Source organism: Rhinichthys klamathensis, unplaced genomic scaffold (genome assembly GCF_029890125.1).
Source record: "Rhinichthys klamathensis goyatoka isolate OS25496 unplaced genomic scaffold, OSU_Roscu_1.1 h1tg000554l_1, whole genome shotgun sequence".
Taxonomy (NCBI): domain Eukaryota; kingdom Metazoa; phylum Chordata; class Actinopteri; order Cypriniformes; family Leuciscidae; genus Rhinichthys; species Rhinichthys klamathensis.
Window position 1 is genome coordinate 1,089,152 of NW_026607023.1, and position 72,089 is coordinate 1,161,240.

The 72,089-nt window shown below is 39.2% G+C and overlaps 4 protein-coding genes across 4 annotated transcripts; all 4 read left to right on the forward strand.

Moving 5' to 3' along the window:
* The first annotated feature begins 19,663 nt into the window (after positions 1-19,663).
* Positions 19,664-22,990, forward strand: LOC130073622 (serine/threonine-protein kinase pim-2-like). The gene is made up of 7 exons (XM_056239140.1): positions 19,664-19,679; positions 20,132-20,338; positions 20,493-20,587; positions 20,717-20,767; positions 20,932-21,313; positions 21,413-21,592; positions 22,670-22,990. The coding sequence occupies exons 1-7, from the start codon at positions 19,664-19,666 to the stop codon at positions 22,720-22,722; spliced, it is 984 nt and encodes a 327-aa protein (XP_056095115.1). The 3' UTR covers positions 22,723-22,990.
* Positions 22,991-24,114: 1,124 nt separating this feature from the next.
* On the forward strand, positions 24,115-36,964 carry LOC130073623 (uncharacterized). The gene is made up of 10 exons (XM_056239141.1): positions 24,115-24,191; positions 27,546-28,453; positions 32,290-32,338; positions 32,582-32,838; positions 34,117-34,323; positions 34,467-34,561; positions 34,689-34,739; positions 34,904-35,285; positions 35,386-35,565; positions 36,653-36,964. Exons 1-10 carry the CDS (start codon positions 24,115-24,117, stop codon positions 36,703-36,705), a joined length of 2,259 nt encoding a protein of 752 aa, XP_056095116.1. The 3' UTR covers positions 36,706-36,964.
* A 9,266-nt stretch (positions 36,965-46,230) lies between these two features.
* Positions 46,231-48,920, forward strand: LOC130073625 (uncharacterized). Its single transcript, XM_056239142.1, has 5 exons — positions 46,231-46,283; positions 46,535-46,791; positions 48,089-48,295; positions 48,439-48,550; positions 48,878-48,920. The coding sequence occupies exons 1-5, from the start codon at positions 46,246-46,248 to the stop codon at positions 48,918-48,920; spliced, it is 657 nt and encodes a 218-aa protein (XP_056095117.1). The 5' UTR covers positions 46,231-46,245.
* LOC130073592 (serine/threonine-protein kinase pim-2-like) lies at positions 48,813-50,843 on the forward strand. Its single transcript, XM_056239101.1, has 3 exons — positions 48,813-49,259; positions 49,360-49,539; positions 50,625-50,843. Exons 1-3 carry the CDS (start codon positions 48,920-48,922, stop codon positions 50,675-50,677), a joined length of 573 nt encoding a protein of 190 aa, XP_056095076.1. The 5' UTR covers positions 48,813-48,919; the 3' UTR covers positions 50,678-50,843.
* The last annotated feature ends 21,246 nt before the right edge of the window (positions 50,844-72,089 follow it).

Below are 72,089 nucleotides of genomic sequence, written 5' to 3' on the forward strand. Positions count from 1 at the left end.
GTACGCTGCATGGTTTCTTTTTATGCTTCCTTTTTATATGCTCAATGTTTTATTGTACAGCACAGTGTGCATCTCTGTTGCTTTTAAATGTGCTATAGAAATACATTTTGACTTGACTTTAATTTGTGTCATTGATTCATTTTAGATGCTCACGAATAGAGAGAGTTGAAAGGCACTGTAAAATGCCAAAAAGTAAATGCAGACCCAGTACTTTTAAAGCCCATTCACACCAAGAACAATAACTATAATTGTAACTCTATTAGCGTCCACACCAATGACCGATAACACTGTTCATTCTAAGGATTTACTGCAGTTTTGTCGTCTGCCACTTTAAATGCTGGAGCTCTGTCAAGTGGAATGGATTCTGATTGGCTGTCAATGTTTTTATTGTTCATTAGCTGGAAAAAAATCTGAAAGTTATTCCAAGATATTGTTTCTCTGTGCGTTATAGTTGTGGTGGGGACTCTGCTCTTCTTTTTAGATTTAGAATGATTTTTTAAAAAATAAATCTTTATCATTATAGTTATCATACTAGGTGTGAACGGGCCTTTAGCACGGTAAAAAGAAAGGTATTCAGGATTGCAATTTGTCAGAATACCGATATGAGAAACAGAGAGTTCCTCCTCACTACACGTGTCACAAGTTCAAAAGAGACTATTGAGAGGATTCTCCATCCTGATAACGTCATTTATGTTGACAAACAAAAAGTATTAATACATATAGCTGCAAGAAGTAATTTTTGGGGCAGAGCATGTCAAAACCAAAGTGACAGGCTAAGCAAGCATGGCAGGGAGCTTGCTGACAAATGGGCAAAACCATAGACTGTAAAAAAAGATGGACGACGCCTGTAATGGCTTCCTTGCCTTCTTAAGCCATTTCCATGAGGGAAAGTATGTTTGACGCTACACCTGTTTTAACAAGACTTGAGCTTTATTGTAACAAAAAGGTGAAAACTTAAAAACAAAACTCTGTGCTCCAAAACAAGCAGTGTGATGTAATGTAGGTCAAAAAACTGTCTCCCTTCCCCTCCCCTTGCCACATCACTTCCTGCTTAAGATGGCTACCTTCAGGAAGTCCCCAAAAGGGGTGCAATTCTTTCCCTTTACCCCCGGGGGGAGTTCAGACAGTAGTTACATATAGCCATAACATTAAGTAACATTATTAATAGCCTTATGGTTTCTACATTCCGGCCCCTTAATTGACGATAACAAGGCAATTATATAAAATATACATATATTGAGGAGCCATATAAAGACATATTTACAATGTACTTCAAGATTTTTTAAATCTGTTCATGCACAAAAAAGTGTCCGAAATAGTCCAATGGAAAAAAAAGAAAAAAAAGGTTCAAAAATATGTCCAAAAAATATTAGTCAAAAGTGGTGATCAAGAGAGCATGTCAACTCTGCAAGTAACTGAAGTTACTATTAGGGTTACTCTTGAAGAAGACATAGTTTGTTAATAGGTCTTTCCAGTGTGTTGGACTTTGTTTTGACCAAGACACGACGAACGTGTCCTCTTTTGTCAGGCAAGGTCTTTGTGATCCGTCCCATAGGCCAAGAGTTTCTGGGTGATGTATCGTCCACTATAAGAACTATGTCCCCTGGCTTAAGATTTTTTCGCACTTCATGCCATTTCTGCCTCTCTTGCATCAGTGGCAGGTACTCTCTTGTCCATCTCTTCCAAAATAAATCACTGATATACTGGACTTGTCTCCATCTCCGTCTTGAATACAAGTCGTTTTTTATGAACAATCCAGGAGGCAGAATCGGTTTTCCTTTCTGCAGTAGAAGATGATTAGGTGTAAGAGGCTCGGGATCGGTGATATCATCGGATATGGTGGTAATAGGGCGATCGTTGACTATAGCCTCTACCTCGCAAAGTGCTGTCTGTAGTCCCTCTTCATCTAAGGCTTGTTGTTTTAGGACGGAATACAGAGACCTCTTAATGATGCGGACAAGCCTTTCCCATACGCCTCCATGATGAGCTCCTGAGGGAGGATTAAAACTCCATTTGATTCCCTCGTTTAGCATTGCACGCTTGATCTTGCTGTTATCCAGCTGAGCGAGACAATCTCTAAGCTCTCGTTCGGCTCCTACATAATTAGTTCCATTGTCTGATATCATTTCTTGAACTTGACCTCTTCTACATATGAACCTTCTCAAGGCCAAAATGCAGGAATCTGTATCCAATGAATAGGCCATTTCTAGATGGATTGCTCTGCTGGCCAAGCATGTAAATAAGACACCGTATCTCTTTACCAGGCTCCGGCCCCTTTTTACCTCGACTGGACCAAAATAATCTGTACCTACGCATGTAAATGGAGGGGAGTCACAAGCTAGACGACTTAGAGGTAGAGGTTTGCTCCATTACCGGTGCGTTCCAACGTCTGCATGGCAGGCAGTTCCTGACTAGCTTCCGAGCAGCGGAATTCGCATGAACTATCCAGTATCTCTGGCGCAGCTTTGAGAGTATCTGATTTTTTCCACAATGACCTGCCGATTGATGAATGTGATCTAAAAGTAATGTGGACAGATAACTGTTTTTTGGCAAAATGACTTGATGCTTCAAATCTTCAGGCATTGACATTTTGTGTAGCCTCCCTTGTAGATACTGCTAGTTTTCTTAACAGTATGTCCTTTTGTCAGAGACGTCATTTCCGATTGAAATGTCTGTTGCTGAACAAAGCCTATTAACGCCTTCTCTGCTTGTTTAAGATCGTCCACTGAAAGCTCTTTCTCTCCGAATTGAGTTTTGCTCTCAGCTCTCCTGTCATTGGACCTGGCTGAATAAGGATCAGTGCTTTGTAGATGAAGAATTGAGTGAGCATTCTTTTGTTTTTGGCTCATCATCCGGAGCATCCTTTTAAATTTCAGGATCCATGCAGTAGCCCTTTTGAGGCTATTCCAAGAAGAGAAGTGCTCGATTAATTTGTTAACAGTATCAGAGCCTCCTGTTAAAACTATAGTGAAAGCTATAGCCCTTTTCACTATCTCGGAGTCGTCACAAGATATGGTCATTTGCTCCTCCGGAAAGCAAGGCCAGTTTGATTCAGGTAGTGAAAGGAATTCTGGACCGTTCCACCATCTTTCTGAACCAAGAAAGGAATCGATCGATAGGCCGCGTGATGCCGCATCTGCAGGGTTCAGTGAGCCATTCACATAATGCCACTGAGATTTCTCGGACAGATCACGTATTTTGCAGACCCTATTTGCAACGTATGTTTTGAATCGTGTTGTGTCATTAAAGATGTATTTTAAGACAGATGTGCTATCTGTCCAAAAAACGGATTTTGTGAGTGGAATTTCCATTTCTCTTTTGAGCATCCTATCAACACATGTAGCAAGGACAGCAGCTGCCAACTCAAGCCTGGGAATAGTTACAGGTTTTAATGGAGAAACTCTGGCCTTGCCCAATACAAAGGCAACATGAACATCACCACTGATGTTGGTAAGGCGCAGGTAACTAGCAATACCATACCCTGATTCACTCGCATCACTAAAGTGATGTAGCTGGGCAGTTTTTATTTTGCCGTAACTTGCTGGTTTAAAACATCTGCGAATACTTAGGTGGTTAAGTTTGTCCAAACCCTCAAGCCATTCCTCCCAGTATTTTGTTAAATTGTCTGGAATCTTATCGTCCCAACCACAGCTGACTTTGCAAAGTTCCTGTTGGATTCTTTTTGCAGGAAGAATCAATGGGGCGAGAAATCCAATTGGATCGTAGATGGAATTCACAGTAGAAAGAATAGTCCTCTTGGTAGACTGTTGCTCCTTTAAGTTAACCTTGAAGAAAAAGGAGTCTGTTTCAGTGCTCCACTGAATTCCTAGAGCTCTTTCCACAGGGAGTTTGTCAATATCAAGATCTAAAGCCTTCACATCATTGGCCTTCTCCTCTACTGGAATTGAAGCTAGGACAGAGCGACTATTACTTGTCCACTTTGTCAGTCTAAATCCACCGGTGGCGCAGACCGCTCTCAAGTCTCGAATCAGGGCAATAGCTGCATCCTCATTGGGTAAGGAAGTTAGGCAGTCGTCAACATAGAAGTTCCTTCGAATGGTACTAAGAAGCTCTTTACCAATGCTGCTCTCATTGTCCTCTGCCGTTTTCTTGAGTGCATAGTTTGCACAACTAGGTGAAGAGACGGCACCGAAGAGGTGAACTTACATCCGATACTCTGCCAATGGTTGGCTAATGTCACCGTTAGGCCACCATAAGAACCGCAGAAAGTCAACATCCTCAGGTGTGACCTTAACTTGATGAAACATTCCTTCGATATCCGCCATGACTGCCACGGGTTCTTGACGGAATCGAAGGATAACTCCGAGGAGACTGTTTGAGAGATCAGGTCCCTGAAGAAGCTCTTTATTTAAGGATGTGCCTTGAAATGAAGATCCGCAATCAAATACAACCCTAATTTTCTTTTTCCTCTTGTGGTACACGCTGTGATGGGGTATGTACCATACTCTTCCGAATTTTCCTGACAGCTGATCTAGTGTCAACTTTTCGGCATACCCTTTCTCCAAGAGGTTACCCATAAATTCCTTATAATCAGTCAATAACGTGTCATCCCTTTGGAATCTCTTCATGAGGGTATTAGCTCTCTGTTCAGCTATTGTTCTATTATTAGGTAGGTGAACCTCCTCTTGACGGAATGAAAGTCTAAGTTGATAGTGACCATCTTGTTTAACAACAGAGTCTGCCGCAATTTTGAGGAACATCCTGTCCTCGGCTGAATACTCAGGCTTCTCATCATATACCTTTTCAGGAAAATCATGATTTAGCTGACTCAGGATGAGCTGTTCCACGCTGGAAATTGAAATCCTATTACAGGACACCTTTAGTCGTTCATTTCTGCTTATAGATGGGCTTCTGCCTAATGGTCCATTAATTAGCCATCCTAATTGAGTTAGGACTGCATAGGGTCCATCTTCTTGACTATTAATGACCCTCCATGGCTCTATAAGCTTTGGAGCATTAGCTCCAATCAACAGACCGACTTCCGCTTCAATGGTATTCAAACTGATCTCTTTGAGATATGGCCAGTGCTGAATGTCCTCTTGAGTAGGAATATTTTCTTTACCAACTGGTATTGAAGCTTGAGTAAAAACCTCTGGCAGGGGCAGAAAATTGTTACTGTCGAGGCTACTTACTTCCAACCCATCCAATTTGTATGTATATATTGGTCTTTCTTGTCCCATGGTCCTGAGTAGAACTTCTGTTCTCCTCCCTCTCACATGCAGCTTTTCCGTCAGACTTTCCGTACAGAAAGTTGCGGAACTTCCAGGATCAAGGAAAGCATAAGTCTCTATTATGTTACTCCCATTGCAGGCCTTAATCTTCACTGGCAGAATAGCAAGTTTGTAGTCTAAAGAGCCGACCTCCGCCTGTTCTGCTGACACCATGGCAATTGTAATTAAGTTACTGCAACCTTTATCCTTCTGGGAAGTGTATTGCTCTTTGAGGGGCATACTTTCGACATGGAGAATTGTTGGGTGGCTTTTGTGACAAGTCTTACAATCCAGACGTTTTCTACATGCTTTGCTCATATGCCCCTTTAAAAGACATGCAAAGCATAGTCCTTTTCCCTTTAGAAAATCAATCTTCTCTCCATGAGGCTTTAACACTATCTGACGACATACTTCCAATGCATGATTGCCAGAACAGAACAAGCAAGGGGCCTGTAATGCAACACCTATAGCCTCATGGCTCTTTGTTTCTTTCGTACTGGATATCATTGGTGATATTGAAGTAGCAAAGCTTTTCTTACTCCCGGACTTGAAAGGACGAGACCCTGTCTCGGCCCTAATGCCTTTTGTAGCAGAAATAGGGTCTAGAATATTGCCGAAGAGAGGGTCTTGAAGTATCTTTGCCTGTTTTTCAATAAAGGCAACCACGTTCTGGAATTTGGCTCTACTGTGTGTTCTTTCAAGAATGTCACATGCTGTGTTTCTCCACTTTTCACGTAGTTTATATGGAAGTTTGGATATAATCTGTTTAAGATTGGAAGGCAAATCAAGATCAAACATGTTAGGAAGGTCTTCCGCAGCATTGCAACAGCCTCTCAAGTAAAGTGCATAAGCATTAAGGGCCTTTCCATCATCGGTCCTGATATTACTCCAATTCAGGGCCTTTTCCATATAAGCACTGGTGATTTTCACTTCATCACCAAAATGACATTTGAGGAGCTTCTTAGCTTCAGCATAACCCCTTCTAGTATCCATATGCAAGCAGCTTCGTACAAGTTCCTTGGACTGGCCAGAAGTAAATTGTTCCAGATAGTAAAGTCTATCCCTATTATTGTCTGTATTATCTTCTATGCCATGTTCAAAGGCTTGCATGAAAGGGCGAAAATTTAGTGGATCTCCGTCGAACACTGGAATTTCTCTAGATGGGAGTAAAGTGTGTTTCTGCTGCAAGACCAGTAGTTCAGCAATGTCATTTTGCCTCCGCACCACGTTCGAAAGATTCATATTTGTAAGCCCCATGTCTGTGCAACTAACAGATGGATTTTGAAAGGTTGTAGTAGGATTATCAGATGTTACTGTCGCATCCTCGACATTGGACTTTCGGTGTGCTATTTGGTTGAGTTTTGGAGGTTGAAACATTCTTTGCAACGGAGTTTTCGGGATAGCTCCAAGTTGAACAAATTCAAAAGATGGCGAGGGTCCTGGTAATGTCTGATCCTGTTTCGTTGATGTATTCTTAGAATTCTCGGCGTTGTACTTTTCAAGATACTCATTCATTTCGTCCTTAGGTTCAAAAGATTGCTGGGAAATAACAGATCAAACTTGTAGACTTGGGCTTCCTGTTGTTGCATAGTCTTCAAAGATCTTCAGTTTAGCATCGTTTGCAGCAATGTCACATTCCAGATTTACTGTTTCCATTCTCCTATTCAAAGCAGCCTTTTCCATTTCTAGGGCCTGTTTTTGTTTTAATGCGGCTTTGCGAGCAAGAAGGGCTGCTTTATCAGCAGTTACTTTTATCCTCATTGATGACACCGATGATGATTTACTTGAGCTGTGAGAACTACGAGATTTATGTGACCTCTTGGACACATTCGAAACACTATCACTTGGCTCGATGAGTGTTTGTGGATCCTTTTGAACATTTTTCCACATCTCATATTCACTCATAAAGTTCTCAAATGTAGCCATTTTAGGCTCAAACCAGTCAATGCGCTCATTTTCTCTGATATCATCAGATAGTTGTTCTTGCACAAGCCTATGAGCAGTCTTAAATTCTCCAAGTGACGTAAAAAATGTCTCTGCACTTCTTTTTATTGATTCCACATCACAACCCTCAGCAAGCAATGCCTTTACTTCATTCATCCTACGTGTGCACACACCAAGCCTTCCCCTACGCATAGAACTGAGGGATCCAATGCTTTGTTCAACTCCATCCATTTCATTTTTGGACATTTCATCAGCCATGTTTGACACAAACAAGCACAATCAAGTATCCATCTTTCCATAGAATCAGCAGGCCACAATGTACAGATAAGCATCAGCTTCTTGTACCATGCTTTTATCAAAGCCAAAATTCTCAACCACAGCTCTTAGAAATAAGTTCACCCTTGTTTACTCACGCATTGGATGAATTTCAGAATCCTTTCAAAGCTGTCGATCCGTGTCACTCATGGCTTGATCATTCCAGATGTAGGCCTTGATTGGGCCTACCGCATGCCTGCATGTCCTTCTTGGGAGTTTTTTTGACTTAATGTAATGGCTTCCTTGCCTTCTTAAGCCATTTCCATGAGGGAAAGTATGTTTGACGCTACACCTGTTTTAACAAGACTTGAGCTTTATTGTAACAAAAAGGTGAAAACTTAAAAACAAAACTCTGTGCTCCAAAACAAGCAGTTTGATGTAATGTAGGTCAAAAAACTGTCTCCCTTCCCCTCCCCTTGCCACATCACTTCCTGCTTAAGATGGCTACCTTCAGGAAGTCCCCAAAAGGGGTGCAATTCTTTCCCTTTACCCCCGGGGGGAGTTCAGACAGTAGTTACATATAGCCATAACATTAAGTAACATTATTAATAGCCTTATGGCTCCTACAACGCCCCTTCACTTTCTTCCATTGGTGAAAAGTGAAGCCGCCAAAGTCCTAATATGGCGCTGACATTTGGGACCTGCTTCTGTGCAGTAGTGAGCGGGAAGTGGAGCCCACCCTCACTCTCGCAGAAACAGTTAGTACAAAGTTTACTGTGTGAAATAATAAACAGTTATGAAATTAGAGTTAAAATTAAAGTTGAAGCTCCAATCTCCTCCCGAAAATCTCCCAAAAAAGTCTGTTGGTGCCTCGGTGACTGTTGTAGCAAACTAGCTCTATTAAATATTAATTAACAATCATAACTTGTTATAATTGATTATGAATATTTGGATCAGTTAATCGGGTTAACTTGATGTAGCTACATAAACATTACAACCAATTACTCGGTTCATCCCGTGAACACTCAATATTGGTTATTAATTATTTTATAGAAATTTACATTTCCGGGGCATGGGAAATGTCTTTCTTACTAAGTACTACTAAGAGCAAGTAGTCAAGATCTATGATTAGTGACTCCAGATATGAGCTTGAGACACGGACAACTTTACGTGTGATATAAAATAGACTTTATTAACTTAACTAGACTAAACATTTAAACTACTCTAACATACACATACATACCTGTACATGCATACAGTTCACCAAGGGAAAGCTGAAGCAGAATACAGGAAAGCAAAAGTTATAGCATTGTTTGATGTTCAGCAGATCAACAGCCTGAGCAAACCATCAGTTTAGTTCTAACACGCCCTTCTTTAAAAGGGGTAAGGATACTTAATGTATCAAATAATGAGACTAAGTTTGATACTTGCATGTCTCGTCCAATTGCATTAAACTGTCCTGATGCAATTTGTTGAGGCTCCAGTTGATCTTTGCTGATGTGGTCTTGATGAGAGAGAACCAGTGGTAGTCAGAGGATCTTTGGTGAATGGAAAGACAAGGCCGCAGCCTGGCGCAAGCTTGGGAGTCCTTGAGGGACTTCTAGTTCAGCATCATCTTCACGTTACTTCTCAAGAAGGACCGAGAGAGTAAGAGATCCAGAGGCTAAGAGCGCAAGAGGCTAAGTGGACAAGAGACAAGAGCAAAAGGAGCAAGAGGGAGCTGATCTTGATGATCAGTGATTTTAAAGCGTGAAGACGTCACACCCTCTGGAGGTGCGTGAGCCTATGCGAAGCTGCCCCTTTGGAGGGAGTTTTACGACTCATTGTCTTCTAGCAGGGCATTTGAATGTTTAATTTCTCAAACCAAAATAGTTTAGAAGAGAGAATGAATACATAGGCCAAACCACATAAAAGGAAAATTATGATTGAAAATAAGATATTAATACATTTATCACATGGTTATATATATAGAATATATAGGATTAAAAGGGTTCATTTATTCTTCTCAGCAAGAATTAAGAGAGTGTCACAATTCCCTGCACATTCTTTTGGGTCATAAAACTTCAGTCTTACTGTGTACTGTAACAGGACACCGAGTTCTGCCAGTGTGTAGGCTTCATTTGTGGGGGAAGTTTCATATAACTTTGTTGGAAGAGTGATTTTGTTGGATTCTTCATTAAATATAATGATTAATTTGTGTGTGTCTGATTGGTCCAGATGCTAAACTATTTCGTTGAGAGAAGCTGTCAATCATGACGTCACATCAGGCCTCCTGGAGACACTGATGTTTTCTTCAAGGTCAGACCAATCTATGAGTCCATAAGGAAACGCTGTCTGCAGCTACAACTGGAGGAAGATCTCTGTATTGATGAGCAGATTGTGCCTTTCAGAGGGAAACTCTCTGTGCTCCAGTATATCAAAGGGAAACCTACACCATGGGGAGTGAAGATGTATTTCCTCTGTGGCAAAAGTGGGCTTGCTTGTGATTTCCTCATCTATCAAGGTGCCACAACAAAGCTTTCTGAGCAAAGTAAAAAGCTTCTAGGGCTTGGAGCTTCTGTTGTCTTCCACCTGTGCCAGAGAATCCAGGCTCCCAACCACAAGCTCTTTTTTGACAACTATTTCACCACCTACAATGTCCTTGAAGTTCCTGCAGAAAAGAAAATCCATGCTGCTGGAACAGCAAGGCTTTGCCGCTTTGCAAATCCGCCACTGAAGAAAGACAAGGAAATGTCTAAGAAAACACGGGGAAACCATGATGAAGTTAGAAGTAGGGATGAAAAAGTTGTTCTAGTGAAGTGGTTTGATAACCGCTCTGTTGTACTGGCCTCCAACTTTGTTGGTGTTGGAGATGAAGATGAAGTTGAGAGGTGGGATAAGAAAGAGAGGAAGTTTGAGAAGGTCAAGCGTCCAGAGGTCGTGAAGAAATACAACAGGGGCATGGGAGGGGTGGACAAGCTTGATCAGCTAATCAGCCTTTACAGGATTGATATCAAGTCCCGCAAATGGCCACTGCGCATGATTACTCATGGTTTTGATGTTGCTCTAGTGAATCGCTGGCTTGAGTATCGCAGGGACATTGAATACAAAGGAACTCAGCCACAGAAATTCATGGATCTCCTTGAATTCAAAATGAATGTGGCCAAAGTGCTTGTGCGTTCTGGGAAGCCACAGGGTTAAAAAAAAAAAAAAACGAGAAAAGCCAAGCAATTCTAACGAAGCCAGTACCTCTCAATCTCCACATGATGAAGCTGGACAAAAGAGAGGGGCAAGGGAATGGCGGCCAGTTCTTGAAGTCCAAAAAGATATGGTTGACCACCTGCCAAATTATGATGCAAAAAAAGAAGCAACAAGATGCAAATTGGAAGGTTGTTCTGGGAAAACACACATGTTCTGTGATAAGTGCAAGGTGCACTACTGCTTTGTGTCACAGAGAAATTGTTTCAAAGATGCACACAGGAAATTACTCTAACATGACTTGATTCCTAAGTTTATTTAGTTTGTTACAATAAATGTGAAATCTGTCAAACAAAAACTCAAAATTAAAGTTGAAATGTTAAATTAAAGTTAAAAAAGGTAATATGTTATCAACAATTGTTGTTTATAATTTTATTTCATGTTGGTAACTTTTTTTCAAGTACTCCTGTTTTGACCTGACGTCCATTGAAATGGACAAAAAAATGTGCAATTAAAGAGTATTGAAATTTGTAATATTTGTATTTGGTCTCATTTATAGACGCCTCAAGTAAATGTACTTTCAGTATTTTTCGGAAACTGGTAACATAATTCAGGTCTGAAGGGGTTAACAAACTGTAGAAACACCTGTACGAAAAGGGGCTGAATCCGAAATCGCCCCTTAAACCCTCATTCACTATTCCCTACGTTAGTCCACTAATACTGTTCACTTGAAGGAGTGTCAGTGAAGGAAAACGAGTGAGGGAATTCGGACAGCCGTTGAGCGTAACTTACATCGGCTGTACACTCGTTATTGCGGTGCAATGTAGGATTGAATAAGTGCACTCAATAACGTCCACTATGGTTTCGGACACCACTACAAATGGCTGTCCCTTCAAATAAAAGTCTCTGTCAGACTATCACGAATACCGTAAAACAGTCGTATTGCTAGATAATGATTTCAGACTAGACCTAACTTTACTAAGTTTATCACCGTAGTAACGTTAGTACATCTATAAACGGGTTTGCTAATATAATGTTTGAATTACTTTATGCTAGCGAGCTAACTGGGATAGCTAGGATTCATTTCCAACCGATTTCACTTTCCGGAGATGATTAAAACGGACTAAAGGGAACTTCGATTTTTAAAAATATAAAATTCAGTTTTAGAATATATTCAACGTCTCAGTAATTACACAATACTTAATGTTATAAGACGATATGACTTACTTTTCGTAATCCGGCTGCAGAAGCTTGTGTTGACTGTCACTGGACCGTTCATTGCTGAATGTGGAAACCATTTAACCCAACAGCCGGGTTATTTACATTTTGTTAATTGTAATTGCTTACATTGTTTTACTATTAGAGTAAAATAATGATAATAATAATTTTTAAAAAAGTGTCAATTGATAAAAAAAAAAAACTAGATCAATCACACATTTTTTCGGATTAATCGCGAATAAATAGCAATTAAAAACACTTACGTTTTTAATATATATTTTGTAATGTTGTAGAAACAAAATAAAGACAGGATATTTTAAATTCTTGTTTAATGGCATCTTTTTATGAATAAAGGCCATTACTGATACTCCTACTGATGTCTTGATGAAAATGATTCCCCATTTTAAACACTAATTATAGGCCTTCGACATCAGAGTCAAGGCAGGACTTAGAGCGGTGGAGGCCCCTGGGCTTCAGTCATTTTCGGGCCTTACTTTCTACATATGACTTTAAATAGAACAACATGATACACACATGAGCTTTGTAGCTACACGATTCTGGATAAATTGAGAATATAAAAAAGAGATCACGATTCTCTACAAACAACTAAACAAAATTACAATTTATTAGAGGTTCTGACAAAATGTCAATTGCTGCAGTCTATTTAAAAGGTTTAATTAAATAAAAAAAACAAAAAAACTTGGTCTGAATTAATTAATCAGTGACTCACTCAAATACTTCACTTGTTTTATTACTGGATAAATCAGCATTTTTGAACAAATCTCCTGAATGAATGATTCAATGACAAATATTTTAACAGTCACTTGTCGCCATCTGGTGGCGTAACAATGTCAGCGATCCAATCGTTTTTACAATGTGTTAATGTAAAAAAAAAAAGAATCATTTATTCATTTGAACACTGATTGAAGGTTGAAAACTTTTTACCAATAAATAAATAATGATTAAAAAATAATTTCATTCAACTGTAGGGGTAATATTAGATAGCAATTATAATGCAATATAATACAGGACGTGCTCTCAGTTGCAAGATATCAAAATAACACATTAAACAGTGCAAGATAAAGAATGTGTGTGTAGTACGTAAGTGAGTAGATGGGTGTTTTAGTGACCTTTGAAAAACATCAAGACTATGCACACAAATTAACAATTTACAGAAAATAAAAAAAAATACTACACTATCACAGCTTAAACAAGCATGACATCATCCAACAGCAGAATCCAGAGGCTGATAATTTAAGAGTTTATAATAAGATGATGTCCGATATATTCTCCCTTGTGCCTTTTTGCGCGCATTTTCCAAGGAATTTAATAATAAAACTGTTCAGAAAGAATAAATCTCATATGTATTAAAGAAAACGCCCAATTTGAATTTGTAACTATTCAATAAATGTGTTTGTTGCATATAAAAAGGACGCTGGACAAGAGGTTAATGCACACAACTCACTTTACTTTTAGAAAAACAGGAACTCCCATTTCAGACCAAAACAGCTGCATACTCAACACATGCATCAAGGCGTTACCAAACGAACACAGATTAATTTATCCTGAACGGACATAACATTTTCCCCTCTCTGGGGGGTTCAAATATGAAAGGTAGAAACATAGTCCTTCAGGTAATCAGGGCGTGCCCTCGCGCGCACTGGCCGTGGAGGACACACAGCTGAAGATGAGGCGAACAGTGGTGTGGAGGCTGAAAACAGGGGAAGCGGCGATGGTGATGGGGGTACTGGGTGTGACAACGAGGGAGTATCTTCAGGCTGTGCGGCTGATTGAGGTAAGAAGTCCTCCTGCTCTGCTCTGGGTGGCATTATGTCCCCGCTGTTCTGAGTTGAGGTTGCAGGAGGTGCTGGCACCTTCTGAAGGCAGCTGGCGTGCCAGCGGGTGCCATCACCTAGGAGGTATGTGGCTGGTCCCAGTCGGCGGAACACTTGCTGTGGATTGGACCAAAATGATGCCATCTTGTTCTCCCTGTGCGGTCGGCGAGCTCTCACCCAGTCTGCCACAGTGATATCTGGTATCCTAACCCTCTTTTTCCTGTCAAACCACTGTTTCATCCGCTTCTGACGGCGGGTGACTGAGGCTTTGACTGGTGTGAGTGTGTTTTGGACTGCAGTGGGGCGGAGCCTGTCCAGTGGTAGGTGTAACTCCCTACCCAGCATGAGTGAGGCTGGGGAAACCTCTGTGGTTGAATGCTGGGTAGCACGGTAGTGTAGCAGTGTTAGACGTATGGCTTGTTTAAAGGAACAGCCCTGAGCCTGATGTGCTCTGATGCCATTTTTTAGTGATTGATGGAAGCGCTCCACCCCGCCGTTTGCCTGTGGGTGATCCAGGGCTGTGCGGATATGTCGAATGCCCCTGTTCTCCAGGTATGAAGTAAACTCCAAAGATACAAACTGTGGACCATTGTCGGTGGTAATGGTCTGTGGAAGGCCCCAGCGGGAAAAAAGGGACTCCAGAAAGTCCACAATGACCTGGGAAGTGACAGAGCCGGTAGTGGTCAGCTCAGGCCATTTGGAGTGTAAGTCATACACTACGACCAAGAACCGCTGATAGTGGGGGGCACCGTGGATCTCGCCGCATATGTCTAATTGCAGATGCTCCCATGGCTTTGAGGGCCAGGCCAGAGGTTGCAGGGGGGGTGGGGGTCGGCGGCCGGTTTTTCCACTCACGAGGCATGCTGGGCATTCTTTAACGAGAGCCTCAATGTCTTTGTCTATGCCTGGCCACCACACCAGGTCGCGGCATCTCTGTTTAAGCTTTACTATGCCCAGGTGGCCCTCGTGTGCCATGGCCAGCACGCGGGCGCGAAGAGCCCGTGGAATCACAGTGCAAAACCCACGTGCCACACATGTCTCATTCCAACAAGAGAGCTCCTGCTTGACCCGAGAAAAGGCCAACAGCTCCTCTGGTAGTTCTCTTGGCCATCCCTGACGAATGTAGGTGCAGAGCTGGGAGATGACTGGATCCTGTTTTGAGGCTGCCTTCAGTTCCTCTAGAGTGACCGTGGACTCGAGCGGAGTGTGTAGCATGTGAATAATCTCACTTTCGATGTGGTTGACGCTGGTGGGTGGGGCCTGGGTAGGAACTGACCGAGAGAGAAGGTCTGCAACGACATTATCCCGGCCCGGGGTAAACTGAAGAGTGTAGTTGTATTGGCGGAGGCGGTCATACCAACGATTCAGTCTCAGCGGCTTGTGACCGGTGCCTGTAGAGGAGAGCAGAGCTGTCAATGCCTGGTGGTCTGTTCTCAGCGTAAACTGGCGGCCATAAAGGTAGAGGTGCCATCTCTCGCAAGCCCACATGCAAGCGAGTGCCTCCCGCTCCCCAACTGAGTATCTTTGTTCGGTTTGGTTCAGAGCACGGGAGGCAAATGCCACAGGCCTCTCCACGCCATTCTGTACTTGTGATAGTACGGCACCTATCGCCATGGCCGAGGCGTCACAGGTGACCAGGGTGTGACTAGATATGTCAAAATGCGCCAACACTGGAGGTGAGGTAAGTTGAGCTTTTAGAGTTTGCACTGCCTTGGTGCATTCTAGAGACCAGACCCACGGCTCATCTCTCCGAAGCAGCTGCCGCAGTGGGGCTGTTATGGCTGAATACTGGGGCATGAACTTCATGTAGTAGCCCGTCATGCCCAGAAATGAAGCGAGCTGGGAAGCCGAGGTTGGTTCGGGAACGGAGAGGATGGCCTCCACATTAGACTGAAGGGGAGAGATGCCCTCAGTGGAAAGTCGGAAGCCTACATATTCAATGGCCGGCACCGCAAAAACACATTTGCTGCCATTGAGGGTTAAACTGTGCTTGGCTAGGGCTTCGAACACACTTTGCAGCCGACTGTCATGGATAGGAGTAGTAGCACCATGTACCACCACATCATCAAGGTAAATAACCACACCTGGTATACCAGCCAGCACTGAGGTCATGACCTTTTGAAAGCAGGAGGGGGCGGAGCTAAGGCCAAATGGCATCCTCGTGTAGCGGAAAACACCGAGGTGTGTAACGAAGGCCGTAAGGTTTCTGCTTTCAGGGTGGAGGGGCACCTGGAGATAGCCCTCTCTAAGATCCAGTTTTGAAAAGACAGTGGAGCCGTGAAATTGTGCCGTGAGCTCCTCAGACGTGGGCAACGGGTATCTGTCTGGGATGACTGCTTTGTTTACTGCACGGAGGTCCACACATATGCGCAGAGCCCCTGTTTTCTTTCTAACCACAACCAAATTCGAAATCCATTGTGAAGCATCAACCGGCTCAATGATACCGGCATCCAGCAGCCGCTGCAGCTCAACGGACACTCCATCCCTCAGGGCCAGTGGAATACGGCGCAGTGGCTGGACGACTGGAGTCACAGAGGAGTCAATGAGGGGTTGATGCGCGAAGGCAGACAGACAGCCCATCCCTTCAAACAGTGATGACCACTTCTGATGCGGTCCGGCAGCGACAGTCATGATGGCAGCCCCCCCTGTGTCAATGAGTGAAAATCCCAATGCCATGAACAGATCCAGCCCCATTAAATTCGCCCCTCGTCGGGCCACATTGAAAACAAAGGAGGGCAAGACCCTAGTGCCATAGCTAACAGTCACTGTGATGGACCCCAACAGGTCAATTTGTGAGTCCCCATACCCGTGTAGGACAGCAGTGGGCGTAGACAGTGGACAGAAATGGAAGAACTTATGGTATGTACTGGCATTCAGGAGGGAGACACTTGCGCCTGTGTCTAACAGCAGGGGAATACACACTGTGTTAATATTCACTGTACATGACTTGAACTGCATGGGCCCCGATGTTACATGGCGAATTATTGTGGGTGAACCACGGGGAGTGTGTCCATCCGACCTGGAGGGGGCAGAGCGGCACATTTTTGCAAAGTGATTTTTTCTTCCACAGTTACGACATGTTTGGTTATTAGCTGGACAGTTCTGGGCTCTGGTGGCATGTGTGTTTGATCCACAGTTACCACAGGAAAACTGCCTTTGACGCTGACGCAGCCCTTGTTGTCTTGTGAGATGCATGACTGAGTCTGGGGCTGTGTCTGGTACATCCAAGCCAGCGCTAGATGGCTGCTGCTGCTGCTGCTGTTGCTGCTCATGTGACTGTGCACTTATGCATACTGCTTGGCTTAATGATGATTCTGTCCGTGTTAATTTAGCTGCACATTCAGCTGCACTTTCAATTTGGAATGCAATGGCAACAGCCCTAGCTAGTGTCAAATCATCTGATTCGAGTAGTAACGTCTCCCTGATTTTAGACTGTGTAGTGTGCTCAATCAGCTGATCTCGTATCATCTCGTCCGTCAACGCGCCAAATTTGCAATGGCTGGCTAAACCTTTCAAGTTGGAGACGTACTGATGGACAGACTCACCCGGGAGTTGATGTCGTTGTCTAAACAGAAACCGTCTCAATAAAGCACTCTGTGGGGCAGCAAACTGATCTTTTAAAAGTTTAACTGTCTCTGCATAGTCTGTATCTGCCCCGTTGCCGGTTAACGTCTCCAGTACGCGTTGTCCCTCGACTCCTAAACAGTGCCTCAGCAAAGCTGTTTTCCGAACTGCACTCACGTCGGCTAGTCCCGTAGCTTGAAGGTACGTTTCAAAAGACTGATGCCAGCGATTCCACGGTATTGTGGGCTCACCGGGAAGCGCGAGGAAAGGAGGTGGAGGAGGAAGTGAAAATTCAGCCATCCTCGTCGCCAAATGTTGCATATAAAAAGGACGCTGGACAAGAGGTTAATGCACACAACTCACTTTACTTTTAGAAAAACAGGAACTCCCATTTCAGACCAAAACAGCTGCATACTCAACACATGCATCAAGGCGTTACCAAACGAACACAGATTAATTTATCCTGAACGGACATAACAGTGTTCAGATTCGATGTGTGCTCCTGTGCGCGTGCATGCGTATATGAGTGATTCGAATTTTAGTTGCTATAGCGACGCGTGTTATGAATTCTAAATGCATATTTACACTTGAACCGATCGCTGTCTGTTGGTTGAGAGAGACGAGGCGAATTCACAGACTTTGCAGAATATCTTCTGAGCGAATCTTGTGACTTTGAAGCTGATTTCTGAGAGGAGACTTTTATTCTAGAAGGACAGCGGAGAATATATCCTCTATATATTGTTTAAAGTTATATAATTTCTGAGAATACTTTTATTTTATACTTTTCTTATTGTAGAAGGAGTTGTATTACATTTTTTTATTTTAGGAGATTAGTATTTTATTGTATTGTATTTTGTGCTGTATTTTGTGTTGTGTTTATTGCAGTTTGGAGGGGGATGTCGATGGCTCACATGATGGGTGAAAGAGGAGGTGAGTGCTTTAGTTTTTCATTTATGGTTTATGGTGTGATTTTGTACAATGACTGACTACATTGAGGGATCAAACGGGTTCTTCACATTAATCTAATCACATGTATTTGATTCCTTGCATGTGAAATTTGAGTAACCGAAGTAACAATTTGTAATTGACCACTGACATTGATTATTATTATTAAACATTACTAACTACAGTATGTGATGTGTGAAATATTCCAGCCTCAGGCCGCTCCAGATCCAGGAGAGCTGCTTTCTCTCAGACGGCTGGTCAGGAGGTTTGGAGACCCGGTTCTGATGACCGTGATCAGGATTCGCTGCCAGACCCGACCCAGACACAGAGCCAGGATCTTCCTGGATATTTAACACCTCTGTCTTCTGAGTCTGTTTCTGTGTCCACAGGTCAGGCTGACAGGAGGAGGACGAGGAAGAGCGGCAGCCAGAAGAGCCCGGATGATGGACGTCCGTTCACTTCATCTAAACACTCTCGCAGAGGTCAGAATAGGCTTTAATAAAGAAGTTATGGCTCAGTTTCTAGTTCTATTTTCAATGGCTGATTTGTCATTGAAATAAGTTGAACCAACTAAAGTAACAATTTGGTGTGACCACTGACATTGATTATTCATATTATATAGCCTATATATAAAAAAGAAACAGTTTTTGATGTGTGAAATTTTCCAGCCTCAGGCCGCTCCAGATCCTGGAGAACTGCTTCCACTGATTGTTCTCCGGGCATCATGTCATCATCAGCTTTGTCCCTCTCTGAGGTCAATGTGGAGCGCTGGTTCTGTAGAGAGTCGTTGAGTCTGAGCAGCAGAGGCTCGTACAGCGTGGAATGGAGGAGGAGTGGCGATGGATCGGAGAGCCCAAACCAACAGGACAGTTGCAGCGACTGCTGTTTGTCCAGGTCCCACAGCCTGGAAGGGTTGCTGTGCCCTCCGCTGCCCGGGCAAGTTCCTGTCGAGCCAACAGAGACTTCAAATGGCCGAACTGCTCAGGGTGCCATGGAGGCTTCTCCTGTGAACAAGAGCTCAACAGGTGAGGCTGAAATAAGGCTGGGCAGAGTCAAGTCTACAGAGACATTTGGCTTTTTCATGCAAATATTTCAGTTTTTAACATGTTAATGTCCGGTCACATTTACTGTTGCTCAGCAAAATTGATCTGAATTAAAAAAAAAGAATTATTAATATTTTAATTGGACATTCGTCTAACATTTTCAGAACATTCAAAAGTAATTTTCCCATAATGCAAATTATAAAATAGAGTTCCTTTAACCAAGAAAAAAATGTTTTTAACCAGTTGAAAAAACATTTTTTGAAATAACATTTTCACAATTTAATGGAAATGTTAGCAAAACGTTCTCAATAAGCGATGAACTCGATGGTACTCGCTCTGTCTGACACACACCAGAAACACGCGCACAGAAAGCCGCTTCTCAGCAAACGATCCAGAATAGAATTATATTTCTATTGCTCTTGAATTGTCAAATACACGCAACATTGTCAAAATGGCTGTCGTGCCGAGTATTACAGAGTCGGTTATTATATAAATAAGACACTGCTATGCATTTAATAAAAGTCAATATATAATCTAATGTAAATATATTTTAAGATATGGCCCATATGATCTTTGCCATTACCAGAACTGATCCACATGTGCCAGAGTTGAGCAAATGAAGCCTGGAAATGGATGTTTTGTTTTCAATAAAAGATCAGATAAAAAAAAAAAAAAACTATATCGTGATAATTGTGAAATAAAATGACTATTAATATCGTGAAATAAGATTTTGGGAAATGTATGCAGGCATTAAGCAGAAGTCAGGCGGGTAGCGTGGGAATATTTCATTACTTTGGATCTGTTACATTACAGATAAGAATTTAACAGTGATATGTAAATGATGTCATTATTGCTTAATTTGACGTCAGAGATCATGTTTCTAATAGTTGTGTTTTCAATTGTTTTTTCTTGATTTCAGACAAAGCTACAGAATCTAGGAAGAACGGAACGGGTTGTTTCCTCTACAGGCTCTGGAAGGCTGTGAAGTGTGTTTTCTGCTGCTGTTGCCACTGTAGTGCTGTGAATGTTGTGGAGCCTTTTGTTCCTCCAGCAGATCTGGAGCCAGAGCCTGATCCTGATCCATCATCTCCTGCTCCTGATCACTCCGGCGTCAAGACAAATAATGGTACATCGCCACTCATTATTCTCCAGCATTATTCTAAACAGTATTATCTTGTTTTCCACTAAAAATAAGGCTTGTTTTCAGAGAACATTAAGATTATTTCCCCCATTATAATATTATTATCTAGCAAATTAATATTTTTCTGTTTGTTTTTCAGAGTCCTTTGAGTCTCTCTATAGCGTTATAAAGATGATTGGATCTGGAGGATTTGGCAGGGTGTACCAGGGAACACGCAAATTTGATGGCAAAAAGGTCAATCTTACCGAATTGTACAAACATTTTGCTCTTGCATGCATCAAAACATATTTAAAACAATTCACAGATGGTTTAATACTTAGTGCTTGAAAACTGTTATTGAAACTGGGTTGTTTTTTTTTGCAGGTTGCCATCAAGCGGATTCGCAAGATTGACAACAATCGTTATCTTAATATTGTAAGTTGGCCAAAAGCTGAATATATATATTTGAGTTGTTTAAGTGCAGATTACTATTGGACAAGATTACTTATCTAAAAAGATCAAAGAAAAGTACATTTAAAAATGATGCGTTTTCTTCAGATTTTTACCCTGCTAACCTTCCGTCTGCTACTTTTCTCTAGCCTGGGCATCCCGAACCTCTCGTTACAGAAGTGGCGCTGCTGATGATGATGAGGCGAGAACCCATAAGCCCCTTCGTCATACAACTATACGAGTGGTTTGAACATCCTAAAGAATTCACTCTGGTTATGGAGTATCCTGAACCCTACGATATCTTGCTGGACTTCATCACTCGTAATCATCAAATGCATGAACCAACAGCACGGTTCATCATGCGACAGGCTGTGCTGGCAGTGCAACACTGCATCCATCATGGGGTTTTCCACAATGACATCCATGCGCAGAATTTCCTGTTGAAGAGAGACCCGGTACAGCTCAAGCTGATAGACTTTGGCTGCGGTCAGCTGTTTAGTAGAGATGGCTACGAGAGCAACATTTACATTGGTGAGCATTCTGGGAGTGTGGAAACCTGAATGTAGTGACTTACTAATTATTTGATGTTTACAAAAAAAGCTCAACAAAGTGCAAATGTGTTGCTTACAGGAGCACCGGATTACTGCCCACCTGAAGTCTTGACAGAACCTCGATTCCACGCCGTCCCAGCAAATGTCTGGTCTCTAGGAGTGTTGTTGTACAAGATGATGAACGGATGTTCTCCTTTTCGCAATAGAAGAAAAATCACACAAGCCAAAGTTACATTTCTGAACCCCACCTTATCCAAAAGTGAGTGAATAATATTGATACATTGATAAACACACACATAAAGCAAAGGCGTTGTACAGAAACAGTTAAAGGTGAAGTATGTAAGATTTTTTATATACAGCTCAATGTATAGTAGAGTTTGGGGCGTCGCTACTGTAGCAGGCGGAGCCATGGGAAAAGAAATGCAGCTTTAGTTACAGAAGTGAAAGCCAAAATTCACTGCATTTATACCTTCAAAGATTAAACAGGTCATGAACACGTCAAAGTGAACAGAGCATTGTGATGCTACGCGCTACAAAGCACGCTTCAATACCATACAGCATCATCATGCACTCGTTCAGAAAGACACATTTTCATAAAGACAAATGCAACACAGCTAAAAGTATTCCTAATATGTTGGACCTGAAACATGAACCAGTAAGAGCTGCGTTTGTGATGTTTAAGTCGGGGAAGACTTTGGGGCCTTTGCAAGGTTTTTTGAAAATATGCTTTATTTTGTCATTTATTCCTCTCGCTGCCACTAGTGTCGCAGAAACGACATACTTCACTTTTAAAGTAAAGATAAGTCACATTTTGCAGTATATTAATCATGTTTTAGATGCTGTTTTCATAGATGCCAGGTCACATGGTCATGACTAACCAGCTCTCTCCTTATTCAAATTTGTACAGAATGCAGGGATCTGATTAGCCAGTGTCTAGCCCGGGATCCAACTAAACGCCCGACGTTAGAGCAGATGTTACAACATAAATGGATTAGTAATGATCTACAGTAGATTGGAGAAGTTCAGGAGATTCACTCGATCAGTTTCAGGTGTGAGGAAGTGTAACAGAGAGTAGGATTATTACCTTTTGTCTTCAATTCTGGATTATTTGTAGTGAGATTTTCAAATTTGTGTTCATTGTAATGTTCTTGCTATAGTCAAGTCACCTTCATTTATATAGCGCTTTATACAATACAGATTGTTTCAAAGCGGCTTCACGGTAATAAACAGGAGAATAACAGAATCAGTGATGCAAACAGAATTAAATTCTGTTCTAAATCAGCTCTAAAAAATCATTCATGAGTTGACTTATTCATATAATCTTTGTATTGGATAGGAAATGACATACTTGCTGAGAGCTCTGAGCTCGAGACTCGACCCGAAGCCTGAAGTCCAACTCCATCCTGACAGGAACTCAGAGTCTGTCCACGTCTGAGCAAGAACACGAGAGACTGCAAGACTGGAACGAAGTCATCAAGTCATCACACACACATTTGCTTTGTTTTAAAGGTCAAGACAAGTCATCTTCTACAAACATTTGTGAAAGAATGTGTCGCTCTCAGGAGCTCAGTGAATTCAAGTGTGGTACCGTGATAGGTTGCCAACTATTCATGAAATTTCCTCACTATTAAATATTCCACGGTCAACTGTTAGTGGTATTATAACAAAGTGGAAGCAATTGGGAACAACAGCAACTCAGCCTCGAAGTGGTAGGCCACGTAAAATCACAGAGCGTGGTCAGTGCATGCTGAGGCGCACAGAAGTCGACAACTTTCTGCAGTCAATAGCTACAGACCTCCAAACTGAAGAAAAAGATTAATATTTTAACGCCATTTTGTATTGTTTAATTTGTTTTGTTTTTTATTGTATTTTGTTCAATGCGTTTATATTTTGTACGCTGCATGGTTTCTTTTTATGCTTTTAAATGCTCAATGTTTTATTGTACAGCACAGTGTGCAGCTCTGTTGCTTTTAAATGTGCTATAGAAATACATTTTGACTTGACTTTAATTTGTGTCATTGATTCATTTTAGATGCTCATGAACAGAGAGAGTTGAAAGGCACTGTAAAATGCCAAAAAGTAAATGCAGACCCAGTACTTTTAAAGCCCATTCACACCAAGAACAATAACTATAATTGTAACTCTATTAGCGTCCACACCAATGACCGATAACACTGTTCACTCTAAGGATTTACTGCAGTTTTGTCGTCTGCCACTTTAAATGCTGGAGCTCTGTCAAGTGGAATGGATTCTGATTGGCTGTCAATGTTTTTATTGTTCATTAGCAGGAAACAAATCTGAAAGTTATTCCAAGATATTGTTTCTCTGTGCATTATAGTTGTGGTGGGGACTCTGCTCTTCTTTTTAGATTTAGAATGATTTTTTAAAAAAGAAATCTTTATCATTATAGTTATCATGCTAGGTGTGAACGGGCCTTTAGCACGGTAAAAAGAAAGGTATTCAGGATTGCAATTTGTCAGAATACCGATATGAGAAACAGAGAGTTCCTCCTCACTACACGTGTCACAAGTTCAAAAGAGACTATTGAGAGGATTCTCCATCCTGATAACGTCATTTATGTTGACAAACAAAAAGTATTAATACATATAGCTGCAAGAAGTAATTTTTGGGGCAGAGCATGTCAAAACCAAAGTGACAGGCTAAGCAAGCATGGCAGGGAGCTTGCTGACAAATGGGCAAAACCATAGACTGTAAAAAAAGATGGACGACGCCCCTTCACTTTCTTCCATTGGTGAAAAGTGAAGCCGCCAAAGTCCTAATATGGCGCTGACATTTGGGACCTGCTTCTGCGCAGTAGTGAGCGGGAAGTGGAGGCCACCCTCACTCTCGCAGAAACAGTTAGTACAAAGTTTACTGTGTGAAATAATAAACAGTTATGAAATTAGAGTTAAAATTAAAGTTGAAGCTCCAATCTCCTCCCGAAAATCTCCCAAAAAAGTCTGTTGGTGCCTCGGTGACTGTTGTAGCAAACTAGCTCTATTAAATATTAATTAACAATCATAACTTGTTATAATTGATTATGAATATTTGGATCAGTTAATCGGGTTAACTTGATGTAGCTACATTAACATTACAACCAATTACTCGGTTAATCCCGTGAACACTCAATATTGGTTAATAATTTTTTTTATAGAAATTTACATTTCCGGGGCATGGGAAATGTCTTTCTTACTAAGTACTACTAAGAGCAAGTAGTCAAGATCTATGATTAGTGACTCCAGCAGTGGCGGTTCTAGAGGGGGGGCCAGGGGGGCCCGTGCCCCTGTGACAAAAAGCTTGGCCCCCCTTGTGGCCCCCCTAAATGTGGAGTTTGAAATAATTTTTACAAAACTGTTTTTTTGCTATCGTATGCGTATTATTTTTTATTTTTCTATCTTTGTGGATTTGCATTTTCACGTGACAATTCGCATCACATTCGCGGGAATCGCGGCAGAATAACGCCTGTCTCCTGCACGCGAGAGAGGAGAGAAGAAGAAAGTTGGTAAATGTCAGTTCAGTTGTAAGTTCATTCTTTATGTGCGTATGGCGTGTGCGATGTGTATTGTCTATTATGATATTGTAATCATTGTTTTAACTATGTACGAGGCACTGTGAGCTGACATAGCATTTGTCTATCGTCCTTTCACTGCTGTGTGCAGTTCATAGGTAGGCTATGTCCCCAAATTAGTTTTTGTCTTATATTTATATCATATTATGTTCTTATATTAGAATATCACATCAGCAAGAGTGCCGTTTTCCCGTGCACAATTGCAACTGTGATATTTATGTTATACAACAGTTAAATTAACAATAAGTTAACATTGGGAGTTACTTTTTAGACACAATATTGTCAATATTGTTTGTTTTCCCTTTATTTCGCCGACTAGAATTTCATAATGAAACCGTAGTAGTGAGTCTCAATGCAACACAGCGATGATTTATTGACTGAAATCCGCGTTTTGAACGAATCACTTGCTTCTTTCCCGAATGAATCAGCCGTTTGAACAAATCGTTTGAATGAATGAATCCCTCTTACAGGTACTTGCCGCCGCCTACTGGCGGTTTTAGTTTCATATTTAAAGTATCCTTTAATTAAAACGTTAAAATTAGAAATAATTGTATTTTAAAATATTGATTTAAAAAAAATCTCATAGCTTTATTTATGCAATTGTAAATGGAGTGTAAATATATTAATGCCAATTCTGTGTCACCTCTGCACTGCAAAGATGGATTTTGATTGAATTAATTAATTTGACTGGTAACAGTGGTACTGTATAATTATTGCATAATTAAGTATTATTGTATAAATAAGTATAATTACTGTATAATTTGAATGTTAGTATTTGACATAAAAGGTGATGCATAACTCTAAATAAGTTTAGAAAAAATGTCCATATATAGGTGAAAATGCCCCTGGAAATCAATTTAAGGCGGCAAATATTGCCTCTTAATTAAAAAATGTATTTCTGTCACTGCTGTGAACTGACCACGGCATAGAATATGAAAAATATTAATATCTTCGTGAGTCAGCTGTCAACAACAGGCCTAAACCAGCCATGGCACCAGCACAAAAACACAATCAGTAAAATATTATCTAATTATTAACAAAATGTTGAAAATATTGAAATATATTTTTGTCAATATTGCACACCCCTAATGTACGGTATTAATTTTGATTTCTTTAGGTCTTAAAAAGCCTCAAATTTGACTTTAAAAAGTGTGCAGGAACCCTGTAAACGGTTAGACATATCAAGTCAGTTATTTTCAGTAAATGAATTAATAAGCTTCTTGGTCCCCATTGCTTTTGCTCTATAGTTCTCAAAATGAAGAGAAAGAAGGACATCATGTCTATTACAGTTACTGTGACTAATACTGAATATGTAATGCAAATGTAAAAATATAATGGAAATGCAAATACATTGTTGAATGATTATAAACACGGTATTTTGCCTGTTAATGCCTGCAGCAGTGCAGAAAATGATATGACAACAATAAGGTCTAAATGTAACTGGCCCCTCTAACAGTACAACTGGCCCCAGCTTGGCCCCCCCAGTTGAAATGGGCTAGAACCGCCACTGGACTCCAGATATGAGCTTGAGACACGGACAACTTTACGTGTGATATAAAAAAGACTTTATTAACTTAACTAGACTAAACATTTAAACTACTCTAACATACACATACATACCTGTACATGCATACAGTTCACCAAGGGAAAGCTGAAGCAGAATACAGGAAAGCAAAAGTTATAGCATTGTTTGATGTTCAGCAGATCAACAGCCTGAGCAAACCATCAGTTTAGTTCTAACACGCCCTTCTTTAAAAGGGGTAAGGATACTTAATGTATCAAATAATGAGACTAAGTTTGATACTTGCATGTCTCGTCCAATTGCATTAAACTGTCCGGATGCAATTTGTTGAGGCTCCAGTTGATCTTTGCTTATGTTGTCTTGATGAGAGAGAACCAGTGGTAGTCAGAGGATCTTTGGTGAATGGAAAGACAAGGCCGCAGCCTGGCGCAAGCTTGGGAGTCCTTGAGGGACTTCTAGTTCAGCATCATCTTCACGTTACTTCTCAAGAAGGACCGAGAGAGTAAGAGATCCAGAGGCTAAGAGCGCAAGAGGCTAAGTGGACAAGAGACAAGAGCAAAAGGAGCAAGAGGGAGCTGATCTTGATGATCAGTGATTTTAAAGCGTGAAGACGTCACACCCTCTGGAGGTGCGTGAGCCTATGCGAAGCTGCCCCTTTGGAGGGAGTTTTACGACTCATTGTCTTCTAGCAGGGCATTTGAATGTTTAATTTCTCAAACCAAAATAGTTTAGAAGAGAGAATGAATACATAGGCCAAACCACATAAAAGGAAAATTATGATTGAAAATTAGATATTAATACATTTATCACATGGTTATATATATAGAATATATAGGATTAAAAGGGTTAATTTATTCTTCTCAGCAAGAATTAAGAGAGTGTCACAATTCCCTGCACATTCTTTTGGGTCATAAAACTTCAGTCTTACTGTGTACTGTAACAGGACACCGAGTTCTGCCAGTGTGTAGGCTTCATTTGTGGGGGAAGTTTCATATAACTTTGTTGGAAGAGTGATTTTGTTGGATTCTTCATTAAATATAATGATTAATTTGTGTGTGTCTGATTGGTCCAGATGCTAAACTATTTCGTTGAGAGAAGCTTTCAATCATGACGTCACATCAGGCCTCCTGGAGACACTGATGTTTTCTTCAAGGTCAGACCAATCTATGAGTCCATAAGGAAACGCTGTCTGCAGCTACAACTGGAGGAAGATCTCTGTATTGATGAGCAGATTGTGCCTTTCAGAGGGAAACTCTCTGTGCTCCAGTATATCAAAGGGAAACCTACACCATGGGGAGTGAAGATGTATTTCCTCTGTGGCAAAAGTGGGCTTGCTTGTGATTTCCTCATCTTTCAAGGTGCCACAACAGAGCTTTCTGAGCAAAGTAAAAAGCTTCTAGGGCTTGGAGCTTCTGTTGTCTTCCACCTGTGCCAGAGAATCCAGGCTCCCAACCACAAGCTCTTTTTTGACAACTATTTCACCACCTACAATGTCCTTGAAGTTCCTGCAGACAATAAAATCCATGCTGCTGGAACAGCAAGGCTTTGCCGCTTTGCAAATCCGCCACTGAAGAAAGACAAGGAAATGTCTAAGAAAACACGGGGAAACCATGATGAAGTTAGAAGTAGGGATGGAAAAGTTGTTCTAGTGAAGTGGTTTGATAACCGCTCTGTTGTACTGGCCTCCAACTTTGTTGGTGTTGGAGATGAAGATGAAGTTGAGAGGTGGGATAAGAAAGAGAGAAAGTTTGAGAAGGTCAAGCGTCCAGAGGTTGTGAAGAAATACAACAGGGGCATGGGAGGGGTGGACAAGCTTGATCAGCTAATCAGCCTTTACAGGATTGATATCAAGTCCCGCAAATGGCCACTGCGCATGATTACTCATGGTTTTGATGTTGCTCTAGTGAATATCTGGCTTGAGTATCGCAGGGACATTGAATACAAAGGAACTCAGCCACAGAAATTCATGGATCTCCTTGAATTCAAAATGAATGTGGCCAAAGTGCTTGTGCGTTCTGGGAAGCCACAGGGTTAAAAAAAAAAAAAAAACGAGAAAAGCCAAGCAATTCTAACGAAGCCAGTACCTCTCAATCTCCACATGATGAAGCTGGACAAAAGAGAGGGGCAAGGGAATGGCGGCCAGTTCTTGAAGTCCAAAAAGATATGGTTGACCACCTGCCAAATTAAGATGCAAAAAAAGAAGCAACAAGATGCGAATTGGAAGGTTGTTCTGGGAAAACACACATGTTCTGTGATAAGTGCAAGGTGCACTACTGCTTTGTGTCACAGAGAAATTGTTTCAAAGATGCACACAGGAAATTACTCTAACATGACTTGATTCCTAAGTTTATTTAGTTTGTTACAATAAATGTAAAATCTGTCAAACAAAAACTCAAAATTAAAGTTGAAATGTTAAATTTAAGTAAAAAAAAAAGGTAATATGTTATCAACAATTGTTGTTTATAATTTTATTTCATGTTGGTAACTTTTTTTCAAGTACTCCTGTTTTGACCTGACGTCCATTGAAATGGACAAAAAAATGTGCAATTAAAGAGTATTGAAATTTGTAATATTTGTATTTGGTCTCATTTATAGACGCCTCACGTAAATGTACTTTCAGTATTTTTCGGAAACTGGTAACATAATTCAGGTCTGAAGGGGTTAACAAACTGTAGAAACACCTGTACGAAAAGGGGCTGAATCCGAAATCGCCCCTTAAACCCTCATTCACTATTCCCTACGTTAGTCCACTAATACTGTTCACTTGAAGGAGTGTCAGTGAAGGAAAACGAGTGAGGGAATTCGGACAGCCGTTGAGCGTAACTTACATCGGCTGTACACTCGTTATTGCGGTGCAATGTAGGATTGAATAAGTGCACTCAATAACGTGCACTATGGTTTCGGACACCACTACAAATGGCTGTCCCTTCAAATAAAGTCTCTGTCAGACTATCACGAATACCGTAAAACAGTCGTAATGCTAGATAGTGATTTCAGGCTAGGCCTAACTTTACTAAGTTTATCACCGTAGTAACGTTAGCACATCTATAAACGGGTTTGCTAATGTTTGAATTACTTTATGCTAGCTAACTGGGATAGCTTGGATTCATTTCCAATCGATTTCACTTTCCGGAGATGATTAAAACGGACTAAAGGGAACTTCGATTTTTTAAAATATAAAATTCAGTTTTAGAATATATTCAACGTCTCAGCAATTACACAATACTCAATGTTATAAGACGATATGACTTACTTTTCGTAATCCGGCTGCAGAAGCTTGTGTTGACTGTCACTGGACCGTTCATTGCTGAATGTGGAAACCATTTAACCCAACAGCCGGGTTATTTACATTTTGTTAATTGTAATTGCTTACATTGTTTTACTATTAGAGTAAAATAATGATAATAATAATTTTAAAAAAGTGTCAATTGATTAAAAAAAAAATAACTAGATCAATCACACATTTTTTCTGATTAATCACGAATAAATCGCAATTAAAAACACTTAGGCTACGTTTTTAATATATATTTTGTAATGTTGTAGAAACAAAATAAAGACAGGATATTTTAAATTCTAGTTTAATGGCATCTTTTTATGAATAAAGGCCATTACTGATACTCCTACTGATGTCTTGATGAAAATGATTCCCCATTTTAAACACTAATTATAGGCCTTCGACATCAGAGTCAAGGCAGGACTTAGAGCGGTGGAGGCCCCTGGGCTTCAGTCATTTTCGGGCCTTACTTTCTACATATGACTTTAAATAGAACAACATGATACACACACGAGCTATGTAGCTACACGATTCTGGATAAATTGAGAATATAAAAAAGAGATCACGATTCTCTACAAACAACTAAACAAAATTACAATTTATTAGAGGTTCTGACAAAATGTCAATTGCTGCAGTCTATTTAAAAGGTTTAATTAAATAAAAAAACTAAAAAACTTGGTCTGAATTAATTAATCAGTGACTCACTCAAATACTTCACTTGTTTTATTACTGGATAAATGAGCATTTTTGAACAAATCTCCTGAATGAATGATTCAATGACAAATATTTTAACAGTCACTTGACGCCATCTGGTGGCGTAACAATGTCAGCGATCCAATCGTTTTTACAGTGTGTTAATGTTGAAAAAATGAATCATTTATTTATTTGAACACTGATTGAAGGTTGAAAACTTTTTACCAATAAATAAATAATGATTAAAAAATAATTTCATTCAACTGTAGGGGTAATATTAGATAGCAATTATAATGCAATATAATACAGGACGTGCTCTCAGTTGCAAGATATCAAAATAACACATTAAACAGTGCAAGATAAAGAATGTGTGTGTGTAGTACGTAAGTGAGTAGATGGGTGTTTTAGTGACCTTTGAAAAACATCAAGACTATGCACACAAATTAACAATTTACAGTAAATAAAAAAATACTACACTATCACAGCTTAAACAAGCATGACATCATCCAACAGTAGAATCCAGAGGCTGATCATTTAAGAGTTTATAATAAGATGATGTCCGATATATTCTCCCTTGTGCCTTTTTGCGCGCATTTTCCAAGGAATTTAATAATAAAACGGTTACAATACGGGTGCACTAAATAATATGCATTAATTCATGCTTAACTAATGCATAGATAATCATGAGTTAATGTATGATTCATGATTAACTAAACCATTAATTAATGATTACTGCATCAGCAACTAATAAAGAGTCTATATGATTCATAGATTAAGTAATACATAAATTGCTATTAATTCAATGTGTCATTGTGTATTAATTCCTTAATAACATATTTTATTAACTAATAGTGTAAATTAATGTGTTAATTACCACAATTAGTCAAAGCTATGCACTCCAACTTCCAGTTGTCTGCTTTAATTAATCATTAGCTAATGATTTGCAAAGGTATCATTATGTTATGACTTAACTTGTTGAGGCACATCATTATTAACTAGTCATTTAGTAATTGTAGTAATTTACACATGAATTTGCACTAACAATGAAGTAATTAATCATGTATTAATGCATATTAGTGTACCTGTATTACCTGGAAGTTGAAATACAAGGCTTTGGCTCATTCTGGTAATTAACATATTAATTAACACTATTAGTTAAAAAATGAGTTATTAGGGAATTCATTCACAATTACATATTTAATTAATAATAATTAATGTATGAACTAATACATTAACCATAAAGACTCTTAATTAGTTCCTAATGTGGTAATCATAAATGAATAGCTTAGATAATCATCACACATTAATTCAGTATTATCTGTGCATTAGTTAAGCATGAATTAATGCTTATTAGTGCACCCGTATTGTAAAGTGTTACCAATAAAACTGTTCAGAAAGAATAAATCTCATATGTATTAAAGAAAACGCCCAAGTTGAATTTGTAACTCTTCAATAAATGTGTTCAGATTCGATGTGTGCTCCTGTGCGCGTGCATGCGTATATGAGTGATTCGAATTTTAGTTGCTATAGCGACGCGTGTTATGAATTCTGAATGCATATTTACAGTTGAACCGATCGCTGTCTGTTGGTTGAGAGACGAGGCGAATTCACAGACTTTTGCAGAATATTTTCTGAGCGAATCTTGTGACTTTGAAGCTGATTTCTGAGAGGAGACTTTTATTCTAGAAGGACAGCGGAGAATATATCCTTTATAGATTTATATTTTTGAAAGAGATCTTATCATTTCTGAGGATACTTTTATTTTTTAGTTCTTTTCTTACTTTAGAAGGAGTTTTATTACATTTTTTTGTTTTGTTTTATTTATTATTTTGTGAAGGAGAGTTGCATTTTATTATTGTATTGTATTTTGTGCTGTATTTTGTGTTGTGTTTATTGCAGTTTGGAGGGGGATGTCGATGGCTCACATGATGGGTGAAAGAGGAGGTGAGTGCTTTAGTTTTTCATTTATGGTTTATGGTGTGATTTTGTACAATGACTGACTACATTAATGTGAAGAACCCGTTTGATCCCTCAGTCTAATCACATGTATTTGATTCCTTGCATGTGAAATTTGAGTAACCGAAGTAACAATTTGTAATTGACCACTGACATTGATTATTGATTATTATTATTAAACATTACTAACTACAGTATGTGATGTGTGAAATATTCCAGCCTCAGGCCGCTCCAGATCCAGGAGAGCTGCTTTCTCTCAGACGGCTGGTCAGGAGGTTTGGAGACCCGGTTCTGATGACCGTGATCAGGATCCGCTGCCAGACCCGACCCAGACACAGAGCCAGGATCTTCCTGGATATTTAACACCTCTGTCTTCTGAGTCTGTTTCTGTGTCCACAGGTCAGGCTGACAGGAGGAGGACGAGGAAGAGCGGCAGCCAGAAGAGCCCGGATGATGGACGTCCGTTCACTTCATCTAAACACTCTCGCAGAGGTCAGAATAGGCTTTAATAAAGAAGTTCTGGCTCAGTTTCTAGTTCTATTTTCAATGGCTGATTTGTCATTGAAATAAGTTGAACCAACTAAAGTAACAATTTGGTGTGACCACTGACATTGATTATTCATATTAATAGCCTATATATAAAAAAGAAACAGTTTTTGATGTGTGAAATTTTCCAGCCTCAGGCCGCTCCAGATCCTGGAGAACTGCTTCCACTGATTGTTCTCCGGGCATCATGTCATCATCAGCTTTGTCCCTCTCTGAGGTCAATGTGGAGCGCTGGTTCTGTAGAGAGTCGTTGAGTCTGAGCAGCAGAGGCTCGTACAGCGTGGAATGGAGGAGGAGTGGCGATGGATCGGAGAGCCCAAACCAACAGGACAGTTGCAGCGACTGCTGTTTGTCCAGGTCCCACAGCCTGGAAGGGTTGCTGTGCCCTCCGCTGCCCGGGCAAGTTCCTGTCGAGCCAACAGAGACTTCAAATGGCCGAACTGCTCAGGGTGCCATGGAGGCTTCTCCTGTGAACAAGAGCTCAACAGGTGAGGCTGAAATAAGGCTGGGCAGAGTCAAGTCTACAGAGACATTTGGCTTTTTCATGCAAATATTTCAGTTTTTAACATGTTAATGTCCGGTCACATTTACTGTTGCTCAGCAAAATTTATCTGAATTAAAAAAAAAGAATTATTAATATTTTAATTGGACATTCGTCTAACATTTTCAGAACATTCAAAAGTAACGTTCCCATAATGCAAAATGATAAAATAGATTGTTTTTTTAACCAGTTGAAAAAACATTTTTTGAAATGACATTTTCACAATTTAATGGAAACGTTAGCAAAACGTTCTCAATAAGCGATGAACTCGATGGTACTCGCTCTGTCTGACACACACCAGAAACACGCGCACAGAAAGCCGCTTCTCAGCAAACGATCCAGAATAGAATTATATTTCTATTGCTCTTGAATTGTGTTTTATGAAATTGCACTATAAATAAACCAATACCAATAAAAGATCAGATAAATGAGAAAAATAACTATATCGTGATAATTGCGAAATTAAATGACTATTAATATTGTGAAATAAGATTTTGGGAAATGTATGCAGGCATTAAGCAGAAGTCAGGCGGGTAGCGTGGGAATATTTCATTACTTTGGATCTGTTACATTACAGATAAGAATTTAACAGTGATATGTAAATGATGTCATTATTGCTTAATTTGACGTCAGAGATCATGTTTCTAATAGTTGTGTTTTCAATTGTTTTTTCTTGATTTCAGACAAAGCTACAGAATCTAGGAAGAACGGAACGGGTTGTTTCCTCTACAGGCTCTGGAAGGCTGTGAAGTGTGTTTTCTGCTGCTGTTGCCACTGTAGTGCTGTGAATGTTGTGGAGCCTTTTGTTCCTCCAGCAGATCTGGAGCCAGAGCCTGATCCTGATCCATCATCTCCTGCTCCTGATCACTCCGGCGTCAAGACAAATAATGGTACATCGCCACTCATTATTCTCCAGCATTATTCTAAACAGTATTATCTTGTTTTCCACTAAAAATAAGGCTTGTTTTCAGAATATTTCCACCATTATAATATTATTATCTAGCAAACTAATATTTTTCTGTTTGTTTTTCAGAGTCCTTTGAGTCTCTCTATAGCGTTATAAAGATGATTGGATCTGGAGGATTTGGCAGGGTGTACCAGGGAACACGCAAATTTGATGGCAAAAAGGTCAATCTTACCGAATTGTACAAACATTTTGCTCTTGCATGCATCAAAACATATTTAAAACAATTCACAGATGGTTTAATACTTAGTGCTTGAATACTGTTATTGAAACTGGGTTGTTTTTTTGCAGGTTGCCATCAAGCGGATTCGCAAGATTGACAACAATCGTTATCTTAATATTGTAAGTTGGCCAAAAGCTGAATATATATATTTGAGTTGTTTAAGTGCAGATTACTATTGGATAAGATTACTTATCTAAAAAGATCAAAGAAAAGTACATTTAAAAATGATGCGTTTTCTTCAGATTTTTACCCTGCTAACCTTCCGTCTGCTACTTTTCTCTAGCCTGGGCATCCCGAACCTCTCGTTACAGAAGTGGCGCTGCTGATGATGATGAGGCGAGAACCCATAAGCCCCTTCGTCATACAACTATACGAGTGGTTTGAACATCCTAAAGAATTCACTCTGGTTATGGAGTATCCTGAACCCTACGATATCTTGCTGGACTTCATCACTCGTAATCATCAAATGCATGAACCAACAGCACGGTTCATCATGCGACAGGCTGTGCTGGCAGTGCAACACTGCATCCATCATGGGGTTTTCCACAATGACATCCATGCGCAGAATTTCCTGTTGAAGAGAGACCCGGTACAGCTCAAGCTGATAGACTTTGGCTGCGGTCAGCTGTTTAGTAGAGAGGGCTACGAGAGCAACATTTACATTGGTGAGCATTCTGGGAGTGTGGAAACCTGAATGTAGTGACTTACTAATTATTTGATGTTTAAAAAAAAAAGCTCAACAATATGCAAATGTGTTGCTTACAGGAGCACCGGATTACTGCCCACCTGAAGTCTTGACAGAACCTCGATTCCACGCCGTCCCAGCAAATGTCTGGTCTCTAGGAGTGTTGTTGTACAAGATGATGAACGGATGTTCTCCTTTTCGCAATAGAAGAAAAATCACACAAGCCAAAGTTACATTTCTGAACCCCACCTTATCCAAAAGTGAGTGAATAATATTGATACATTGATAAACACACACATAAAGCAAAGGCGTTGTACAGAAACAGTTAAAGGTGAAGTATGTAAGATTTTTTATATACAGCTCAATGTATAGTAGAGTTTGGGGCGTCGCTACTGTAGCAGGCGGAGCCATGGGAAAAGAAATGCAGCTTTAGTTACAGAAGTGAAAGCCAAAATTCACTGCATTTATACCTTCAAAGATTAAACAGGTCATGAACACGTCAAAGTGAACAGAGCATTGTGATGCTACGCGCTACAAAGCACGCTTCAATACCATACAGCATCATCATGGACCCGTTCAGAAAGACACATTTTCGTAAAGACAAATGCAACACAGCTAAAAGTATTCCTAATATGTTGGACCTGAAACATGAACCAGTAAGAGCTGCGTTTGTGATGTTTAAGTCGGGGAAGACGCGATGCACGGAAGGGGCCTTTGCAAGGTTTTTTGAAAATATGCTTTATTTTGTCATTTATTCCTCTCGCTGCCACTAGTGTCGCAGAAACGACATACTTCACTTTTAAAGTAAAGATAAGTCACATTTTGCAGTGTATTAATCATGTTTTAGATGCTGTTTTCATAGATGCCAGGTCACATGGTCATGACTAACCAGCTCTCTCCTTATTCAAATTTGTACAGAATGCAGGGATCTGATTAGCCAGTGTCTAGCCCGGGATCCAACTAAACGCCCAACATTAGAGCAGATGTTACAACATAAATGGATTAGTAATGATCTACAGTAGATTGGAGAAGTTCAGGAGATTCACTCGATCAGTTTCAGGTGTGAGGAAGTGTAACAGAGAGCAGGATTATTACCTTTTGTCTTCAATTCTGGATTATTTGTAGTGAGATTTTCAAATTTGTGTTCATTGTAATGTTCTTGCTATAGTCAAGTCACCTTCATTTATATAGCGCTTTATACAATATAGTTTGTTTCAAAGCGGCTTCACGGTAATAAACAGGAGAATAACAGAATCAGTGATGCAAACAGAATTAAATTCTGTTCTAAATCAGCTCTAAAAAATCATTCATGAGTTGACTTATTCATATAATCTTTGTATTGGATAGGAAATGACATACTTGCTGAGAGCTCTGAGCTCGAGACTCGACCCGAAGCCTGAAGTCCAACTCCATCCTGACAGGAACTCAGAGTCTGTCCACGTCTGAGCAAGAACACGAGAGACTGCAAGACTGGAACGAAGTCATCAAGTCATCACACACACATTTGCTTTGTTTTAAAGGTCAAGACAAGTCATCTTCTACAAACATTTGTGAAAGAATGTGTCGCTCTCAGGAGCTCAGTGAATTCAAGTGTGGTACCGTGATAGGTTGCCAACTATTCATGAAATTTCCTCACTATTAAATATTCCACGGTCAACTGTTAGTGGTATTATAACAAAGTGGAAGCAATTGGGAACAACAGCAACTTAGCCTCGAAGTGGTAGGCCACGTAAAATCACAGAGCGTGGTCAGTGCATGCTGAGGCGCACAGAAGTCGACAACTTTCTGCAGTCAATAGCTACAGACCTCCAAACTTAAGAAAAAGATTAATATTTTAACGCCATTTTGTATTGTTTAATTTGTTTTGTTTTTTATTGTATTTTGTTCAATGCGTTTATATTTTGTACGCTGCATGGTTTCTTTTTATGCTTTTAAATGCTCAATGTTCTATTGTACAGCACAGTGTGCAGCTCTGTTGCTTTTAAATGTGCTATAGAAATACATTTTGACTTGACTTTAATTTGTGTCATTGATTCTTTTTAGATGCTCATGAACAGAGAGAGTTGAAAGGCACTGTAAAATGCCAAAAAGTAAATGCAGACCCAGTACTTTTAAAGCCCATTCACACCAAGAACAATAACTATAATTGTAACTCTATTAGCGTCCACACCAATGACCGATAACACTGTTCACTCTAAGGATTTACTGCAGTTTTGTCGTCTGCCACTTTAAATGCTGGAGCTCTGTCAAGTGGAATGGATTCTGATTGGCTGTCAATGTTTTTATTGTTCATTAGCAGGAAACAAATCTGAAAGTTATTCCAAGATATTGTTTCTCTGTGCGTTATAGTTGTGGTGGGGACTCTGCTCTTCTTTTTAGATTTAGAATGATTTTTTAAAAAAGAAATCTTTATCATTATAGTTATCATGCTAGGTGTGAACGGGCATTTAGCACGGTAAAAAGAAAGGTATTCAGGATTGCAATTTGTCAGAATACCGATATGAGAAACAGAGAGTTCCTCCTCACTACACGTGTCACAAGTTCAAAAGAGACTATTGAGAGGATTCTCCATCCTGATAACGTCATTTATGTTGACAAACAAAAAGTATTAATACATATATAGCTGCAAGAAGTAATTTTTGGGGCAGAGCATGTCAAAACCAAAGTGACAGGCTAAGCAAGCATGGCAGGGAGCTTGCTGACAAATGGGCAAAACCATAGACTGTAAAAAAAGATGGACGACGCCCCTTCACTTTCTTCCATTGGTGAAAAGTGAAGCCGCCAAAGTCCTAATATGGCGCTGACATTTGGGACCTGCTTCTGCGCAGTAGTGAGCGGGAAGTGGAGCCCACCCTCACTCTCGCAGAAACAGTTAGTACAAAGTTTACTGTGTGAAATAATAAACAGTTATGAAATTAGAGTTAAAATTAAAGTTGAAGCTCCAATCTCCTCCCGAAAATCTCCCAAAAAAGTCTGTTGGTGCCTCGGTGACTGTTGTAGCAAACTAGCTCTATTAAATATTAATTAACAATCATAACTTGTTATAATTGATTATGAATATTTGGATCAGTTAATCGGGTTAACTTGATGTAGCTACATTAACATTACAACCAATTACTCGGTTAATCCCGTGAACACTCAATATTGGTTAATAATTTGTTTTATAGAAATTTACATTTCCGGGGCATGGGAAATGTCTTTCTTACTAAGTACTACCAGAGACTATTTATATAGAGACATGCCACTTCCTCAATCCTCAATACAACTATATAGGGAAAACCCGTAACGTCAAAGATGGCGGTTGTATGCATATGTCCCGCCCCTCCCGCTGGAAAGCCAATCGTCTGCTTTTAACAGTCAAGCCGGGAAACATTTAAGCCTATCGTCTGGTTCCACTGACGCATGCGCACAGTTGAGGTTTGCGACAGCGGAGACGATTTGGCGACAGCGAGTTGTTTTGTGCCATAGTGTTGTGTGCAAGATCAGATGGAATCCACATGGAAGAGGGTGATAATAACAACGCGAAAACACCGGACTACCAAGGTAGTTGTGGCGAGCAGGCCGAGGACGAGGGACGTGAGAGAGCTGCGTGAGGCCGGTGGCGTGATTACTGATGAGCGGCACCTGCGCGACGCATCGGTCTCGTGTCTCTCACGGAGGAGCGGAGGCATAAAAGGTGGAGCGACGACATGGAGATCGAGAGAGGAACAGGCCTGATTTTATGTTGTGTTTTGTTTCTGTTTTGTGTGGCCAGCAGCTCGTCCGGGGCTGCAGGCATACTTCCATTTTTGGATTTGTTTATTTATTAAAATAGTTGAATGTTCGCCGGTTCCTGCCTCCTTCTTCCCATAACATCTGAACCTTGTTACAGTAGTTAAAGCATTTTATATCGACCACTAATATGTTACCTTACATTCTAAGTATGTGCTGTAGTAGAGCACGACACCGGCATTCTGGATAGAGACGTAAATGAAGTTGGTGTCGTGAACCCTTGCGCATGCGTAGTAAAAGTATAACCTGTGGGGGAAAAGGTGTTTTAAACCTTCTTTTGGGGCAAAGTCATCAAACTTTTTCAGCGATTTTTATCATATTTTACTGCTGTTTCTATACATGCAGTTTTTATGTCCCGATGACCAGTGAAAGTGCAGTTCTGAGTCTCTTCCCATTCATTTAGATAGGAGCCTGGTCTTGTTAGTCGGAAATAGCTGCCCGGAGGCGTTACCAAGATGGCGGCCGAGTGGCATGACTTGCCTAAAAGGACTTTGGTACTACTAAGAGCAAGTAGTCAAGATCTATGATTAGTGACTCCAGATATGAGCTTGAGACACGGACAACTTTACGTGTGATATAAAAAAGACTTTATTAACTTAACTAGACTAAACATTTAAACTACTCTAACATACACATACATACCTGTACATGCATACAGTTCACCAAGGGAAAGCTGAAGCAGAATACAGGAAAGCAAAAGTTATAGCATTGTTTGATGTTCAGCAGATCAACAGCCTGAGCAAACCATCAGTTTAGTTCTAACACGCCCTTCTTTAAAAGGGGTAAGGATACTTAATGTATCAAATAATGAGACTAAGTTTGATACTTGCATGTCTCGTCCAATTGCATTAAACTGTCCTGATGCAATTTGTTGAGGCTCCAGTTGATCTTTGCTGATGTGGTCTTGATGAGAGAGAACCATTGGTAGTCAGAGGATCTTTGGTGAATGGAAAGACAAGGCCGCAGCCTGGCGCAAGCTTGGGAGTCCTTGAGGGACTTCTAGTTCAGCATCATCTTCACGTTACTTCTCAAGAAGGTCCGAGAGAGTAAGAGATCCAGAGGCTACACTCAAAAAAATGATATGTTGGCTTTACTTAACTTTTTTTTGTAAACAGGTTCCACCGGTTCCACATAACTATGTTTCGTTAAACAAACATAATATGTTCATGTAACTTCAACATCATGGAATTTGGTCATTTTAAGCGACCCAATTAAACTCTGAGCTAATGAGTTAATTAAGTGAATAACTGAGTGATGATTGAGCATTATTGAAGACACCTGATGTTAACAAGCAGAATCTCTGAAGGAGAAAACGGGAATGTTTAAGTCACCATTATGGAGATAAGTATTCGTTTTAGTTGGGCTCTTGACCATTAATTTATTAACTTTAGATTTTGTTTGGTTGCTATACATGAGTTATAACAGCCGGATGAACAACAAACAAAGGTCATCTGATGGTATTGGTTGTGTTTTAACATAATAATTATTTCACAATCATTTGACCTGAGTCACTGAACTTATATTAAACCGAATTTCTGAGTTAAGTTTACCTTATGGATAATAACAGCACTGTCATTGTAGAGCATACTATTTTTAGATTTTTCAATGAAATTCAAATGACCAAATCAAGAAATAAAAAAGAAACTTCCTAAAAAAAATATTTAGAATAGGCACACACAGACATCAAGAATCAGCATATGAATCTCAGCAATGGTGACAAACAGATCATAAGCTCATTATTTATTAATGCAGCAATGCATGATGGGAGCCATGAATGAGTTTTGATTGGTGGCACCCAGAATGCACTGCAACATGCTTTATAATTGTCACCATTGGTGAGATTTACAGGCTGATTCTTGATGTCTGTGTGTGTCTACTGAAAATATTTTTTAGGAAGTTTATTTTTTATTTATTGATTTGATCATTTGAATTTCATTGAAAAGTAAAAAAAATAGTATGCTCTACAATGACAGTGCTGTTATTATCCATAAGGTAAACTTTCGAAATTCGGTTTAATATAAGTTCAGTGACTCAGGTCAAATGATTATGAAATAATGATTATGTTAAAACACAACCAACACCATCAGATGACCTTTGTTTATTGTTCATCCGGCTGTTATAATTCATGTACAGCAACCAAACAAAATCTAAAGTTAATAAGTTAATGGTCAAGAGCCCAACTAAAACGAATACTTATCTCCATAATGGTGACTTAAACATTCCGGTTTTCTCCTTCAGAGATTCTGCTTGTTAACATCAGGTGTCTTCAATAATGCTCAATCATCACTCAGTTATTCACTTAATTAACTCATTAGCTCAGAGTTTAATTGGGTCGCTTAAAATGACCAAATTCCATGATGTTGAAGTTACATGAACATATTATGTTTGTTTAACGAAACATAGTTATGTGGAACCGGTGGAACCTGTTTACAAAAAAAAGTTAAGTAAAGCCAACATATCATTTTTTTGAGTGTAAGAGCGCAAGAGGCTAAGTGGACAAGAGACAAGAGCAAAAGGAGCAAGAGGGAGCTGATCTTGATGATCAGTGATTTTAAAGCGTGAAGACGTCACACCCTCTGGAGGTGCGTGAGCCTATGGGAAGCTGCCCCTTTGGAGGGAGTTTTACGACTCATTGTCTTCTAGCAAGGCATTTGAATGTTTAATTTCATTGGGTGTTTACGAAAAGAATCTACAAGATTCTTATAATACTAATGTGTCATAAAATGAAATGTAAATTAACAAATGGGGGACGAAGATTGGAGTTTATAAAGACTAAACATACAACACATATGATTTTGGTTAACCATAGTATGCAAGTCATGTCTCAAACCAAAATAGTTTAGAAGAGAGAATGAATACATAGGCCAAACCACATAAAAGGAAAATTATGATTGAAAATTAGATATTAATACATTTATCACATGGTTATATATATAGAATATATAGGATTAAAAGGGTTCATTTATTCTTCTCAGCAAGAATTAAGAGAGTGTCACAATTCCCTGCACATTCTTTTGGGTCATAAAACTTCAGTCTTACTGTGTACTGTAACAGGACACCGAGTTCTGCCAGTGTGTAGGCTTCATTTGTGGGGGAAGTTTCATATAACTTTGTTGGAAGAGTGATTTTGTTGGATTCTTCATTAAATATAATGATTAATTTGTGTGTGTCTGATTGGTCCAGATGCTACACTATTTCGTTGAGAGAAGCTTTCAATCATGACGTCACATCAGGCCTCCTGGAGACACTGATGTTTTCTTCAAGGTCAGACCAATCTATGAGTCCATAAGGAAACGCTGTCTGCAGCTACAACTGGAGGAAGATCTCTGTATTGATGAGCAGATTGTGCCTTTCAGAGGAAAACTCTCTGTGCTCCAGTATATCAAAGGGAAACCTACACCATGGGGAGTGAAGATGTATTTCCTCTGTGGCAAAAGTGGGCTTGCTTATGATTTCCTCATCTATCAAGGTGCCACAACAAAGCTTTCTGAGCAAAGTAAAAAGCTTCTAGGGCTTGGAGCTTCTGTTGTCTTCCACCTGTGCCAGAGAATCCAGGCTCCCAACCACAAGCTCTTTTTTGACAACTATTTCACCACCTACAATGCCCTTGAAGTTCCTGCAGAAAAGAAAATCCATGCTGCTGGAACAGCAAGGCTTTGCCGCTTTGCAAATCCGCCACTGAAGACAGACAAGGAAATGTCTAAGAAAACACGGGGAAACCATGATGAAGTTAGAAGTAGGGATTAAAAAGTTGTTCTAGTGAAGTGGTTTGATAACCGCTCTGTTGTACTGGCCTCCAACTTTGTTGGTGTTGGAGATGAAGATGAAGTTGAGAGGTGGGATAAGAAAGAGAGGAAGTTTGAGAAGGTCAAGCGTCCAGAGGTTGTGAAGAAATACAACAGGGGCATGGGAGGGGTGGACAAGCTTGATCAGCTAATCAGCCTTTACAGGATTGATATCAAGTCCCGCAAATGGCCACTGCGCATGATTACTCATGGTTTTGATGTTGCTCTAGTGAATATCTGGCTTGAGTATCGCAGGGACATTGAATACAAAGGAACTCAGCCACAGAAATTCATGGATCTCCTTGAATTCAAAATGAATGTGGCCAAAGTGCTTGTGCGTTCTGGGAAGCCACAGGGTTAAAAAAAAAACGAGGGAGGCCAAGCAATTCTAACGAAGCCAGTACCTCTCAATCTCCACATGATGAAGCTGGACAAAAGAGAGGGGCAAGGGAATGGCGGCCAGTTCTTGAAGTCCAAAAAGATATGGTTGACCACCTGCCAAATTATGATGCAAAAAAAGAAGCAACAAGATGCAAATTGGAAGGTTGTTCTGGGAAAACACACATGTTCTGTGATAAGTGCAAGGTGCACTACTGCTTTGTGTCACAGAGAAATTGTTTCAAAGATGCACACAGGAAATTACTCTAACATGACTTGATTCCTAAGTTTATTTAGTTTGTTACAATAAATGTGAAATGTGTCAAACAAAAACTCAAAATTAAAGTTGAAATGTTAAATTTAAGTAAAAAAAAAGGTAATATGTTATCAACAATTGTTGTTTATAATTTTATTTCATGTTTGTAACTTTTTTTCAAGTACTCCTGTTTTGACCTGACGTCCATTGAAATGGACAAAAAAATGTGCAATTAAAGAGTATTGAAATTTGTAATATTTGTATTTGGTCTCATTTATAGACGCCTCACGTAAATGTACTTTCAGTATTTTTCGGAAACTGGTAACATAATTCAGGTCTGAAGGGGTTAACAAACTGTAGAAACACCTGTACGAAAAGGGGCTGAATCCGAAATCGCCCCTTAAACCCTCATTCACTATTCCCTACGTTAGTCCACTAATACTGTTCACTTGAAGGAGTGTCAGTGAAGGAAAACGAGTGAGTGAATTCGGACAGCCGTTGAGCGTAACTTACATCGGCTGTACACTCGTTATTGCGGTGCAATGTAGGATTGAATAAGTGCACTCAATAACGTGCACTATGGTTTCGGACACCACTACAAATGGCTGTCCCTTCAAATAAAGTCTCTGTCAGACTATCACGAATACCGTAAAACAGTCGTAATGCTAGATAGTGATTTCAGGCTAGGCCTAACTTTATTAAGTTTATCACCGTAGTAACGTTAGTACATCTATAAACGGGTTTGCTAATATAATGTTTGAATTACTTTATGCTAGCGAGCTAACTGGGATAGCTAGGATTAATTTCCAATCGATTTCACTTTGCGGAGATGATTAAAACGGACTAAAGAGAACTTTTTAGTTTTAGAATATATTCAACGTCTCAGTAATTACACAATACTTAATGTTATAAGACGATATGACTTACTTTTCGTAATCCGGCTGCAGAAGCTTCTTTGTGTTGACTGTCACTGGACCGTTCATTGCTGAATGTGGAAACCATTTAACCCAACAGCCGGGTAATTTACATTTTTGTGATTGCTTACATTGTTTTACTATTAGAGTAAAATAATGATAATAATAATTTTAAAAAAGTGTCAATTGATAAAAAAAAAAAAACTAGATCAATCACACATTTTTTCTGATTAATCGCGAATAAATCGCAATTAAAAACACTTACGTTTTTAATATATATTTTGTAATGTTGTAGAAACAAAATAAAGACAGGATATTTTAAATTCTAGTTTAATGGCATCTTTTTATGAATAAAGGCCATACTGATACTCCTACTGATGTCTTGATGAAAATGATTCCCCATTTTAAACACTAATTATAGGCCTTCGACATCAGAGTCAGGGCAGGACTTAGAGCGGTGGAGGCCCCTGGGCTTCAGTCATTTTCGGGCCTTACTTTCTACATATGACTTTAAATAGAACAACATGATACACACACGAGCTATGTAGCTACACGATTCTGGATAAATTGAGAATATAAAAAAGAGATCACGATTCTCTACAAACAACTAAACAAAATAACAATTTATTAGAGGTTCTGACAAAATGCAGTCTATTTAAAAGGTTTAATTAAATAAAAAAATAAAAATAAAAAAACTTGGTCTTAATTAATTAATCAGTGACTCACTCAAATACTTCACTTGTTTTATTACTGGATAAATCAGCATTTTTGAACAAATCTCCTGAATGAATGATTCAATGACAAATATTTTAAGTCACTTGTCGCCATCTGGTAGCGTAACAATGTCAGGGATCCAATCGTTTTTACAGTGCGTTAATGTAAAAAAAAAAAAAAAAGAATCATTTATTTATTTGAACACTGATTGAAGGTTGAAAACTTTTTCCCAATAAATAAATAATGATTAAAAAATAATTTCATTCAACTGTAGGGGTAATATTAGATAGCAATTATAATGCAATATAATACAGGACGTGCTCTCAGTTGCAAGATATCAAAATAACACATTAAACAGTGCAAGATAAAGAATGTGTGTGTACGTAAGTGAGTAGATGGGTGTTTAAGTGACCTTTGAAAAACATCAAGACTATGCACACAAATTAACAATTTACAGAAAATAAAAAAAAATACTACACTATCACAGCTTAAACAAGCATGACATCATCCAACAGCAGAATCCAGAGGCTGATCATTTAAGAGTTTATAATAAGATGATGTCCGATATATTCTCCCTTGTGCCTTTTTGCGCGCATTTTTACAAAGAATTTAATAATAAAACTGTTCAGAAAGAATAAATCCCATATGTATTAAAGAAAACGCCCAAGTTGAATTTGTAACTATTCAATAAATGTGTTCAGATTCGATGTGTGCTCCTGTGCGCGTGCATGCGTATATGAGTGATTCGAATTTCAGTTGCTATAGCGACGCGTGTTATGAATTCTGAATGCATATTTACACTTGAACCGATCGCTGTCTGTTGGTTGAGAGACGAGGCGAAATCACAGACTTTTGCAGAATATTTTCTGAGCGAATCTTGTGACTTTGAAGCTGATTTCTGAGAGGAGACTTTATTCTGGACATCGGAGGATATATCCTTTATAGATTTATATTTTTGAAAGAGATCTTATCATTTCTGAGGATAATTTTATAGTTCTTTTCTTACTTTAGAAGGAGTTTTATTACATTTTTTGTTTTGTTTTATTTATTATTTTGTGAAGGAGAGTTGCATTTTATTATTGTATTGTATTTTGTGTTGTGTTTATTGCAGTTTGGAGGAGGATGTCGATGGCTCACATGATGGGTGAAAGAGGAGGTGAGTGCTTTAGTTTTTCATTTATGGTTTATGGTGTGATTTTGTACAATGACTGACTACATTAATGTGAAGAACCCATTTGATCCCTCAGTCTAATCACATGTATTTTAATTAACATTTAATGTGAAATAAACTTTTGAATTTGAGTAACTGAAGCAACAATTTGTAATTGACCACTGACATTGATTATTATTATTAAACATTACTAACTACAGTATGTGATGTGTGAAATATTCCAGCCTCAGGCCGCTCCAGATCCAGGAGAGCTGCTTTCTCTCAGACGGCTGGTCAGGAGGTTTGGAGACCCGGTTCTGATGACCGTGATCAGGATCCGCTGCCAGACCCGACCCAGACACAGAGCCAGGATCTTCCTGGATATTTAACACCTCTGTCTTCTGAGTCTGTTTCTGTGTCCACAGGTCAGGCTGACAGGAGGAGGACGAGGAAGAGCGGCAGCCAGAAGAGCCCGGATGATGGACGTCCGTTCACTTCATCTAAACACTCTCGCAGAGGTCAGAATAGGCTTTAATAAAGAAGTTATGGCTCAGCTTCTAGTTCTATTTTCAATGGCTGATTTGTCATTGAAATAAGTTGAACCAACTAAAGTAACAATTTGGTGTGACCACTGACATTGATTATTCATATTATATAGCCTATATATAAAAAAGAAACAGTTTTTGATGTGTGAAATTTTCCAGCCTCAGGCCGCTCCAGATCCTGGAGAACTGCTTCCACTGATTGTTCTCCGGGCATCATGTCATCATCAGCTTTGTCCCTCTCTGAGGTCAATGTGGAGCGCTGGTTCTGTAGAGAGTCGTTGAGTCTGAGCAGCAGAGGCTCGTACAGCGTGGAATGGAGGAGGAGTGGCGATGGATCGGAGAGCCCAAACCAACAGGACAGTTGCAGCGACTGCTGTTTGTCCAGGTCCCACAGCCTGGAAGGGTTGCTGTGCCCTCCGCTGCCCGGGCAAGTTCCTGTCGAGCCAACAGAGACTTCAAATGGCCGAACTGCTCAGGGTGCCATGGAGGCTTCTCCTGTGAACAAGAGCTCAACAGGTGAGGCTGAAATAAGGCTGGGCAGAGTCAAGTCTACAGAGACATTTGGCTTTTTCATGCAAATATTTCAGTTTTTAACATGTTAATGTCCGGTCACATTTACTGTTGCTCAGCAAAATTGATCTGAATTAAAAAAAAAGAATTATTAATATTTTAATTGGACATTCGTCTAACATTTTCAGAACATTCAAAAGTAATTTTCCCATAATGCAAATTATAAAATAGAGTTCCTTTAACCAAGAAAAAAATATTTGTAACCAGTTGAAAAAACATTTTTTGAAATAACATTTTCACAATTTAATGGAAACGTTAGCAAAACATTCTCAATAAGCGATGAACTCGATGGTACTCGCTCTGTCTGACACACACCAGAAACACGCGCACAGAAAGCCGCTTCTCAGCAAACGATCCAGAATAGAATTATATTTCTATTGCTCTTGAATTGTGTTTTATGAAATTGCACTGTAAATAAACCAATACCAATAAAAGATCAGATAAATAAGAAAAATAACTATATCGTGATAATTGCGAAATGAAATGACTATTAATACTGTGAAATAAGATTTTGGGAAATGTATGCAGACATTAAGCAGAAGTCAGGCGGGTAGCGTGGGAATATTTCATTACTTTGGATCTGTTACATTACAGATAAGAATTTAACAGTGAAATGTAAATGATGTCATTATTGCTTAATTTGACGTCAGAGATCATGTTTCTAATAGTTGTGTTTTCAATTGTTTTTTCTTGATTTCAGACAAAGCTACAGAATCTAGGAAGAACGGAACGGGTTGTTTCCTCTACAGGCTCTGGAAGGCTGTGAAGTGTGTTTTCTGCTGCTGTTGCCACTGTAGTGCTGTGAATGTTGTGGAGCCTTTTGTTCCTCCAGCAGATCTGGAGCCAGAGCCTGATCCTGATCCATCATCTCCTGCTCCTGATCACTCCGGCGTCAAGACAAATAATGGTACATCGCCACTCATTATTCTCCAGCATTATTCTAAACAGTATTATCTTGTTTTCCACTAAAAATAAGGCTTGTTTTCAGAATATTTCCCCCATTATAATATTATTATCTAGCAAACATATATTTTTCTGTTTGTTTTTCAGAGTCCTTTGAGTCTCTCTATAGCGTTATAAAGATGATTGGATCTGGAGGATTTGGCAGGGTGTACCAGGGAACACGCAAATTTGATGGCAAAAAGGTCAATCTTACCGAATTGTACAAACATTTTGCTCTTGCATGCATCAAAACATATTTAAAACAATTCACACATGGTTTAATACTTAGTGCTTGAAAACTGTTATTGAAACTGGGTTTTTTTTTTTTGCAGGTTGCCATCAAGCGGATTCGGAAGATTGACAACAATCGTTATCTTAATATTGTAAGTTGGCCAAAAGCTGAATATGTATATTTAAGTTGTTTAAGTGCAGATTACTATTGGACAAGATTACTTATCTAAAAAGATCAAAGAAAAGTACATTTAAAAATGATGCGTTTTCTTCAGATTTTTACCCTGCTAACCTTCTGTCTGCTACTTTTCTCTAGCCTGGGCATCCCGAACCTCTCGTTACAGAAGTGGCGCTGCTGATGATGATGAGGCGAGAACCCATAAGCCCCTTCGTCATACAACTATACGAGTGGTTTGAACATCCTAAAGAATTCACTCTGGTTATGGAGTATCCTGAACCCTACGATATCTTGCTGGACTTCATCACTCGTAATCATCAAATGCATGAACCAACAGCACGGTTCATCATGCGACAGGCTGTGCTGGCAGTGCAACACTGCATCCATCATGGGGTTTTCCACAATGACATCCATGCGCAGAATTTCCTGTTGAAGAGAGACCCGGTACAGCTCAAGCTGATAGACTTTGGCTGCGGTCAGCTGTTTAGTAGAGATGGCTACGAGAGCAACATTTACATTGGTGAGCATTCTGGGAGTGTGGAAACCTGAATGTAGTGACTTACTAATTATTTGATGTTTAAAAAAAAAAGCTCAACAAAGTGCAAATGTGTTGCTTACAGGAGCACCGGATTACTGCCCACCTGAAGTCTTGACAGAACCTCGATTCCACGCCGTCCCAGCAAATGTCTGGTCTCTAGGAGTGTTGTTGTACAAGATGATGAACGGATGTTCTCCTTTTCGCAATAGAAGAAAAATCACACAAGCCAAAGTTACATTTCTGAACCCCACCTTATCCAAAAGTGAGTGAATAATATTGATACATTGATAAACACACACATAAAGCAAAGGCGTTGTACAGAAACAGTTAAAGGTGAAGTATGTAAGATTTTTTATATATAGCTCAACGTATAGTAGTTTGGGGCGTCGCTACTGTAGCAGGCGGAGCCATGGGAAAAGAAATGCGGCTTTAGTTACAGAAGTGAAAGCCAAAATTCACTGCATTTATACCTTCAAAGATTAAACAGGTCATGAACACGTCAAAGTGAACAGAGCATTGTGATGCTACGCGCTACAAAGCACGCTTCAATACCATACAGCATCATCATGCACCCGTTCAGAAAGACACATTTTCGTAAAGACAAATGCAACACAGCTAAAAGTATTCCTAATATGTTGGACCTGAAACATGAACCAGTCAGAGCTGCGTTTGTGATGTTTAAGTCGGGGAAGACGCGATGCACGGAAGGGGCCTTTGCAAGGTTTTTTGAAAATATGCTTTATTTTGTCATTTATTCCTCTCGCTGCCACTAGTGTCGCAGAAACGACATACTTCACTTTTAAAGTAAAGATAAGTCACATTTTGCAGTGTATTAATCATGTTTTAGATGCTGTTTTCATAGATGCCAGGTCACATGGTCATGACTAACCAGCTCTCTCCTTATTCAAATTTGTACAGAATGCAGGGATCTGATTAGCCAGTGTCTAGCCCGGGATCCAACTAAACGCCCAACGTTAGAGCAGATGTTACAACATAAATGGATTAGTAATGATCTACAGTAGATTGGAGAAGTTCAGGAGATTCACTCGATCAGTTTCAGGTGTGAGGAAGTGTAACAGAGAGTAGGATTATTACCTTTTGTCTTCAATTCTGGATTATTTGTAGTGAGATTTTCAAATTTGTGTTCATTGTAATGTTCTTGCTATAGTCAAGTCACCTTCATTTATATAGCGCTTTATACAATACAGATTGTTTCAAAGCGGCTTCACGGTAATAAACAGGAGAATAACAGAATCAGTGATGCAAACAGAATTAAATTCTGTTCTAAATCAGCTCTAAAAAATCATTCATGAGTTGACTTATTCATATAATCTTTGTATTGGATAGGAAATGACATACTTGCTGAGAGCTCTGAGCTCGAGACTCGACCCGAAGCCTGAAGTCCAACTCCATCCTGACAGGAACTCAGAGTCTGTCCACGTCTGAGCAAGAACACGAGAGACTGCAAGACAGGAACGAAGTCATCAAGTCATCACACACACATTTGCTTTGTTTTAAAGGTCAAGACAAGTCATCTTCTACAAACATTTGTGAAAGAATGTGTCGCTCTCAGGAGCTCAATGAATTCAAGTGTGGTACCGTGATAGGTTGCCAACTATTCATGAAATTTCCTCACTATTAAATATTCCACGGTCAACTGTTAGTGGTATTATAACAAAGTAGAAGCAATTGGGAACAACAGCAACTCAGCCTCGAAGTGGTAGGCCACGTAAAATCACAGAGCGTGGTCAGTGCATGCTGAGGCGCACAGAAGTCGACAACTTTCTGCAGTCAATAGCTACAGACCTCCAAACTTAAGAAAAAGATTCATATTTTAACGCCATTTTGTATTGTTTAATTTGTTTTGTTTTTTATTGTATTTTGTTTAATGCGTTTATATTTTGTACGCTGCATGGTTTCTTTTTATGCTTTTAAATGCTCAATGTTTTATTGTACAGCACAGTGTGCAGCTCTGTTGCTTTTAAATGTGCTATAGAAATACATTTTGACTTGACTTTAATTTGTGTCATTGATTCATTTTAGATGCTCATGAACAGAGAGAGTTGAAAGGCACTGTAAAATGCCAAAAAGTAAATGCAGACCCAGTACTTTTAAAGCCCATTCACACCAAGAACAATAACTATAATTGTAACTCTATTAGCGTCCACACCAATGACCGATAACACTGTTCACTCTAAGGATTTACTGCAGTTTTGTCGTCTGCCACTTTAAATGCTGGAGCTCTGTCAAGTGGAATGGATTCTGATTGGCTGTCAATGTTTTTATTGTTCATTAGCAGGAAACAAATCTGAAAGTTATTCCAAGATATTGTTTCTCTGTGCGTTATAGTTGTGGTGGGGACTCTGCTCTTCTTTTTAGATTTAGAATGATTTTTAAAAAAAGAAATCTTTATCATTATAGTTATCATGCTAGGTGTGAACGGGCCTTTAGCACGGTAAAAAGAAAGGTATTCAGGATTGCAATTTGTCAGAATACCGATATGAGAAACAGAGAGTTCCTCCTCACTACACGTGTCACAAGTTCAAAAGAGACTATTGAGAGGATTCTCCATCCTGATAACGTCATTTATGTTGACAAACAAAAAGTATTAATACATATAGCTGCAAGAAGTAATTTTTGGGGCAGAGCATGTCAAAACCAAAGTGACAGGCTAAGCAAGCATGGCAGGGAGCTTGCTGACAAATGGGCAAAACCATAGACTGTAAAAAAAGATGGACGACGCCCCTTCACTTTCTTCCATTGGTGAAAAGTGAAGCCGCCAAAGTCCTAATATGGCGCTGACATTTGGGACCTGCTTCTGCGCAGTAGTGAGCGGGAAGTGGAGCCCACCCTCACTCTCGCAGAAACAGTTAGTACAAAGTTTACTGTGTGAAATAATAAACAGTTATGAAATTAGAGTTAAAATTAAAGTTGAAGCTCCAATCTCCTCCCGAAAATCTCCCAAAAAAGTCTGTTGGTGCCTCGGTGACTGTTGTAGCAAACTAGCTCTATTAAATATTAATTAACAATCATAACTTGTTATAATTGATTATGAATATTTGGATCAGTTAATCGGGTTAACTTGATGTAGCTACATTAACATTACAACCAATTACTCGGTTAATCCCGTGAACACTCAATATTGGTTAATAATTTTTTTTATAGAAATTTACATTTCCGGGGCATGGGAAATGTCTTTCTTACTAAGTACTACTAAGAGCAAGTAGTCAAGATCTATGATTAGTGACTCCAGATATGAGCTTGAGACACGGACAACTTTACGTGTGATATAAAAAAGACTTTATTAACTTAACTAGACTAAACATTTAAACTACTCTAACATACACATACATACCTGTACATGCATACAGTTCACCAAGGGAAAGCTGAAGCAGAATACAGGAAAGCAAAAGTTATAGCATTGTTTGATGTTCAGCAGATCAACAGCCTGAGCAAACCATCAGTTTAGTTCTAACACGCCCTTCTTTAAAAGGGGTAAGGATACTTAATGTATCAAATAATGAGACTAAGTTTGATACTTGCATGTCTCGTCCAATTGCATTAAACTGTCCGGATGCAATTTGTTGAGGCTCCAGTTGATCTTTGCTGATGTTGTCTTGATGAGAGAGAACCAGTGGTAGTCAGAGGATCTTTGGTGAATGGAAAGACAAGGCCGCAGCCTGGCGCAAGCTTGGGAGTCCTTGAGGGACTTCTAGTTCAGCATCATCTTCACGTTACTTCTCAAGAAGGTCCGAGAGAGTAAGAGATCCAGAGGCTAAGAGCGCAAGAGGCTAAGTGGACAAGAGACAAGAGCAAAAGGAGCAAGAGGGAGCTGATCTTGATGATCAGTGATTTTAAAGCGTGAAGACGTCACACCCTCTGGAGGTGCGTGAGCCTATGCGAAGCTGCCCCTTTGGAGGGAGTTTTACGACTCATTGTCTTCTAGCAGGGCATTTGAATGTTTAATTTCTCAAACCAAAATAGTTTAGAAGAGAGAATGAATACATAGGCCAAACCACATAAAAGGAAAATTATGATTGAAAATTAGATATTAATACATTTATCACATGGTTATATATATAGAATATATAGGATTAAAAGGGTTCATTTATTCTTCTCAGCAAGAATTAAGAGAGTGTCACAATTCCCTGCACATTCTTTTGGGTCATAAAACTTCAGTCTTACTGTGTACTGTAACAGGACACCGAGTTCTGCCAGTGTGTAGGCTTCATTTGTGGGGGAAGTTTCATATAACTTTGTTGGAAGAGTGATTTTGTTGGATTCTTCATTAAATATAATGATTAATTTGTGTGTGTCTGATTGGTCCAGATGCTAAACTATTTCGTTGAGAGAAGCTTTCAATCATGACGTCACATCAGGCCTCCTGGAGACACTGATGTTTTCTTCAAGGTCAGACCAATCTATGAGTCCATAAGGAAACGCTGTCTGCAGCTACAACTGGAGGAAGATCTCTGTATTGATGAGCAGATTGTGCCTTTCAGAGGAAAACTCTCTGTGCTCCAGTATATCAAAGGGAAACCTACACCATGGGGAGTGAAGATGTATTTCCTCTGTGGCAAAAGTGGGCTTGCTTGTGATTTCCTCATCTATCAAGGTGCCACAACAGAGCTTTCTGAGCAAAGTAAAAAGCTTCTAGGGCTTGGAGCTTCTGTTGTCTTCCACCTGTGCCAGAGAATCCAGGCTCCCAACCACAAGCTCTTTTTTGACAACTATTTCACCACCTACAATGCCCTTGAAGTTCCTGCAGAAAAGAAAATCCATGCTGCTGGAACAGCAAGGCTTTGCCGCTTTGCAAATCCGCCACTGAAGAAAGACAAGGAAATGTCTAAGAAAACACGGGGAAACCATGATGAAGTTAGAAGTAGGGATGAAAAAGTTGTTCTAGTAAAGTGGTTTGATAACCGCTCTGTTGTACTGGCCTCCAACTTTGTTGGTGTTGGAGATGAAGATGAAGTTGAGAGGTGGGATAAGAAAGAGAGAAAGTTTGAGAAGGTCAAGCGTCCAGAGGTTGTGAAGAAATACAACAGGGGCATGGGAGGGGTGGACAAGCTTGATCAGCTAATCAGCCTTTACAGGATTGATATCAAGTCCCGCAAATTGCCACTGCGCATGATTACTCATGGTTTTGATGTTGCTCTAGTGAATATCTGGCTTGAGTATCGCAGGGACATTGAATACAAAGGAACTCAGCCACAGAAATTCATGGATCTCCTTGAATTCAAAATGAATGTGGCCAAAGTGCTTGTGCGTTCTGGGAAGCCACAGGGTTAAAAAAAAACGAGGGAGGCCAAGCAATTCTAACGAAGCCAGTACCTCTCAATCTCCACATGATGAAGCTGGACAAAAGAGAGGGGCAAGGGAATGGCGGCCAGTTCTGGAAAGTCCAAAAAGATTTGGTTGACCACCTGCCAAATTATGATGCAAAAAAAGAAGCAACAAGATGCAAATTGGAAGGTTGTTCTGGGAAAACACACATGTTCTGTGATAAGTGCAAGGTGCACTACTGCTTTGTGTCACAGAGAAATTGTTTCAAAGATGCACACAGGAAATTACTCTAACATGACTTGATTCCTAAGTTTATTTAGTTTGTTACAATAAATGTGAAATCTGTCAAACAAAAACTCAAAATTAAAGTTGAAATGTTAAATTTAAGTTAAAAAAAAAGGTAATATGTTATCAACAATTGTTGTTTATAATTTTATTTCATGTTGGTAACTTTTTTTCAAGTACTCCTGTTTTGACCTGACGTCCATTGAAATGGACAAAAAAATGTGCAATTAAAGAGTATTGAAATTTGTAATATTTGTATTTGGTCTCATTTATAGACGCCTCAAGTAAATGTACTTTCAGTATTTTTCGGAAACTGGTAACATAATTCAGGTCTGAAGGGGTTAACAAACTGTAGAAACACCTGTACGAAAAGGGGCTGAATCCGAAATCGCCCCTTAAACCCTCATTCACTATTCCCTACATTAGTCCACTAATACTGTTCACTTGAAGGAGTGTCAGTGAAGGAAAACGAGTGAGGGAATTCGGACAGCCGTTGAGCGTAACTTACATCGGCTGTACACTCGTTATTGCGGTGCAATGTAGGATTGAATAAGTGCACTCAATAACGTCCACTATGGTTTCGGACACCACTACAAATGGCTGTCCCCTCAAATAAAGTCTCTGTCAGACTATCACGAATACCGCAAAAAACAGTCGTAATGCTAGATAGTGATTTCAGACTAGACCTAACTTTACTAAGTTTATCACCGTAGTAACGTTAGTACATCTATAAACGGGTTTGCTAATATAATGTTTGAATTACTTTATGCTAGCGAGCTAACTGGGATAGCTAGGATTCATTTCCAATCGATTTCACTTTCCGGAGATGATTAAAACGGACTAAAGGGAACTTCGATTTTTAAAAATATAAAATTCAGTTTTAGAATATATTCAACGTCTCAGTAAGTACACAATACTTAATGTTATAAGACGATATGACTTACTTTTCGTAATCCGGCTGCAGAAGCTTCTTTGTGTTGACTGTCACTGGACCGTTCATTGCTGAATGTGGAAACCATTTAACCCAACAGCCGGGTTATTTACATTTTGTTAATTGTAATTGCTTACATTGTTTTACTATTAGAGTAAAATAATGATAATAATAATTTTTAAAAAAGTGTCAATTGATTAAAAAAAAAAACTAGATCAATCACACATTTTTTCTGATTAATCGCGAATAAATCGCAATTAAAAACACTTACGTTTTTAATATATATTTTGTAATGTTGTAGAAACAAAATAAAGACAGGATATTTTAAATTCTTATTTAATGGCATCTTTTTATGAATAAAGGCCATTACTGATACTCCTACTGATGTCTTGATGAAAATGATTCCCCATTTTAAACACTAATTATAGGCCTTCGACATCAGAGTCAGGGCAGGACTTAGAGCGGTGGAGGCCCCTGGGCTTCAGTCATTTTCGAGCCTTACTTTCTACATATGACTTTAAATAGAACAACATGATACACACATGAGCTTTGTAGCTACACGATTCTGGATAAATTGAGAATATAAAAAAGAGATCACGATTCTCTACAAACAACTAAACAAAATAACAATTTATTAGAGGTTCTGACAAAATGTCAATTGCTGCAGTCTATTTAAAAGGTTTAATTAAATAAAAAAATAAAAAAACTTGGTCTGAATTAATTAATCAGTGACTCACTCAAATACTTCACTTGTTTTATTACTGGATAAATCAGCATTTTTGAACAAATCTCCTGAATGAATGATTCAATGACAAATATTTTAAGTCACTTGTCGCCATCTGGTGGCGTAACAATGTCAGCGATCCAATCGTTTTTACAATGTGTTAATGTAAAAAAAAAAAGAATCATTTATTCATTTGAACACTGATTGAAGGTTGAAAACTTTTTACCAATAAATAAATAATGATTAAAAAATAATTTCATTCAACTGTAGGGGTAATATTAGATAGCAATTATAATGCAATATAATACAGGACGTGCTCTCAGTTGCAAGATATCAAAATAACACATTAAACAGTGCAAGATAAAGAATGTGTGTGTGTAGTACGTAAGTGAGTAGATGGGTGTTTTAGTGACCTTTGAAAAACATCAAGACTATGCACACAAATTAACAATTTACAGAAAATAAAAAAAAATACTACACTATCACAGCTTAAACAAGCATGACATCATCCAACAGCAGAATCCAGAGGCTGATAATTTAAGAGTTTATAATAAGATGATGTCCGATTTATTCTCCCTTGTGCCTTTTTGCGCGCATTTTCCAAGGAATTTAATAATAAAACTGTTCAGAAAGAATAAATCTCATATGTATTAAAGAAAACGCCCAAGTTGAATTTGTAACTATTCAATAAATGTGTTCAGATTCGATGTGTGCTCCTGTGCGCGTGCATGCGTATATGAGTGATTCGAATTTTAGTTGCTATAGCGACGCGTGTTATGAATTCTGAATGCATATTTACACTTGAACCGATCGCTGTCTGTTGGTTGAGAGAGACGAGGCGAATTCACAGACTTTGCAGAATATCTTCTGAGCGAATCTTGTGACTTTGAAGCTGATTTCTGAGAGGAGACTTTTATTCTAGAAGGACAGCGGAGAATATATCCTCTATATATTTTTTAAAGTTATATAATTTCTGAGAATACTTTTATTTTATACTTTTCTTATTGTAGAAGGAGTTGTATTACATTTTTTTTTTTTAGGAGATTAGTATTTTATTGTATTGTATTTTGTGCTGTGTTTATTGCAGTTTGGAGGAGGATGTCGATGGCTCACATGATGGGTGAAAGAGGAGGTGAGTGCTTTAGTATTTCATTTATGGTTTATGGTGTGATGTTGTACAATGACTGACTACATTGAGGGATCAAACGGGTTCTTCACATTAATCTAATCACATGTATTTGATTCCTTGCATGTGAAATTTGAGTAACCGAACTAACAATTTGTAATTGACCACTGACATTGATTATTATTATTAAACATTACTAACTACAGTATGTGATGTGTGAAATATTCCAGCCTCAGGCCGCTCCAGATCCAGGAGAGCTGCTTTCTCTCAGACGGCTGGTCAGGTTTGGAGACCCGGTTCTGATGACCGTGATCAGGATCCGCTGCCAGACCCGACCCAGACACAGAGCCAGGATCTTCCTGGATATTTAACACCTCTGTCTTCTGAGTCTGTTTCTGTGTCCACAGGTCAGGCTGACAGGAGGAGGACGAGGAAGAGCGGCAGCCAGAAGAGCCCGGATGATGGACGTCCGTTCACTTCATCTAAACACTCTCGCAGAGGTCAGAATAGGCTTTAAGAAAGAAGTTATGGCTCAGTTTCTAGTTCTATTTTTAATGGCTGATTTGTCATTGAAATAAGTTGAACCAACTAAAGTAACAATTTGGTGTGACCACTGACATTGATTATTCATATTATATAGCCTATATATAAAAAAGAATTGATGTGTGAAATTTTCCAGCCTCAGGCCGCTCCAGATCCTGGAGAACTGCTTCCACTGATTGTTCTCCGGGCATCATGTCATCATCAGCTTTGTCCCTCTCTGAGGTCAATGTGGAGCGCTGGTTCTGTAGAGAGTCGTTGAGTCTGAGCAGCAGAGGCTCGTACAGCGTGGAATGGAGGAGGAGTGGCGATGGATCGGAGAGCCCAAACCAACAGGACAGTTGCAGCGACTGCTGTTTGTCCAGGTCCCACAGCCTGGAAGGGTTGCTGTGCCCTCCGCTGCCCGGGCAAGTTCCTGTCGAGCCAACAGAGACTTCAAATGGCCGAACTGCTCAGGGTGCCATGGAGGCTTCTCCTGTGAACAAGAGCTCAACAGGTGAGGCTGAAATAAGGCTGGGCAGAGTCAAGTCTACAGAGACATTTGGCTTTTTCATGCAAATATTTCAGTTTTTAACATGTTAATGTCCGGTCACATTTACTGTTGCTCAGCAAAATTTATCTGAATTAAAAAAAAAGAATTATTAATATTTTAATTGGACAATCGTCTAACATTTTCAGAACATTCAAAAGTAACGTTCCCATAATGCAAATTATAAAATAGAGTTCCTTTAACCAAGAAAAAAATATTTTTAACCAGTTGAAAAAACATTTTTTGAAATGACATTTTCACAATTTAATGGAAATGTTAGCAAAACGTTCTCAATAAGCGATGAACTCGATGGTACTCGCTCTGTCTGACACACACCAGAAACACGCGCACAGAAAGCCGCTTCTCAGCAAACGATCCAGAATAGAATTATATTTCTATTGCTCTTGAATTGTGTTTTATGAAATTGCACTGTAAATAAACCAATACCAATAAAAGATCAGATAAATAAGAAAAATAACTATATCGTGATAATTGTGAAATGAAATGACTATTAATATCGTGAAATAAGATTTTGGGAAATGTATGCAGGCATTAAGCAGAAGTCAGGCGGGTAGTGTGGGAATATTTCATTACTTTGGATCTGTTACATTACAGATAAGAATTTAACAGTGAAATGTAAATGATGTCATTATTGCTTAATTTGACGTCAGAGATCATGTTTCTAATAGTTGTGTTTTCAATTGTTTTTTCTTGATTTCAGACAAAGCTACAGAATCTAGGAAGAACGGAACGGGTTGTTTCCTCTACAGGCTCTGGAAGGCTGTGAAGTGTGTTTTCTGCTGCTGTTGCCACTGTAGTGCTGTGAACGTTGTGGAGCCTTTTGTTCCTCCAGCAGATCTGGAGCCAGAGCCTGATCCTGATCCATCATCTCCTGCTCCTGATCACTCCGGCGTCAAGACAAATAATGGTACATCGCCACTCATTATTCTCCAGCATTATTCTAAACAGTATTATCTTGTTTTCCACTAAAAATAAGGCTTGTTTTCAGAATATTTCCACCATTATAATATTATTATCTAGCAAACTAATATTTTTCTGTTTGTTTTTCAGAGTCCTTTGAGTCTCTCTATTGCGTTATAAAGATGATTGGATCCGGAGGATTTGGCAGGGTGTACCAGGGAACACGCAAATTTGATTGCAAAAAGGTCAATCTTACCGATTTGTACAAACATTTTGCTCTTGCATGCATCAAAACATATTTAAAACAATTCACAGATGGTTTAAAACTTAGTGCTTGAAAACTGTTATTGAAACTGGGTTGTTTTTTTTGCAGGTTGCCATCAAGCGGATTCGCAAGATTGACAACAATCGTTATCTTAATATTGTAAGTTGGCCAAAAGCTGAATATATATATTTGAGTTGTTTAAGTGCAGATTACTATTGGACAAGATTACTTATCTAAAAAGATCAAAGAAAAGTACATTTAAAAATGCGTTTTCTTCTGTGTCAATGCAGTCAGATCAATAATATTGTTGAATATTAAGCATACTGACTATTTCAGTTTTATGAATGTTTACTAAATGCACTTAATTTTTTATTTACAACAAACTACTTCAGTTTTATAAATGTTGTGGTATCTACATTTTTAGCTAAAAGTGTTCAGTGACACAATATGCACTTCATACATGTCAGTGTGTTCACTGTTCAGTGACACTGCAATGCAAATAGCTTTGCTAAGAAATTAGAATGGAAGTTGTTATTTTTCTGCTGAGTTATCAATATAATGTGGTACAAATACCAGAATACCTCAGGTGGTACAAAGCAAGTTGTATTTTCAGCTCTATCATTTTTTCCATTATTATTTTTTAAAGTATTGCAATAAATCCCAATATGTATCATATCGCAATATATTGTGATATATGGTATCGTGACCAAGCGTGCCGCACAAGCCCTCAAAAGTGAAGCCAAAACGTCTCGATCGCCCCCCAGAGGCCGGTCCTAGTATAGGTCATAAGCCCCGCCTCCCCGTGTTATTCAACGGGACGCGAGACCAACTAAACAATTAAATTACACTTCACATATCTTTTTTCTAAAGATAGTTTCTGTCATTTACTGTAGTTTATATCACGTTGATGTAATTTCAAGTGTTTGTTTTTAAAATAAGTTTGTTTTTAGTTAGTTATTTGATGCTATAAAAACGGTGCTGTGACATCATGATTGACAGCTGTGATTGACAGGTTCTCTGTGCGAAGTAGTCACTGAAGCACCAACGGACTTTTTTTCATAATGTTGACTAGGTGGTTAGTAGTTGTATTTACCTTATTTTAACGAGGTACTGCAATCAGCAGACATCATTGGAGAGGAACGGAGCAGACAAGGCCACTTAAGAAAAGTGCAGGGCGTGTGCTTGCGATTGATTCAGCGAGAGTGAGGGCGGGGCCTTGATTTCGCGGCTTTACTTCCTGCTCACTACTGCGCATGACTGGTCCCGAAAACGCTACTGCGCAAACTCGAATTCCAAGATGTCAGCGCCATATCGGGACACTGGCGGCTTCAGTTCTCTCCAATGGAAAAGAGCGAAGGGGCGTCGTCCATCTTTTTTTACAGTCTATGATCGTGACACATGTATCGCAATATGTATGATTCATGAGGCCCTAGCCAATACCCAGTCCAATATATGACCAATCTGTATGACCCCTTTGAATAAGTGCTTTCAATGAATACAAAAGAAGAAATGCTTTTAAACAGTCTCGGCTAGGGTGACCACCCGTCCCGCTTTGAGTTGTACCGCACAGCATTTTCACCCCTTGTCCCGCACGTCGCATATTGAGAAAATGTCCGCATTTTCAACAGTCTGTTGGTTTTTAATGACCATAATAAGAAAACGTGCATGCGTTCTTTTGCCTTTTTAAGAAAGCATTTTATTTATTCTTTTTGCGGCGTAGTTTTTCACCTATATTTAACAGCACTTCGTCAGAAGTGCAAATACAACAGCCGGTTTTTAAATCCTATCCAATGGTTGAAAGGAGTAAACACGGTCACTAGTAGGTTGTGACGGCTGTCAATCAAAATGTGGAGCGGTGATTCGTTCCATGTGTTCCCTGTCAGAAAACAAATGGATAATTTGCAACCAATGGATAACAAATGGATAAAGTGTTCGTGTTGATGGTGTGTCCTCAAACTCATTACTTATACAAAATGGTGTCCCCCAGGGGTCCATTCTGGGTCCCATTTTATTTACTATTTATATAAATGACTTGTGTCAAAATGTAACAAATGCAAAGTGTCATTTTTATGCGGACGATACTGTTTTGTATTGTTCTGCTCCAGCCTTGACAAGTGCTATTGAGGACCTGCAATCTGCTTTTAAAATTATTCAGAAGAATCTGCAGAAATTGAGACTTGTACTAAACTCAGATAAAACTAAAATGATGTGCTTTTCTAAATCAAGGAAAACAGAAGATGCTTGTCCAATTGCTACACTAGATGAGAAAGTAATTGAACGAGTATCAGTCTTTAAATATCTTGGTTTCCTTTTAGAAGAAAATGTGTCCTTCAAACAGCATATAGAGGGTCTAACAAAAACACTAAGAGTAAAGTTGGGTTTCTATTATAGAAACAAAGGCTGTTTCTCTTTTAGTACGAGAAAAACACTTATACAAACAACATTTATGTCAATGCTGGATTATGGTGATATTTTATACATGCATGCAAATAAATCTTCTTTGAAAATGCTGGATTCAGTATATCACGCAGCACTAAGATTTGTAACTAATTCCAGTTTCCGTACTCATCATTGTAGCTTGTATGAGAGTGTTGGTTGGCCATCTCTGCACAATCGCAGGCTGGAGCACTGGTATATTTTTCTTTTTAAGGCCATACTTTGTAAACTGCCTCCTTACTTATGCTCTCTTTTGACTATTAAAGTCACTACCAGGAAATGTAATCTTAGATCATATGGGCAAATCATGTATGAAATCCCACGAACGCGAACTGTCTTCGGTGAAAGTGCCTTTAAAGTTTTTGCACTGTTTTCCTGGTATAAATAGCAAAATCAGCTAAAATTCGACTGTTTACCGACAATGACACAATTTAAAATGAGGATAAAGGACTATTTGAGTACTAGATGCACATGTGCTGTTACTGAGAGCGGCTGGTGATTATGTTGAGAGTATGTTAAATTGCCAAAATGTACTTTTTTTTTTCTTGTTTGTTTTGTTTTTGTTAATGTTTGTATATGTACTTTTTAATATGGAACTATTATTCTGCTGTCTTGGCCAGGACTCCCTTGAAAAAGAGATTCTGAATCTCAATGGGACTATTTCCTGGTAAAATAAAGGTAAATAAAATAAAATAAAATAATTCGGTAAATTAAAATTTTAATTTAACAGAATTTATCAACTTGTTACCTTCTAAAAATATGAAAGTTTTTGGTTTAATATATTCTTCATATATAAGACTGTCAATGAACTAATTTCATGTTGTTTTATATTTTATTTGTTTATTATAGCCTATTTTTGTGCTTCCTGAAATAAAACTGTAAATAAAATGTACATGGTTGCAAACTTCAGTGCATTGTCTAAGAGTCTGTCTAAAAGATAACCCTACAATAAATGAGACTAGAGCCTGTGGACAATAATAATAATAATTTGGAGCATGACACCCCCATTGGTTATTTAGGTTAAAGAAGTTTGTAGCAGCCCTTGGCATCAATAAACCAGCGTAGAGTTCGACCGGTGCAAATATCTTTATTCTTTCGTCACGCACCGTGAAACTAAAACAAAACAAAGTCACAATAAATCTTACAATACACGCAAAGACACATCTTCCATTAATTTAACATTACACAATCAAATTTTCACGACATCAACAACAAATAAAAACACACCTACCTCGCTCCGCTTACCAAGGGTACAAACATCAAACAGAGGGTTGGGAAACTTCATTTAATCCTCGCCATTCCTTTAGACAACATGCTATACGCGCCAAACACTTCCTGCTCCGGTGTGGATGTCTCTCTAACAAACGGAACCACTAAGCTTGCTTATATCCGGGGCACGTCTGTTACCCGGACGTGACTAAATCACGTGAACGACACAAGCAAAGCAAACGGCCACTTACAAAGTTATTCTTGTATTATTAGAAAGATTTAGGTCAATCTTGAAGCTTATAGGAATATTTACACAAAAACAAAGTTCTGTCATGAAACTCTAGATGGCGCAGGCTAACATGTGTTGTTGACTGCCGGTTGCTGACCCCTGATCTAAAGACAAGTTTACAGAAAAAAAAGAAAAAAACAGTTTTCATCTATACATAGTTCCCACATGACGTCACAACATACGGGCATTTGCCTACCCGGCGCCATTTCTGTGGGCATGTTTCGGGCAGAATATTAGAAGAAGAAGCTGAAACGAGTTAATTTTGTGATAAAAAGTGAAAATGGTCATCTCCTGCTGGGTCAATGGTGTTCAAATCGTGCCGGAGGTTCAGTTAAATTGGGATTTTACAGTATACCCGTCTTTAGACTTCATGAATGTGAGAAGACTAAGCTTTTGTCAGAACAACAACGGAGGTTAGGGCTGGCGAGGATAATAAACAAGTTAACACTTTGCAGTTTGAATGATGTCCTATTAACATAATGACGAGGTATTAAAAACAACAGTTTCCACTGTTCGATCGCGCGCGCGACTCACACACACACACTCCAGCATTGCAATCTCAGATTATGTCCCTAAAGAACCCGCGTATAAAGTAGTTCCGCATTACATTAATTAATTTGCACGCGATTTTTATTTATTTTTATACCGTGTATATTCATGCACTGAACCGTGACGCCCGTACAGTTTCGGTTCAATACGAATACATGTACTGTTCCAACCCTATTCTTCAGTGTACAAATAAGTACATGCATTACAGAAAGCACCGATGACTGTTATAAGGTGAACAGGAATTAAGTTGTGAAGGCTATGGCTTTTTAATAGACAGATAGTCTAGCATCACTTACATTCGCTATGGTGACTACCAGGGCCGTCGCTAGTGGGGTGAAAGGTGGTGACAATTATAGGGGCCCCCGCTGCCCAGGGGGCCCCACAAAATCCAGCAGTTATACTATTTAGGCCCCTGTTGTATGAATAATTCTAATATTTATATTAGTTGTATGCCTGAGATTTAAATGAAAACCACAAAAACGTGCAATTTGGGTAAATATTTTTCCAAATATCTGCTTCTCTTACCTCCATAAAAATGGTTTAGTCCGACCTAAAGTATTTATTAATTATTCAGTCAGAGTCAGTGACAAACATCAGATGGACCCAATAAAATTGTAAGTCCCACCCCAGCTCGTGAACAGAACCAATCAGAGTTGAGGCGGCAGCCTGAAGTTAACGATGAAGTTGGTGGAAGAGCAGGAGACTGACTGACTGAAAAATGTCGGGAAAAGAAAACATAAATCAGGTACCAGAAATGCCAGGAAAAGACGGAGAGGGAGGCAAGGAGAGTGGTTGTATCCCAGTCAGTCAAAACGTTCTTAAAGACTGGTTATATATTGTTATTTCGCTGGGAATTAGAAAACTTCCGTCTTCAGTCTGCCGTGTACAGTCATTTTTTATTATCGGTGCGCGCCGCAATCGACCGAATGATTACGTGGTCTAAACTCCTGTCTTTTTACACTATTGTAAATAGAGTTTTAAAAAAATTACACGAGTCACGACGCATTGCATTATGCATCTGACCTGCCGGCTGATGATATTTAAAACATCGAGAAAACACGAATACAACACACTGCACTTGGATGAATAAATGTATTCGCTTTATTTAATAATATTACCAGTTCCATATTATCTTTATTAAAAAATAAGGCAATAAATTGTTTTATTTTTTTAATTAGACTGCATTCTTGTCAATTTCTAAATGTTTACTTTTTGATTTATGAATTATAACAGACTGATGGGGGGAAAAAATATTAATTTTTAATAATTGGTTTTATTATTATTTAACAATTTCTTGCTTTTTGTTAGTTTTTATTAGTTGTAATTTTTATATAAACATTTAACTTTTAAAATAAAGGTTTTACAACAACATCACCATCTTCTGTTATATGTGGGCCATCTATTGTACAGTATATGATATTGGTGGAGGGTGGTGGGTGGTGGGGGCCCACATCAATATTTTTTCAGGGGGCCCCGAATCCTCTAGCTACGGCCCTGATGACTACTTTTCCATTGATTGCACTTGAGCAAACGTCACCAACCCAACCCTCGACAAACTGATTGTACACCTCCAGTGATTTCCAGGCTCGGAATTGCTCATATGTCTATAAAATACCAGATAATGGTAACGTTACACATGATAATACTGTATGAGGCAAAGCTGAACCCGTGCTCGGTGCTTCCTCCACACCATTTATGACTGAAATTTCCGCATTGTACCTCTCTCTGTCTTGTGTTAATAGAGTCTCTTTATAATCTCTGCCACTTTGTCTCTTCATGATTTTCGTAACATTATAAACCGAAAGAAATATTCGAAATTTGCTTGTAAAACTTTGTAAACAGAGCAGCTTATGCCCTCAAAGATGGCGTCTCCGGGGAGGTCACGTGACATTAATTGGCCTGTGGGAACTATGTATACCACACGTGTGTGGACCTACTGTATTTCATATTTGGACACAGCCAAAACCATTTTTCCAAAATAAGAAACCCCTTCCCTACACTGAACATCATTAAAGGGATACTTCACCTCAGGAATTTAAAATGGGTCATTTATGTAGAAGAAATGTGAAATTATTTTTGAATTTGGAGTTTTCTAGACTGAGAAAAGCCAGAAAATGTATTTTTGGCTTATGTGGATGAAAGACAACAACTCCCAGAATGCACTTGCTTCACTGCCCTAGGAGGCCACGCCTACCGGTAACAGAGCGCAGTAGATAAACAACAAGTCTAGGCTACTAGTGAGTCTCCGTGATGGGTCTGCCCGGGATTTCGAGATCGCCCAAAATGTCCGGGATTCGGCTTTTGCGTTCTACAGTCGCCATTCATTATGTTTACTGTGGCGAGCAGGACGAGTGAGGGCCGCGGGAGAACGGCGCGAGGCCGGTGGCGTGATTACCGATGAGCGACACCTGTGAGACGCACCGGTCTCGTATCTCTCACGGAGGAGCGGGAATTTTCTTAGCAATGTTAAAACGCACATCAACCGATCACTTGTTTAGCGTTCATATAAACACTTTCATTTAGATTCACCAATCGGAATGAATTCAGTTAGATTGAAACAAAAGGTGTGCATGTAAACAATGAATGGCGACTGCAGAAAGCAAAAGCTGAATCCCGGACATCGACGGCCGGACATGTCCGGGAAAAAGAGGATGGTAACCCCAACTACTCAGCTTTCTCCACAGAACAAGAGCCTGCTAGCTTAGCTTCCAAAAAAGATGGCTGACACTATGTGTACATTCTGTGAGTGAGATCCCACCCTCTATGGGCGGGTTGAGAACATGCGGGACAGCCCCTACTACTGGCTGTAGTCTTTAGCCTCTGGCCAAAAAATCCTCCGATGACGCAAAATGACGATTTTTGCGTCATCGGAGGATTTTTTTCCAGACAAAAAATACATAAATCTCTCGTCTCAGGGGGATATGAGGGTGGAAGGCATGGTAATTCGAAAATACTACAGGTTTTCTACTAATACAAAGCTTAATGCTAAATCCTGAAGTATCCCTTTAAACTCACCATTCCAAGAAAATCATCAAGTCTGGGAAGTTCTCTAATGATTTCTTCAATAGTTTTTGTCCCAGAGGATCAAATCACTGCAGTTTGTTGAGGTGTTGCACGTCTCATGTACTCCTCGGCCCGGCTGTGAGGGCTTCCGGTGTTCTTTTGCCACTCAATCATGGTCAGTCATCAGACAACTCAGACTCTATTGAAATTAAAACAGAGTATGAAAATGAGGGAAGACCGCTGAAAAACAAACATAAAGGCCCTTGCACACTGAGTACGAAATTCACGTCCGAAATGTTCGCACATTTAAAAATAAATACGACCTCACGTTATGTCAATCACGCTTGCACACTGCCTCCGAAACTTTCGTCCGTCATTGAAAAAATCGGATCGGGTTTGATTTTCTGCGTTTTTCGCATCCATAGCAAGCAGTTTGAATGGTGTTTTGACAATTCAGAGCCACCAAATCACGAATACGAAAAAACGCATATGAAAATTTCGGACTCAGTGTGCAAGGGCCTTAAGAATTAAATGTACCCCAGTGTTTCCCAAACAACCTGGTTCTGTACTAGTCCCATCACTGCACATTTGGTCTCTAATCATGATTCAACTCACCAGTTTGTTAGTAGAGAGACTTCAAGACCGGAAATGGGTGTCAGATAAGGACAACATCCAAAATGTGTACTATTGGAGATAGTCCTGGACCAGAGTCGAGAACCACTGTCATCCAGCAGCATAAAACTTTCATCCACTCCTTCCTCTGTGTTCGAAATTTGAATGAAGCAGAAAAAATAAAAATGACATAAACATAAACTAGTCCTTAAAGGGGTCATATAATGCCATTTTTGTACAAGCTAGTATGATTCTTTAGGGTCTAAATTAAAAGTTTGTAATATACTTTAATTACAAATTCTCATTAGTATAGTAAGAAAACACTTATTTTACTTGGTCAAAAACAGCTCTGTTTTCAGCACGCCGTTTCAGTGCATATGACTTTAAATGATAATGAGCTTTGCTCACCCCGCCTCTCTGTTCTGTGCGTACACCGTTTGTAACACAATAATGCAATAACCATAACGCGTTGTTCAGTATAAACGTGGGATTATGAATTAAATTGAGAACATCATATATAGAAAACATGCCGTAATGTACCCTGAGTGTAAACCTTAGACACATTCATTGTGAAGCGTGCAGCTAGCGATTTGCAAAGATTAATATAAATATTAATATAAATTTAATAAAACGTTACTCACTTCAGTTGTTCTAGAGGTTCAGCAGGAACACGAATAGCTGGTACCAATCCTTTTTCATCTGCTTAGCAAAACCAGCTTTATACTGACCCTCGTGAGAAATGATTCGCGCAAATATGAAAGCATTGACGTTGCTCGTGGGGAATATTCCCTTCGAAAACAAACTCAGCCACTGCGTCTTCAGCGGTTCGGATTTAGAAACATTAAAATGACTGCTGTGTTCGTTATTACACCCAAGAACAGAATACCAATCGCTTAGACGCCATTCTGCTCATAGACAGTGCTCCAGCATATCAACAATGACCGCGCCGATCCGCGCAGACTATGATTGACAGCTCTCACGAGCGAGGGCGGGTCTGTGTTGAAACGCTGCTGTCAATCAACAATCGTGGGAGGGGCGTGCGACCTTGTGACGTCACAGGCTCGAACGGTATGGCGTTATATATGTGCCTCATTCCTGAGCGAGTAATTGTAAGTTTTGAGCACAGAGAACTATATTTTGCAAGCACAGGGCTGTCAACTTTAGTCGTGTAGTCGACTAATCGGTCGATGCCGTCTTGGTCGACTGACATTCTTATTGGTCGACCAGTTGCATTTTTTTTTTTTTTTTTTTACCAATAGAAAGAAATTTTCAATGATTTACTCCTTGATATTTATTCCTTTATAAGCAGTTATATATTACTGTATTCTAAATATAATTAGCCTATGGTTTATCCCCAACTTTAAATGCTTTAATTTAGGCTATTTTGTAACAGCGCCACAGTTTAGCGCACACACATAGAACACTCGGTTCACACGGCTGGCTGCGCTGCTGCTTCGTGCTCAGTAAGGGATATAGCTAGTTTAGCTGTATTCATTCAGTTAGAACGCTACTTGTTTCGGTTTTTATGTTTTTATACACTATATGTTTTTATCTCGATGCGGCGTGGACGCACTTGGAAAAAAAAGAGCGCGTCGCACCGCGACCGCGTTGCCTCCATCATGAGCGAGCACACCGCGCGCCTACATTTGAAATCGAACTTGAGCGCGCAAAAGACGTGAGCAGGCCCTTTAACGGCTTTATCATGCTTGACTCAATAGATTGTGTTTTCTTGATATGTTTTTGTTTTTATTTGTACACTTGACGCATTTGAAAATAGCCTAAATAATGTAACAAAACGAAAATAAACCTATATGCGGTCCTACAATACAGCCTATTATTATTAGGATTATTTTTTAGGCTCTCTGGGTTTTTTTGTGTGTTTGTTTTAAAACGCCTAGATCGGCTGGACAAAAGTTAACCCATAGCTTTGAAAGTAAAGAAGAATATACAGCCCATAAACGAGAGCTTTTGTTAGGATTTTTCATTGTGGCAGATAGCAGTTATATTTTTTGTAGCGTGTGGTGTGGTCATGTGTGCGATTGTGACTGTTACTAGACAGTGCTCCTCACTTTTTGCAGTTAAAAAAAAAACACTTAATTTTCAAAGAATTGTATTATTATTATAGTTTTATGTATTTTTGATGTTTTTTCGTTGTTGTTTTATAAATACTCTATGACAATTGTTAAAAAATGTTCAATCAAAACATTGCGTCTTTTTTTTTTTTTTTTAGTCGACTAATCGTTGCGCAGGACAAGACTTTGGTCGACTAAGGATTTCTTTGGTTGACTACAGCCCTACACATTGCATTATATTTTGAACAGAAATTAACAATCGCAAAAAAAAATTCGTTTGAGCAAAGAAAAAACGATTCCGTGCTCAATAAATGTATTTGCTATTATCCATATTAACGTGCAATAATAACCCCTCTCACGCAGTTTACTCAGGTGCTCTCTCACAAACTTATTCTCTGCGCTCCTGTCAAGTTCCTCTTTCTCTCTCCCTCAACCTCTTAATTCTATGCGCGCTCAACTCTTGACACACGCGCGCTCAACTTGCAACAGCGTTACAAGTGTGCCACAAAATCAACCAATCGGAAAATTAAAGGTCAATTGTGATTGGCTGTTGGTCTCCAATAACCACGCAGCACAAAGAAGAAGAAAAAAAATGTATGGACAGATGTCTTCTCTAGTATGGAATGCCAAAGCTGACTTAATTAAAAATAAATAAATACATAAATAAATAAATATACGAAGAAATGCAAAAAAGCAAAAATACATAAATACATATACACAAAAGATGGTTAATTTCTGTTCAAAATATAATGCAATGTGCTTGCAAAATATAGTTCTCTGTGCTCAAAACTTACAATTACTCGCTCAGGAATGAGGCACATATATAACGCCATAGCACGGCTCATTTGAGACCGGGGAAAACATAAGGAGATTAAAACAAAAACACTGGATGGATTTTTTATCATTTTATAATGGTTGTGTACAGGCACTGCCAACACACATTTCAGTACAATCAACTTGTAAAAAGTGCATGTACCATTATATGACCCCTTTAAAAATAACTCTTTTGTGTATCACTTTTTCAAAAGCTTACTCACCTTGAAATGTTCAATTGAGGTTCAATTGTTTTAGTCTTTGCTTCACAAATTATTCCATTTATCTAAAACATAACGTTAAGTACAACACATTTAGTAGCTACAACATTTAAAATAAAGGCAAAAGCTGTCATAGTTAAATCAGAAAATACTATTACTGGATGTTTCAGCTACTCCTGTAATGCATTTAATACAGTTACATGCATGACTACAAAATCGCCCCTTAAACCCTCATTAACTAACTTATTCCTTACATTAGTTCACTAAAACGGTTCAATTGAAAAAGTGAATGAAAACGAGTGAGTGAATTCTGGCAGCCGTTCAGTGTACAGTGTACAACGAGTGGCTGTAACGTTACACTCTTTATTGCAAAGCAATGTAGGCTACGTCCAATATGGTTTCAGCTTTTACTGTCTATGGGTTTCAGACACCAAGCAAAATTAGCAAATAGCTGTCCCTTCAAATAACGCCCTGTGAAAGACTATCACGAATAGCCTAAGTTACCGTAAAACAGTCGTTAATGCTAGATCGTAATTTCAGACTAGGACTAACGTTACTAAGTTAAGTTTATCACCGTGGTAAGGTAACGTTAGTAACTTACATCTCTAAACGGGTTCACTAGTATAATGTTTTAACTAATTTATTACTGCTAGCGACTAGCGAGCTAACTGGGATAGCTAGGATTCATTTCCAATCGATCTCACTTCACGGGAGAGGATTAAAACTGACTAAAGGGAAATTTGTTTAAAAAAAATATAAAATTCAGTTTTAGAATATATTTAATATATTTCACTACACAATACTTAATGTTATAAGTGTAATACATAAAAGGACGATATGACTTACCTTTCGTAATCACTGCAGCTAGCTTCTGTTGACTGTCACACCGTTCGTTGCTGAATGTGGAAACCATATTTAACGTTAACTCAAACCTCCAAATGAATATAGAAACAACATAACTGTATATTTTAAATTCTTGTTTAATTGCACCTTTTAATGAA

Excerpts from the sequence above, each read along its gene's own strand:
- LOC130073622 (XM_056239140.1), top strand. Across the intron at positions 20,588-20,716 it reads GCAAATTTGATGGCAAAAAG|GTTGCCATCAAGCGGATTCG; the intron begins GTCAATCTTACC and ends TTTTTTTTGCAG. Across the intron at positions 21,314-21,412 it reads CGAGAGCAACATTTACATTG|GAGCACCGGATTACTGCCCA; the intron begins GTGAGCATTCTG and ends TGTTGCTTACAG.
- LOC130073623 (XM_056239141.1), top strand. The coding sequence starts at position 24,115 with ATGGCGCTGACATTTGGGACCTGCTTCTGCGCAGTAGTGAGCGGGAAG. Across the intron at positions 32,339-32,581 it reads ATGGGTGAAAGAGGAGGTGA|ATCCAGGAGAGCTGCTTTCT; the intron begins GTGCTTTAGTTT and ends AGGCCGCTCCAG. Across the intron at positions 35,286-35,385 it reads CGAGAGCAACATTTACATTG|GAGCACCGGATTACTGCCCA; the intron begins GTGAGCATTCTG and ends TGTTGCTTACAG.
- LOC130073592 (XM_056239101.1), top strand. The coding sequence starts at position 48,920 with ATGATGATGAGGCGAGAACCCATAAGCCCCTTCGTCATACAACTATAC. Across the intron at positions 49,260-49,359 it reads CGAGAGCAACATTTACATTG|GAGCACCGGATTACTGCCCA; the intron begins GTGAGCATTCTG and ends TGTTGCTTACAG. Across the intron at positions 49,540-50,624 it reads GAACCCCACCTTATCCAAAA|GAAATGACATACTTGCTGAG; the intron begins GTGAGTGAATAA and ends TGTATTGGATAG.
- LOC130073625 (XM_056239142.1), top strand. The coding sequence starts at position 46,246 with ATGTCGATGGCTCACATGATGGGTGAAAGAGGAGGTGA. Across the intron at positions 46,792-48,088 it reads ATCTAAACACTCTCGCAGAG|ACAAAGCTACAGAATCTAGG; the intron begins GTCAGAATAGGC and ends TCTTGATTTCAG. Across the intron at positions 48,551-48,877 it reads AAGGTCAATCTTACCGAATT|CCTGGGCATCCCGAACCTCT; the intron begins GTACAAACATTT and ends ACTTTTCTCTAG.